General features: G+C 42.0%; 3 protein-coding genes across 5 annotated transcripts; 2 read left to right on the top strand and 1 right to left on the bottom strand.

The window, feature by feature from the left end:
- Positions 1–9,034: 9,034 nt before the first annotated feature.
- On the top strand, positions 9,035–28,309 carry rtf2 (replication termination factor 2). The gene is made up of 9 exons (XM_079296915.1): positions 9,035–9,182; positions 9,544–9,638; positions 9,819–9,912; positions 10,370–10,509; positions 10,814–10,892; positions 24,625–24,735; positions 24,933–24,996; positions 26,367–26,438; positions 27,125–28,309. The coding sequence occupies exons 1-9, from the start codon at positions 9,114–9,116 to the stop codon at positions 27,319–27,321; spliced, it is 921 nt and encodes a 306-aa protein (XP_079153041.1). The 5' UTR covers positions 9,035–9,113; the 3' UTR covers positions 27,322–28,309.
- gcnt7 (glucosaminyl (N-acetyl) transferase family member 7) lies at positions 15,862–19,268 on the bottom strand (the record flags this gene model as incomplete). Its single annotated transcript, XM_079297155.1, has 4 exons — positions 15,862–16,215; positions 16,770–16,865; positions 18,212–18,953; positions 19,062–19,268. The coding sequence occupies 4 exons, from the start codon at positions 19,266–19,268 to the stop codon at positions 15,974–15,976; spliced, it is 1,287 nt and encodes a 428-aa protein (XP_079153281.1). The 3' UTR covers positions 15,862–15,973.
- A 2,360-nt stretch (positions 28,310–30,669) lies between the features above and the next one.
- Positions 30,670–41,775, top strand: tfap2c (transcription factor AP-2 gamma (activating enhancer binding protein 2 gamma)). Of its 3 annotated transcripts, none has more exons than XM_079296959.1 (8): positions 30,670–30,739; positions 34,327–34,782; positions 35,248–35,299; positions 36,504–36,575; positions 37,103–37,325; positions 38,510–38,628; positions 39,841–39,982; positions 40,202–41,775. In XM_079296959.1, exons 1-8 carry the CDS (start codon positions 30,710–30,712, stop codon positions 40,494–40,496), a joined length of 1,389 nt encoding a protein of 462 aa, XP_079153085.1. In that variant the 5' UTR covers positions 30,670–30,709; the 3' UTR covers positions 40,497–41,775. The 3 variants fall into 3 exon arrangements, with proteins under 3 accessions (XP_079153085.1, XP_079153084.1, XP_079153086.1); XM_079296958.1 differs by lacking the exon at positions 30,670–30,739 and adding an exon at positions 33,352–33,670; XM_079296960.1 differs by lacking the exons at positions 30,670–30,739; positions 36,504–36,575 and adding an exon at positions 33,352–33,670.
- Positions 41,776–69,766: the final 27,991 nt, after the last annotated feature.

The raw sequence follows: 69,766 nt of genomic DNA, 5'->3' as shown, positions 1-69,766 counted from the left end.
AAACGCCCGTACAGCAAAACTGGGACTCAGACCTCCTTTCTGTTACTCCTTCGCAGACATATTGAGTGTGAGAGGAACCTCATGGCACAGCGTCCCGCACCGCTGAATATGAATAAACCATCAAGTGCAGAGACTCTAGCCAAGCCAAACTCAGCACGCAGGCATCACAGCAGAACAGGGCAGGAGGCCCTGGAGCTCTTACTGGCAAGCACAGACAAACTCCAACCCCCCCCCCCCCCCCCCCCCTCCGCTCCCAAAGTCAATTGCCCATCAAAAAAAGATAATGGCTTGAAAAAGATGCAGTGGTTTTTTTGTGTTCTGCTCTCTGATTTTCAATCATCGTTAGGGCGAGAGGATATGCATTTGAGATGCTGCAGGTCAGGGTGAATGGGAATCTGAGGGAACACTGGTGAGGCCGGTGGGGTTTTGAGGAGTTTTGGAGGTGAAACGTGAGACCTTGAGACAGCCGGCTTGTTCACGGAGGGCTCAGAGGTTGTGATGATGATTGGAGGTGATGTCTGTTTGGTAGCTGCTGCTTCTGCTTCAAGGGCAGCTGCATAAACGTCAGAGAGGTTTGAACCTTGGTCTCTGGCACAGTTAGGCAAACTTAAACACAAAACGGTGCGGAGAATTGAAGAATGATGCAGAGTGGCATTCATCAGCAGATGCTGTCTTAAGGCCAACCAGGTAAGCCTGCTACTTTAACGACGCATTGGGCTAAGTTGAACTGGCTAAGATTGGGAGGAAATTCACTTATTATTTCTCCTTAATTTCACGAAATTCTTCAGACAAATAATTATCTTTTCAATTCAGAAGGGATTGCTGCAAAATGCTTCATCTATTTGAAGAAAAACCTTCTAAAATGAATTTGTTGATATTTCAAGAGAAGCTACCTTTACTTTATAACGTTCATTGAATTATAGTGAATAAAAAAAATATTTTCGTGTTTCTAATTAATCAAGACTTGGGCTTAAATTAGTTAATTTAATGCAGGACTTTACATGCACTTTTCCACAGCAGCACGTTCAGCAACAGGGTTGAAATGTTAACACCTCATGCAGTGGACAAGCTTGTTATCATGCGCTGCATTTAATTGGCTTAGAGGTCTTGAACCTTTGGCCACCACGCCTTGGCAGCAGCGGCGCAGAGTGTCAGCGGATCAGTGAAATATTATCCGCGGGACGGGAAACCAGCTGGGGAGCAGAGAACAGGAGCGACTCGAGGATGTTCTCTCTGCTTACCACACAGAAACTCAAGAGGATCCGTACCAAGGGTGAGGAGGAAGGTGTTAAAGAAAGTATCCATATCCTGGAACTTCTCTCATATCTGCAGGGCCTTCTGTCGTGTCTGTGGTGAGCCTGTGTGTGTGTGTGTGTGTGAATGTGAGTGTGTGTGTGAGTGTGAGTGTGAGTGTGAGTGTGAGTGTGTGTGTGTGTGTGTGTGTGTGTAAAAGAGACCACACGTATTAAGGTATGCTCACAAAGATGACACTTGATATTGTCAAAAAGTGTTTTTACAGTATGAACACGAATGATGATCTTTGGATAAGTGAACACACCGGTGGGTGAGGGAATAAAGGGGAATTAAATCCATGTTTTCTTACTGTTATGTCTGATGACTTAGAGGTCTGAAATAATTAAATTCCCTATAGTTGTCATTAACAAGAGAAATAAGAGGCAATAGGTTAAATGCTCAGTTAGTATTGTTTAATTTTACACCAAGATTTATTTCTTCACCCAATCCACAAGTTACATGAGGCCTTCTAACAGCCAACTGTTTGCAAATCCAGCAATTACCCAGTGTCAGTTTAAGGACAATATGACATTCAATATGCAAATAGAAGCAAATTAGACCTGTCAAGAAAAATACCGCTGACAATAACAATGTAGTTCAAAAGGTAACAATGTCATCATTATACACTGCAAAGTCTTTTCATTGGAACTTGTTTTGACAAAGCCATGTAAGATTGCCATTACAACTCTGTCTTTCTTCACTGTAATCTTGTTGTCAGGCTGACCTTATTTTTTAGAGGTTTCTGGAGGATCTGCCTTGACTAAAAAAAATGAACCAATCAGAGTTAGAGAACTAAAACAGGCGACCACAGGTGAGTCCTGTGGCTGTCTGTCATTTATCTAATCAACCCGTCAATCATGCGGATGCACCTCCCTGAGGGTACCATTTGCCAATAGGCACACAGGTGAACCCTTAAATCAGCTTTAATTGGCTGCAGGGTAACAAGCGAGGTTGAAAGGTGTGGGAAAGTGAGACATGGTGTCGGTGATCTTTATGGAGCTTTGACAGACTCCCCCGTCAACGGCGGAGGCAGAGTGATAATAGTCTCTCTATCATCACTTGTTAACGGTGCAGTGTGTAAGATCTGGCTACATACTCCAACGAAATAAGGTTCAGCATTTTACATCTTCTTGGTCCATACAATCTAAATTTACTGGCAACTACAGACAGCAAGGCGAGAATATATGCGAAATTCAGCCAAACTGCGGAAACTGAGAGAGCCGGTCGAAGTAGCACTGCTATCTTATATTCCTCACATTACCTACAGCCTATACTGTGTTTACTGTGCCGCTAACTGGGGCCTGTGCTGTCCGTGTATGTTTTCATTGTTTGTTTATTGGATTCAATCCAAAGAAATGAGAAAACAACTCTTATTTTACTCCATTTTCCTCAACTTTAACCTGCCTGAAGAAATAAACTAAGCAATGGATTTATCAGGAGAGGATGTTATCAATATTGAACTCTCATCCCAAACAGGTATCCTATTTTATGTTTTTCTAAAGAAGTGCCGCACACTTAATGAATAAATTGATATTGGATAAGCGTACGTGTATTCATCTCCAAAATAAATACAGAAAGACAGTTGCATATGATCTTAATCTTATTGATACATCATAAATTACATTTTTGGGAACTTGCCCTTCACAATCTTGACAGCATGAAGATTGATTTTCATTTAATTGACCTCTAAATGTCAGCTGGGATCGGCTCCAGGGAGGGGAATGGAAGGATGGCTGTATTGTACATGTCAGATGGTGATTTTGATTCTGGTATAAATCATTCACGTTTCTGTCTCCAACAGCAGCAGTTTCTTTCAAACATTATATTTGGCACTTAAATGGCTCTCAGCCCATATAGACTGTTAACCAACAGCTCCCACAGACAAGCACCCACCCGGCACAGGAGCCCAATCTCATTGGCTCTGACCGTGGATACGTCTCTCAATTCAGCGCTCGACATTTATTGACAGCTTTTAAAAAATATTTACTGCCCCACTTCCTCTCCCAGTGGGCATCCAGCCTGTAATCTCCCTACCCGTTTATTGGATCATTTGTCAAAGCCTCTGGCTTTTCTTCTCTCTTTTTTCTTTTTGTTTTCATCCCCTGCTTTAACTCTCTGGAGGGGGGAGTTTATGCACGATATGTGCATCTGTGCTTGAGAGAGAGAGAGTGAATAAAGGGTGAGATAGAGAGTTCAATGGGCCTTGGAGATTAACTCCTTCCATGCCTTCCTTTTCCTTTTTAAAACAGAATTTACAGCTGATTAGCCTCCACTGTAAAGACAGGCCCCAGTTCCCAGAAGGAACGCTGCTAAACATTTATGCAAGGCCAGACGTAAAGACCCTTATTCAAAACATGTGTTCTTCCAAAGACCCCTCGGGGAGACATCTATAGAGGGGACTGAATAAAAAAACGCTGCTGCCTGAAGGCTCATTTTCAGAACATCATTGAAGAATTGTGAGTTGTCCTGAACTCGACACGTGGATGTGCCGACAATGACACAGCCTAAATTTTTAAGAGCATAAGAACAGCAGTTTTCAGACAACGTGACAGAGAAAAGAAGCTCAAAAAAGGAATAGGTATACTAAAAGAACTCAGGCACATAACCCCCCGCAAAAACCACGTGTCATTTTTACACCACAGTTTTTGTACATGTTAACTGAACAAGATATAACGGGTCATTTTCGTGAGCTTTAGAGGTGCGGGAAGGTAGATTTTGTTACCTTCCGACAGACCTAGGCTAGCTCTTTACTTCATTTTTCCATCTCTACACAAAGCTAAGCTAAGCTAAGGAGCTGGTCGTTGTCGCCGAATATTTACCAGACACAACATTACAGTGCTATCGACCCCCTCCTCTAACTCTCGGCAAGAAAGCGACTGCTATTTTCCAAACTGTCAAACTATTTCTTTAAGGACTAAGTACTCTGTGAATTTAAACCATGAAGTCAGGTGAACACACTCAAAATAACAACTCCACTCCAAATTGATTCTTGGTTAGCATTCAAAGTTAGCACTGAGCTCATCAGGGCACAGCGGTACACAGAATCACCCACAGTTCCCCCTCATGTCTGTGTAATGTGAGCGTGTGTGTGTGTGTGGGAAGGGGAGAGTGAGAGAGGGCATGAGACGGTGAGAGTAAGAATTAAAAAAACAACAAAAAAGTGAGAGCGAGTTCCATTATTGCAGAAGACGTGTATGGTGAGGCGGCAGCTGGCGTGGACACCCAGAATCTTACCGTCGCTGCCAGGCCTCGGCTGCTACGTGTGCTTAGTCTTCACCACGTGCCCACAGAGTACACGGGACAGCCACAGGTATGTCCCCTCCACCCCGGACCACACCAATCACAGCCAGGACGCTGTCAGAACCTTTCGGGTATCCCGTTAAGCTAATGAGATGTGACTGCGTCGGTGCTGCCAGCGCACATGCAATTGTTCCATTCATATAGCCTCCACTGATGTATGGAGACTGTCCTAACCCAGTCTCAGACCACACAGACACCCAGGAGGGACCAGGATCATGTGTGTGTGTGTGTTTCATGAAGTTGTCTGCTTATACGCTGTGTGAATATACATATACTTTGTATCTGAGCCATATGTGTGTGTATGTATCCATTTAGCTGTTCAGAACTGGTTTACCACAGTGGAAAAGATAATTATGAACTGGATAATGGTAAAAATGCGTCCAGGTGGACTGTGTGGTGTGTGTGTGCGTGTGTGTGTGTGTGTGTGTGTGTGTGTGAGCGTGTGTGTGTGTGTGTGTGTGTGCTGGTGTATAGGTATGTGTCTCAGCTTGGCTGGGATCATAAAAGGTCCCAGTGCTTCATGAAGTTGGTGGTAAGTCGAATGTTGAGATGTACACTTGAGTAGCAGCCAAATGGATTAAAACTGTCACACAGCAGGCGGCTGCAACGAGGGAAAATGGTATACCCTGGAAGGCAAGGCAAGGCAAGTTTATTTGTATAGCACATTTCAACAACAAGGTAATTCAAAGTGCTTCACATGAAACCATTAAAAGCATAAAGGCAAAAGTAAAGGAGATTTAAAACATACATTGAAACAATAATCGATGTCTCCCTGAGACATTGCGCTGCACGCAATCAACCATACACTGCCGCAATTCTGCAATTACTCGCACACAAACCACGTCTGGAAAAGATCTCTGCCGATCTGCGTTTTATAGTGTACGCCTTGCACGAACTCGGTCCCGGAGGAAATGGCGATATGTTGTGCAGTCCTTTTAAAACCATTAAAAGCATCAAAACATAAGGCAAAAGAAAATGAGATTTAACAGCAATTAAGAACAGTGTAAGAAATAAAATACAGTAGTAAAATGCAGAAATGCAGGAAATTGATTAATATATGAATTGAATGTGGTTCAATTAAAGGCAGCAGCAAACAGAAAGGTCTTCAATCTTGATTTAAATGAGCTGAGGGTCTCAGCAGACCTGCAGCTTTCTGGGACTTTGTTCCAGATATGTGGAGCAGAAAAACTGAACGCTGCTTCTCCATGTTTAGTTCTGACTCTGGGAACAGAAAGTAGACCGGTCCCAGACGACCTGAGGGGTCGGGATGGTTCATAAGGTAGCAGCAGATCAGAGATGTATTTTGGTCCCAAACCATTCAGTGCTTTGTAAACCAACAGCAGGATTTTAAAGTCAATTCTTTGTTGGACAGGAAGCCAGTGCAAAGACCTCAGAACTGGAGTGATGTGGTCCACCCTCCTGGTCTTAGTGAGGACTCGAGCTGCAGCGTTCTGAATCAGCTGCAGCTTTCTGAAGCTGAGAGATACAGACAAAGCTGGATTACTTTGCCGCTGACTCATCTAAAGTGCTTCCAAATCCAATCGGAATCACCTACTAAATCATAATCCTCAAAATTTGAATTTTTATCCATGCAATGTTATAATCAGAGAAAATAAAAATAAAAACTTGTGTTCAAACACCCCCTGTTTATCACTCAGTGACAGATTGGGCGTGTTACAGTCCAAGCTATCAACAATCTGTATCAGTTCAGCTCTAGTGGGTTAATCACACTCGTACTGCTTGACCAAGAGGATGGACAAATTAGTTATGGGCAATGTTTCCAACTGGCATCTTTTCAGCTCTGTGAGTTTCAACATAAACAGAAAAAGGAATGAGAAAATAATTGTGGTCGACTGGTGTGTGGTAACCCGTTTGCAGCCTTCATGTTGGATGTGGGGTGCTTTTTCCAGGGGTTTTGGATTTCTCATTATATGTTAGGTATGAGCTTGCATATGGCTTGATACATGGTGTTAGAGCTGACTGAGTGCAGCGGTGTTCCCGATTCAGCTTAAAATCACAAATAAAATATTCTTTCATATAGAAGTGGTTTTATTGAGTGGAAATGTTGTGGCAACGACAGAATTTGCAACTGAATTCCAATGCTTGCACACGGCATGGTGCCACTTCATCCACTGTATTGTTACAGGAAATTACAAAAGGTCTTATCGACAGCCCTGATTGGATCATAGGATTTTTGTGCTCCGGGGCTTGACTGTTGTATTAGTGCAATAAATGAAGTCATGACACTATTAAAAGGGATGCACATGCAATGTGGAGGGAAATATTAGGGTTGACTGCTAGTCAGAAAATAACAGTAAATTTAAAGGTTTTTTTTTTTAAAGTTTTTTCTCTAGTACACACTAGAAAAGAGCCCTAGATTGCCTCACAGCATGGCCTTAGTTGATCAAATATAATTGAGTAAATATGCCTCTACTCATAATTTCCTTCCAGCTCAGCTTCGTAGTTTGGTTTTTCTCCTTCAGAGGACTTTAGCCCCGTTGGCTGGGGGGGATATAAGGGTCCAGCTCTATCAACTAGGGCCAATGTAAACAAAGCAATTCCTTCCCAATTAGAAACGCTAAATGCATTCGACTCGGTGCACAACCAGCGCTGGTCGTTGCAATTAATGCAGCCTTGGTCTCCACTGGCTGCCTCGGATGGCTGGGATGGTTAAGATGTATACAGTTTCAGTTCATGGCCAGTCCGTGGAAGTCTGATTGGGCAGGTTGGACTCATCATGGAAGTATAAACATGAGGTTGGATGGGCGCTTGGTGGTTGGGGTTTTCTTTGGGTCAGCCGTGCTGGGTAGCACCACAGCAGGCCAGGAACATATGTGTGGTAGGGAGGTCAATCAAAGGGTGAGATATAAGGAAGTGAAAGCTGCATTTTTCAGCTGTGCAAACTCTGATTTAACTTTAAAACAGGAGAGGATAGACATCAGAACAGTTGAGATCTAGGCACTGGCAGTGATGCATTCTACCTTTGGATTGCAGTCACTTTAACTGTGAAATGAGTCTGACACCGGTTACGTCGCTATATTTTTGCCACATGCCTACTGCATTTTTTGAGGTTGAATTAATGAACTTCCAACTGTATTTTAACATGTTCATATTCATTGGATGTACATTCCTTGAACATAGATTTAAAGCGGTGTTCATAGCTGATTTAGAACTTTAAAATGTAAAGCACAGGAACAAAATACAACAATGTGTCACTTTTTCTTTTTTTTAATTCACTTTCCTCTCAAGAGATCTTTGTAATATGCTTTATGATTATGTGCATCAGGTACGAGCCGGCATGAATACACAAAACTATAATAAATCACGGAACTCTGCAGTTTTGAAACCAGCAGAACATGCAGGACAAGGATAGAAGACCATTGTTCTAGTCTCCTTTTGTCCAGTGGCCATTGTGCATTGTGTTGCTTAGGTGTCGGCTTGCACTATCAGCCTGGGGCTCTCCACTCTCTCAACAGATAGTTTGCTAACAGAGCTTTTACTCCATTGCCTCTAATGAAAATCCATACTAAACATTTAGCTCTGTGTGAGAAAGGGGGGAAATTCAATAAGACACATAACACAATTTATAGATTACAGGAAGAACCAATCGAACTAACAGGCAAAATGGAGAAATGTTTTTATGTTGATATTTGTTAATTTTGCTACATTTTGGCAACCACAGTAGCAGCTGCCTGTGTGTGGTGAGCGTGAAGAGGTTGAAATCTATTTTCCCAGGCAAAATGAAGTCCAATGCTGTGTTTTTATTCGGTTTTCTTCTACACACAGATGATCAGTCATGCCGCCAGAGATGTCTCCACTGAGGTATTCCCCAAACTAATGGTCGCTCTTGGACAGCGCCATCGATAGTAAACTAATCTGCAGCCTGCAAGGCACAGGAAACAGATCTAATTAGCACTCATTGAACTATCTTCCAAGGAAACTTTCATCTTTAGACCACTCTGACAACAGGCCTGAAAGGCAGACTAATGTCACTTACTAGTACTGGGTTTAATGGCTGACTGAAAACGTCTAATAGATGGATGGGCAGTAAACCGGTGAAGTAATCTGGGTGAAATATTTTTTTCATATTTACATGCATGGCTACAATAGCGAAAATCACTCAAGAAAAGGCTCGTATTTGTAATCAGTTAATTAGTAAGTGGCAATATTTCCCCATCCTTCTGTTAATGAATTTGTATTTTTTCTATTTATTTAAAATGTTTACTTGCTTCGCATTCCTCTCGCAGCTCCCATTTGGACTGCCTGCTGTACAGAAACTAATAAACTGAAATGTGAGGTGATGCTTCCACACTGTGGCTGATGCTACAAAATACATCTGAAGAGTTCATTCCGCCACTAGAGGGCGACATCAAATTTGCCGCACATCCCGCGAGCTTTGCAAATCTCTCGCTGTTTGTTTACAACCCGATAACTTCCGGTCTGTCGGTAGCTTTGTACACAGTAAGCTAGCCGAAGCTGTTTGCGCGATTCAATCTCAACTTTACAAGTCAGCCTTCAAGATGGGATGTGACGGTGGCACGATTCCTAAAAGACACGAGTTGGTGAAAGGCCCCAAAAAAGTTGAGAAGGTGTGTTACGCTCATTTATTCTTCCTTTTCAAAGTCACAACGGTTAGCATTGTTGTCGTCAGCTGCCAGTAGTTATTTATTAGCGTATGGCTATTTGCATCGATACTAACACATTATGAAGTGGTAGATTCACTTATTTTAGATATGTTGTTTACTTATAAGGACATATTAGCCAGCTGTTTATGCTGTCGGCGTTATGCTGCGTTAGCTTTCAAGAAGGCTGGCGAACTACTGGACAGTTAGCTAGCTAACGTTAGCTTTTCAAAAACAACGGGTAACGTTACACTCGTGTTTTTAGGTTTGACTACTATGAACGTTATTTGTGTGTGGCGTGCTCTTGCATACCTGTCCATGTCTCCAGGTGGATAAAAATGCTGAGTTGTCTGCCAAATGGAAATACTGTGCCTTGACCCAGGAGAAACTCAGACGCCCCATTGTTGCCTGTGATCTGGGAAGGTGAGAGTTAAGCTGTTTTGTTTGATGGACAAACACAATAACACATATTGTGTTTGTGTCACAAACTAATCATGAGCCTGACATGACCAGTTAGCATTGTCCATCTATTTACCCATATTTGAAATACCTGCTTATTCCAGCACACTATGTCCTGAAAGTCTGGTCCGTGTTATGTTTCAGGCTCTATAACAAAGATTCTATCATTGAATATCTTTTGGATAAGACTGCTGAGAGACCCAATGCTGAGGCCGTAGTCCACATCCGTGGGATCAAGGTATGTTGACACTGACGTTTTCTACTCTCAAAGTCCGAGCTGTGTGTGTGTGTGCGTGTGTGTGTTTGTGTGTGTATGTGTTGACACATCTGTGCATTTGTAGGGCTGGGCGAAAAAGGAGGAAATACACCAAAATTATATTTTTGAGTACCTCTCAGTATTTTGCAGCGATATTGTAGGGTTGACCATAGGTGCGATCACAATATATTTACAAAATGCAAGTTTTGATAAATAATCAGTAATGCTGATATAGTGACTAAGTGAGTAAAGACAAATAACAGAACAGCTAGAACAGTCTAGTCAGTAAATCCGGAAAAGACACCACTCATATTATGACATCTAAAATCAAAGACGATATATAGTCTCTTATTACAATATTGATATATTGCCCAGCCCTGCACTTGTATTGATTTTATATGTAATGTTTTACCCGTAAATCCATCCACTCCCTTTACAGGATATAAAGGAACTGAACTTGACTGATAACCCAGAGTGGAAGGGAGAGAGATGCAATACCAAAGGAGACGTGTATGAAGACATGCACGGCGGCATGTTCATTTGCCCTGTTGTTGGGTTGGAGATAAATGGCAAGCACAGGTAACAAACAACAAGCAACGCATCCAAAAACTTAAGAATAATAAAAAGGCGGGTGCTCTCCTGCTCCATGTATAATGTATCGAGTACAATCAAAAGATTCTAGTTTTGTGTTGATCACATCGTGCTGTAAAAGTCAATATATGTTGGTCATACAGAGCTCCGCTGTTCTCCTCACCAGTATTAACTTTCATCCAAACGTTGAGATCAAACAATGTTAGAAGAATGCACCGCACAGACTTGTATTGACAATTCACTTTGTGCAGGAAATATTACATATTATATACCTCGATGTTTTCATTTTCAGGTTCTGTTACCTGCAGACCTGTGGCTGTGTCTTTTCTGACAGGGCACTGAAGGAGGTCAAGACAGAAATCTGCCACAAGGTGAGCAATATTTGATCTGTTTTTCCCCCGGTCTGTCTACTCAAACTCTCTTCAATGAACCAATGGTCTGCAAACTAGTTTTTTTTCATGCTTTTTAATATATTTTTTATCTTTCCTTCCACTAAACCTCTCAATGTTTGGCAGTGCTTCTGCTCCTGCGGTTCTGTCCCTGCTAATGCTTGGTAAATAAGCAGCATTGTTATCAATGTAGATAAAACATTGGCAGTCTGGCATTGGCGTGGTTCCAGGTGCAAAATCTGTTGCTTGGATAAATAAGAGTGTGTGTTAATAATCAAAAGTGGACTGGTTTACAGCTCCCATGGGAGGTTTGGAAATCTCAAAACATTGTACACTAGTTGAATACATTGTGTCAGCTAGCCAGAAGATCTGTGTAGTGTGGAAGAAAAAAACACTATTTAAGGTATTTAGAAGACTACTAATACTCAAAGTTATATATTTAAAAAAAAGAAGGTACAGTAGAAATTACTGTCCCTTTGTAGTGCAATAGGAAGCCGGCAGCCGACTCCAATTCGACCCCATTGTGATGTGTGATTGATCTTTGGCAGATGTTTGGTTACCTAACTAAAATGGAATGAGTCGCCGTATGAATGTCTTTATTTCTGTCGTTTCTCAGCAATCATTCACCCGATCACCTTCACACTTGGTGGGTGTATTAATGAGGACTAACGGAAGTGTGGTGTTGAGTGCGAGCTCCTGAGCACTGTGGGACATATTTATCATTAGTGCGTTATGAGTGTATTGAGAGGGGACACCGATTAACTCACACCTCTGACCGCTGGATACAGCTCCCTCTCCGTTGTTCGCTACAATATTTTATTTTGGCATTTTTTATGTCATAATTGTTAGAAAGGTAAACTATTGTCACAGGCCCAGCTGTCCTCAGGACATCACTTATCTTTCACTCTTTTTCATCCAAGAGTCTTTAGGGTTCACTGTTCATCTTTTTCAGCCGTTCTTGACAATGACCCAACTCGATCTTTTGAGTCTTCTCTTTGTATTGTCCCGTTGAGCCATCCTCATTTCCACACTCCTCACCTAGCCGCTCATGCCGATTCATTAATACACACACCCACATTTTGATCCAACAGTGTATACTTCCTTGTATGGTCAACGCTGCATACGTCTCTCTCTCAGAGATGGAGCCGTATGCAGCAGCACTTCCTCTTTTTGACTCAACCGTTTAAACCGTCCCAACTTCCTGCTCTCATCAGGACACATAACACAGTTTACAGGACCGAGAAACCCATTCCTGTAACCACCATCACTTCCCATCACAGACCCTCTGCAGCGCGCTGTATGTCAAACCCCTCTGCAGCTAACCAGAACAATTTACTTACAGTCCCTCTGCCACCTCCTGACTATAAGCCTGTTAGTTTTGACCTTTCAAGTATCAGATCTCTAAATAATAAGTTGTTTTTAGCTCAGGATTTTATTGCTTTTAATAAATTCGACTTTTATTTTTTTTTAATCATCACAGAGACATGGTTGTGTCAGGGAGACTGTCGTTCTCAACCCCGGCTGTCGGGCGAGGGGGGGGGGGGGGCGGGTACAGAAAAGTTTTAAACTGTTAAATGTACTCTCATTTTACATGTGTGTTTTACTTCATTTGAACATCTTGGTTTTATCGTGAACTCTCAGGGTCCAGTGATCGTTTTAATAATCTACACCCTGCCCAGGCCTAACGGTGTTTTTATCCAAGAACTTGGTGAGCTACTATCCCGTTTTACGTCAAAGTATGACACAATTCTTACGTTAGCTGACTTTAACATGCATGTCTCCTGCCCTTCACAGGCTTTTGTCACTGATTTTATGGATACCGGTACTCTGGATTCTTTTAGCCTCACTCAGGCTACAGGAGCCTACTCACTCATAGAATCACACCCTCCATCTAGTTATTTACTGTGGTCTCAGCCCTGACAACTTTGAGACAAAGGATATCTGAGTGTCTGATCACAAAGCGGTTTTATTCCAACCTCAACCAGTCATTCACACGTCTCCCGTCCGCAGCCAGGTTTCTAACTCTGTCTTGTTTTCTGAGCATTTTTTCTCTGCTTTTTTTAACTGCCTTTTGTTCTCATTTTAATTTAGAGGAGCTGGTCTCCCTTTTATAATCACACCTGTCAGACTGTCCTGGAGTCTGTTGCCCCCTTTAAACACAAGGTCAAATATAACCCCAGCCCTGGCTAAATTAATCCACCCATGATTTAAAGAGAGACTGCAGAAGAAAGAAAAAACTGGTCTATGTATTTTACGAGAGTTGGAAAGATGCAATGAAGACTGAGCAAACGGCAGTTAAAGGTGCCAGAAACTCCTTCTTCTCCAACTTAATTTTAGCAAATCACTCAAATCCGAGAATTGTATTTAAGATAATCGACTCTGTGGTCACCCCCCCTCCCCTGTCATTTTACTGATGCCTCACAAGAGACGTGTGAGCAGTTTTAAAACTTTTTTTTTTTTTTTTTTTTTTACAAACGGAGTCAAGGACATCAGGCAACAAATTCCTGAAATCATATCCCGTATGAAATCAACCACGTGCAGTATTGAACTGTTCCAGCTACTTTTAAACATGCTGTGGTCCAACCTCCTTTTAAAGAAACCTAATCTTGATTCCTCTGTTCTTAGCTATTTTAGATGCACTTAGTATTCTTACTGTCAGATAGAACCCACTCGGTCACCATAGGTAATTACTCATCCTCTACATCTCACATTACCTGTGGTGTACCCCAGGGTTCAATTTTAGGTCCATTTTTATTTCCCATAAACATGCTCCCACTTGGTCAAATCATCCAACGCCACAATGTCTCTTTTTCAATGCTACGCAGACGACACACAGATATTCCTTCTCTTGACACCCGATGACCCCAGAAGCCTAGCTGCTGTTTTAGACTGTCTTTATGATATCAACTGTTGGATGGCACAACATCTTTGTTTTAATCACATTACAGCTGTAGCTGTTAAATCACTTCATATCAATACACAATACATAAATACATAAATCGACTTTTAGATAATACGTTTTATTTTAATCCTATCTGCTCTGTGTTCTTTGGCCTGATCTTCTTAGTCCGTTCTCTATTTGTTTAACTTCAGGGCAGCTCTTCTGGGATCTCAAACCTACTTGACAAGGCCTACCAACAATTTGGGGAACTGAGCTATTCTAAGTAACTTTATAGCTGTGGCCGTAATTTCTCATACACAGGCCATCATGTGGTAGCAGACAACCGATCATATCCAGTCCCTGTTATGTTGTCTGTGGAGGTGAAAGCATCTTGGCACGGATCAGTTGTTTAACTTTGCCATAAATGGGTCCTGAAACCATAAGAACAGCTACAGTGCCTCTTGTGGGAAACTGAGTCTCTCTCTGCAGAGATGTTTGCTTAGATAGACTTATTAGGCAAACCACAATTACTTGTATTTATAGCCACTGACATTTAAGTGGAATTTGCCTGCTTCTTATTTAATCTCACATTTGATAGCAAATTAGTTATTAGACAGACCTTTTAACAAAAAATATGCAAAAAGCTGATAAAGCAGAAATCCACCGTGATCATGTTTAGTTCATACAATGAAACATTTGTCACATTTTCTGGACCAGTGCTGTGAAAAGTGATATTCACTGCGGGTTTTCCCTTCATATAGCGGGTCACTTTTGCATCTATCCTAATAATCTGTAACATGACATGACACATGCAACTGCACCGGTTCAGAGCCTATAGAGGGTGGCCATTGAGATCTGGCATCGGGACCTTGAAGCAGCATGCCCACACTTTTGCAGTCCCCTTTGTTTTTGGTGCTATTGGTGGTCTGAACACACCCTACGGCTGTGTGTTTACCTTCATTGTGTGCGATAGAGGTTTGAAGTGAACATTATTAAACCTGCTCGATATTTGCATGTTAGCAATGTCAATGTGAGCATGTTGGCATGCCGATGTTAACATTTAGCTCAAAGCACAGCCTCACAGAGTCGCGTTCATGGCTATGGACTCTTAGGGCCTATGGTCTATAAATGATGGTGCATTGGGGGCGTGTCCAACTCCTCTTTTGATTAACGGCGCCTGCACCTGGGTCATTGCTATTTCAATGGACAACTTTGAAAATTGGAGAAGTAGGTTTTCTGCAATGGAAGTATTGTTTTTGAAAGACGAACGAATATGGTGAGAAGCAGACTGTTTTTTGTTTGTTTTTTAGATAAAAACGTGAATTCTGGAGAAGACATCATTTTTCAATACAGTTGTATTTTTAGACTTTCCGCTCTGGAGTTATGGGAAATGTTTGGATCCCATGAGTTTGAAAGAATTCTACGCAGCCACCACTGGAATCTAATTTAAAAATAGAACAATGCTAATGATGTTAGTGGAGCCTGATATTTATTTCAACATTTGGAATGAAGCTGTGAAGCTTCCAACTGTTTGGTACGGCCCTAGACTTCATACTCTGTTTACAGTTTAGTAGTGCACTTTGTTTACTATCTGACGCTTTCCGTTGACGCGTGGTGCTGAATTAATGTTGCCGTGGCGTATTGTGAAGAGAGGGAGGAGACGGGTATGGCCCGCCCTCTCCCTCTCCTCTGTGGCATCATGATGTGAAATAGCCCGTCGTCTTGTTTTAAAAAGGAAAGAAGGGAGATTTTTTTACATCGTCTTTATTTGTTAGTGTACACCTGCTACACTTTAATTAAATAAAAAAACTGCTTTTTTTTAAACTGGAACACACAACATTAAATTGAACAACATCAAATATTTAATTTAATGAAATAATATGAAATTCATATTCAGTTGTTAAATACCTTGTGTAGTACAGTTGTCTCAAATAGTATCTGTTATATCCTTGTATATTTAAAATTGAACTCGTTGTACTTTTGCTGTACTGTGAAGTTATTTTAGTCTCACTGTCTGCTGATTATCAGGACAGCCATTAGAGTTTCATACATGGACAAATATGTGCGTGAATGGTAGCCTTGTTGTCACAGAGGAAGGGGATCGTTCGTCCTCCTGATGTTCTCGGTTCAGTTTTTTTTTTTTTTCTGGCCACATTTTTGACATTCACAGCCAACAGCGATTTCATGCTCCAGCGGTGCTGTTGAAGTAGCTGCGGCTTGAGTTGCTCTGTGTGGCCAGAAGCCACGATGGCTCTATGGAAACAGTCGCCTGGTTCAACACCTTGGTCCTGTGCCACTGCTCCAGGCAGTCCAGGGCCTCAGGAAAGGTGTCCCGCTCAAACTTATTGGCAAACATGCTGTTCCTGTTGATGATCCACGGCAGGTCTTCTACGCCATAGATACAGATGTCTCGTACGTAATGCCCTGGAACACGACAACAACAATATTGGTCTTCACTTATATGTTAGATAGAAGGTCTGAGTTTGTTTTACCTCATATTGTTACATAAAAATCTTCATTTTTTTTTTTTTTAATCTTTAATCTGTAAAAGGGCATTCAAAACAGACAACCTACTGAAGAGCACGTCACATCAGATAAACCCTCATATCTGTCCCTTTTATCATCTTTTGTTCTGTAAATCTTGTGTTGCAAGTAATTGGTCCTGTAATCCTGTCTGGAGCCAAACAAAGAGTAAAGAGCAGACAATGTTTTTGTCATAAGAGAGAGAGAGTATGCGGTAGGTTAATGTGAAGGAGAAGTTATTAATTAGTACACGTTTATATGTGTAGTAGTGGGTTTGGCTGTAAAAGGACTAATGTGATCATTTGTTTGTAAATTAGATTACAGATTCACATAGTATCAATAATTCACTATACACACAAGACGAGTAGAATTTAAGCTAGACCACAGATGAGCCCTGTGGTACAGGGATTAATCAACCAAGTAGTACCTCATTATTACACAGCTCTGTACTGTACCTTTGCAGCCACTGTGTGTCGTTCCCTCTTGATCCCTCCACTTGATGGACCGGACGTCTCCTTCCCAACCTCCATCTAGATAGCTGCCTGGAGCTTCTTCAAACACACAACCAGACAAGACTAATTCTAGTTATTTGACTTGATTGAACTTTTAGTTTACTTTAATTTATTTCCCTCTTTCGAACTGTCACATTCAGATTGTCCCCGATGCTTCCCAGAGAACAGCTTTGTGGGGGAAGCGACTGCATCCTCTTTATCGGAGGTGGGGAAGTGAATTTGCCTTCCAGTAGGATTCTCATCCTTCATAAGCCTTTTCTTTTTGTAAAACTTAAATGAGCTGTTTGAAAACACTTTCTCGAGCATAAACGTCCTCTTTGTGAAGCTCGTGCATGTACGCTTTTCACTACGGCTTCCTCTTCACCTCATTCACATGTCTAGTTAACTTTCCTACCTCAGTGCACAATAGCAGTGCAGAATCGCTTCTCTAAGCTCATCTATGGGGAGCATCCAAACAGGCCTAATATTTACTCATCACTTATACATACAGCCCCGTGAAGATCAAAAAAGCATGTCTATCTTTGCCTTATTTTCACAATAATCCTGAATCCTGAACAGAGAAATTACAAAGATTTTAAGGTATTGCTAATGTCTTGATGAAATGATCAATATTGATATCGGTCTGTGAGGGTTCAGTGCAAAAGCCATAGTTTTAATAGACATTAAAACTAGGCTTTTTTCCTAAGATAAAGTCTGCTACCCCAGGACAGATATGTTGCCAAAATATTAGTTCATTCCACTTAATTTATTAAAAGGGGAAATAAGCCCATTGCATTTCAACCGCCCCCTTCAGTCAGTTTCTTGGTAAAGAGCAATGGCAGCATTTCTTGAGAATTGATATGCTTATCTGTTGAATGCAGGAGGAGAACCGTAGTTTCAGTTTCAAATTCGATTTGCCTCGAGCATTGACTCAAGTGTGTGGAAAAAACGGCCACACTACCAAAGGTGCATATATGTAGGATATCAGAGGGGAACTCCTGATAAATGTTTCTTGATCATCAGCTCATAAGCTGTACTTTTCCTTTGTACCGTATGTGTGGGATGAAAACAAAGGATCTGCGCTACTTCAAGAACACATAAGTGCCGTCTGTGCAAGTTGTTAGTAACGCCGAAACACTTTATTTTTACTCGACACAGGGGATTAACTCAGGTGTTGTCCCTTACCATCATATTGCATGAGATCACACCGCTCATGCAAATTTTAACTGTTGCCATAAAGGCCCAGTCAATGAGTCTGTGTAAAACGTTTAGGGACCAAATGTGCTGTTTGACCTTGTTGCATTGATTTGTTTCTGTACCGCACAACTCATTGTTTAAACATGATAATCACACAAGTTAATAATTAATAGTTATTTTCTATTTTGCACCCGTTTGAAATTGTTTACCTTTGATGTGACTGAGGGTCACCCAGTAGTGCTCGTCTGGACTGAACGTGTCTTTGGACCACTCCAGGAGGTCCCGGGCCATTGGGCTTTTCAGAACAAAGTCTACGAAATCCCTCGTGAGAGCATAGTACGCCGTTCCAAAATAAACTTGCAGATTGTGTGGAGGCGGACCCTTCTTCAGTCCCAGCCCTGTCCGAGCTACATGTGAGCCCATTATCTCCCTGTGCTGGAGCTGTGTCCTGTGCCTCATGGACACTGGCTGCTTGACCCCGGGCGTCATGTTTCTGTCCCGCCACTCTTTGCTCTGCATGTACCGCACCAGCTCCAGGTTGCTCTTGACGGGGAAGTCCTGTCCACACAGATTCATCACCTTCCTCCAGCCTATCTTGGACCGTGCTAGATCCTTCATGCAGTGAAAATCTGCTTGCAGGCGGGAAAAGCCAGCGTACGTCACCGTCTCGCTGTGGCTGGATAGGAAGGTATTTTTAAAGCAGCCGACTAGCTTCAGTACAGCCGCCTTGTACTCCGATGACGCCTTGTTGTCCACGTGGATGCAGTAGACATTTTGTGGATTGTAAATGGCCCGCAACAGGCGTACAAACAGCTCCAGCTCCTTGTGAACGGTCACAATGAAAGCTAAAGGGTAGTCCTCCTCCTCCCGACTCAGAGGTCTCGTGATGAAGTGTAGGTCTCTGATCAATTTGGAACACTGTATGTGACTATTCAGAATATAGCTTTCCACCTATAGACAAAAAGAAAATATGTATTAACACTACACCTGTCATCAAAACATAGTTACCCATGTAACATTTGTGATTCCCACGTCAGTTTAACTTGTATATCGACTTACCTGGCAGTCACGGCGGTACCACTCCACACCTTCCTCCGCGCCGGGCAGTAAAGCTTTACATTCAGTGGAGAAGGGCCTGCAGCTTGAAGGCTCTAGCAGCTTGGGCTCTGTCGGCATCCTGGCCCTCATGTAAATAACTGAACAGATAATGATGCTCATCCCCAGGCACAACAGGAAGCTGCATTTTGTCCCCTCAAGCTGGTACATAATAGCCCTGCGTCACCGTATCCAAACAGCACCACCACAGATACAACTCCTGCAACAAAAGACATCCACGTTGGTAATTGGCAGTTAGGGTCTTGAACTCCTGAGGGATATGAAATGGGGTTAAATATGTAGGTCAGCGCTAATTGGCGGAGCAAGTTTTTAGAACAAGAAATGTAGTTTAGTGTACAGAATTTGGTCGTTTAGTGACTGTTATTTGAGATGTGACGCATAACTGGCAACACGTTATAGTAATAAATTCCATCAAATTCTTGGCTTTCTTTGCACTTTCTGTCTTCTCTTTCCTTTCGTCTTTACATTAAAAAAATGACATATATATATATATATATATATTAATATTGTTGTCCTGATGACTATGATCACAATCATTAGTATTATCATATAACTTCTCTCTCATTGGCTTCTAATTTGAAAAAGCATGAAGTAAATGTGCCAAATAATGAATTTTATTTTTACTTTCACCAGTCTACAAAATATAGATATATAGATAAATAGTACTAAAATAAACCTTTTTAAATACAGTCATGGCAGTTCTTGATATGAATATGTCTATTCCTATAAGGAACATGCATCGACACTCGTGCTGGAATGATAAGGTAGTTTATTAATACTCAATTATCTGTCAATTAACATGTAAAAATAACACAATATCTGGCTATAGTTTGCTTTCTTTTGTTTCATATTATAAATAAAACACATTTTGCAAATGTAAAAATATGAGTAATTGAGAATGGCTGTGTTTTGTTATTTCATAGATTGAACCAATTGATTTATATTAATTCACTGAATGTCAATTGACAAATGAATGTTGTCAATGATGAAAGCGATTACAGCTTTTATTGAAACACGATATAGAGACTGAGTGACGGAGCTTTGGCGGATCATTTCAAATCTGTACAAACAGGAATACCTCAGGAACGTCATGTGCAAGGTACAACAGATAGCGACAAGTAAACAAACAACATTTAGTGAGATATGAGGAAAGGTTTCAGACCGACGGGACAGAGAGGTGAGAGAAGAACAGTACTGTGGTTATACGTGTGATACCCTGCAGTCTATCATGTAAAACACAACACTCACAAGGAACCGCCCTAGCTGACGAGTAGTATTTGATACAGAGGCACAAAGAGCCTGCCACCTTGAAATAACTAATTCGTATTATTATATGTCACGGCCTATTTTTGACTAAAATCTTAATGCAAGGCATTCTCAGAGACTGTTACCATCCAGCTAAACTCCCAAAACCTTCTCAAAACTTCACATACGTCTGTCTTTCATTCTAGAAGTTAGCTGCACGTTGCTCTTTGGAGAGAATGTCTCTGAGGACTATTCCTAATCCCATGTCAGTGAAGTGTCCTCACTTGAGTCCTGCTGTTCTTGGAAAACAACACCAAAGATACAGATTTCCATGGGGGGGGGGGTGTCATGGAAATATGCACGTTTCTAATCTTCCGTCGAGATGCCACCAACACCCACCCCCATTCACACCTTCCTTCACTGAGACCAACCCGGCATGTAACGAGACGAAACGTGTAGCTTGATTTCTCTCAATCTTTCTTTTTTTTTTTTGCTCAGTCAAAAATCTTAAGATCTGTTGTTAATAAGATAATAATCATTTAACATTTCTAACATTTGTTTTCAGATCATATCTCTACTTTATGTTTATGTCTGCTGTCTAAATCAAACATCTAAAGCTTTTATGTCAATGCAACACATACAAACACATGCAGGCAGATACAGAATGCCAAAGACGGGGCAAGGTGAGCCATTTACCTTCACGGCAGTTCAGTCTGTAGTCCGAATGGTGAAGAAAAAAATGTTACACATCAGCGCCTCGTCGGATCATCGTTACCTGGACAGCTACTCCGAGCTTGCTACTACAAACCGCCCAGAGTCCCGTGGAGATCAGGAGCCATTTGCACCATTGTCAGCAGCAGCAGTAGTATTTCTGTCCTATGTTTGGCCAAAACTTAGTTGACACAGGATTGTTTTGCACGGAGAGTCTGAGATTGTGCTCTCTGAGCTTGGGACCCTGATAGAGTTTTTTTTCCCTCTTGTTGTATTCATTGCTGATTAAGTCGCTCCCCCCACATCCCCACGAGACGAGGTCTGTCCCTGCCTGGTTACCAGCAGCAGCAGCAGCGCACAGGTCTGACGCGCCGCACACCTCGCACACTCGCTCTCTGAGATTTTTCCACTCCCCCACCCCCCCCCCTTACAGTTTCCTGCTCACGGGTGTGTTGCATCTTTCTTTTTTGTCCTCTTGCTTTGCATAATTTGTCTCTCCCTCTCAAATGGACTTTCATCCCAGTTCCTCTGCCCAGTTAGAGGTACACACACGTTGAATCATCCACAGCGTCTCTCTGTCTTGTTCGTCGCCTGTCAAGTAGCTAGTTCAGTGCTGAAGCGACGTCCTGATTGACACCTTGTTCGCTGACTTCATGTTCCGGTTCTCTCCTAACCGGTGGCTTTTGTGGTGGCGGCGGCGGCAGCAGCAGCAGCAGAGTGACTGGTCAGCTTCTGAGATTATCCCGCTTGTGTTGAACAGAGCACATGGCCGGAGTCCGCCCCCCCCACCCCCCACCCCCGGAGCCCAGCATTATGGCAACACAATAGACCCCCTGGTGGTTACACAGGGGTTTAATATTTGTGTTTGGACATGGGTGTGTTTTTCCTTTCTTTGAAGCAGCCATGGCTGTTTGTCTCAGTATCTTTGAGGAACGCACTAAATCAGGAACTAGAAAATTTCCTCCACTAGAAAAGTCCTCTAAAATATCTAAGACCTGAATGACTGTATGAGAGAGAGAGAGAGCGACAGAGTGAAGATTGTAGAGTCAGTGGCAAGAATCTCAAGCTGCTCTTCACTCTGGCGGTGACATCACACACTCTAAGCTGTGCAATACACACCCATTATAAAGTCAGAAAAGGACTGAAAAATCATAAAAGTTAAAATGCGACCGTTTAAAAAGTTCCTGCGAAATCATGTGGCAATAGCTCAGGGTTTTTTTCAACATTTTAAAGTTGAAACGGTGTATGAAGTAGAAGGATTTGAAAGTTGAAAAAGTTTAAGAGGATTTGACAATTGTCTCCATAGACCTCCCATTCAAAAGAAATTTGCAAAAAGCTTAATTATTAAAAAAGAGACATAGCACACGTGTCCTTAACGAGCTGAACATTTTGATAGTTGAACGGTTTCTACAGCTTAACAAAAAAGAAGAAGAGTTGCAAAAAATGTACGGAAAAATGGCGGAAGTTGAATAAAGAATTGAAGAACAACAGTTGGAATGCTGAACAGCATATTTCATATAGAAGTGACTGGTTGACACTTTGTTAACAATTTAGTAACCATTTAGATTTTGGACTTTATATCGTTTTTTGATTTGGTAGAGTTCTTCATGGTTACTGATGTTTTTTGGACTGTCGTTGAAAATGTGTAGATTAATTCAGCCACCCTGGTATGGAGTGTTGTGTAGAGGTCTTCAACAGGGGGCCCGCGACCCCTAGGGGGTCCACGAATGTTTTGGTTGTTAGACAATTTCTTTATTTATTTTTTCCCCAAACAATCTGTCCATTATTGTCATAGTTCAGTAATGTCTGCAAGATAACAGGTATCTTTATGCATGGCAGTGGCACTAATAGTCCATCACTCATTTTCGTTTCCACATTTATGTTTAAAATTAAAACATCAATTTGAATAGCTTGTATGCATGATTATCATGCAATTGACAGACAATGTTGATATTGGCATTGGTATCAGCTGACAAGGTATGTTTATAAATGGCAGTGGGACGGCCTCCCTACTCACTGTACTTTGCACATGTTTAAAATAAAAACATGAATATATGAACCTGTGTATTATTTGAATAGCTTAGTATTGAATGCACAATAAAGAGGTATGTTTAGACATGGCACTAGGCCCAGTTTAATATAAAACACAATTGTATACAATATATTTGGTCGGGGGTCCCTGCTCCATCGCTCTATCAGTTTGGGGTCCTTGGCCTGAAAAATGTTGAAGACCCCTGGTCTGGAGGGTAACTCTAGATTTGTGTAACTGCCAGTGAGATGGTGAAGGTAAGGTATTGACCTGGAATGGTTAGGATAGGTCGCTTTGCACGTTGTTGCAAATTCAGGTTAACCCAAAAATACACCGTTCCATTAAAGTGTATTTAACGAAACACACCTGCAGTAGAATAAACAGCATTGTGATCCTGACTGGCATTCATCTGTTTCCATGTGCTTCGCTGTAATTCCAGTTTGGGTTTCCTCTCAAGACTAAAACAAATGCAGCCTGCATGCAAATACATTTAAAATGTTCGTAATGTTCTTTCATAATTGTGTTCAAACCAATGTTGCTTCTAGAAATAGCTTGATTTATTTGACGATGTCTTTTAGTCGACATATTTATGCCACAGGCACCTCATAAACATATATTGTGATTTGCACCCCAGCCGGATAAACAAAACATTGCTTTGCAAGTCAAAGTAGGACTACATCTCCTTATCTGGAGTTTGTGGACTTTTCACCGAGTCATTACTTGGTTTTTACAGAGGTTTGCACATTTGAATGTCCTGATGTATCCGGGTGATGTGTTTTTTTAGCCTCAGAGAAATGCATCTTTAATAATAATAATAACAATGCATTTTATTTGTAACGCACTTTTCATTTTTTTTTAAATCTCAGAGTGCCACAGAGCCAGTACATAGTAAAAAGCATAGTTAAAACATAGTTTTAAAAAAAAAACTTTAAACTAGCCTTACACCTAAATATGTATATTAGTTAAATGTGTCACGGTGAAAGACACTTTAAAAGGTTTTCCAAACCCTTTGTAACTTATGGCCCATTTCGGATTGTTAAAACATTTATAAACACACTAAATAAGTAAAAAACAAAAAACACACATGACATAAAAGGATAAAAAATACACTAAAATAATAAAATACGTGTTGACAATAATGACCAAAATAAATTATTTGATGTATCAGGTTCTTATTTTTTCACCACATGCTTTTCATCACTAGACACTCGATAACGTTTTGAGATTTGAATTTGTTGTGATGCGTTTAACGTGATTATTTGACACTAAAATATAGCAACAACTCTGAGCAGGGAACGGCGATACACCACCATGATATTGTCTCAGTGTACATCATGATACACCAAATACATGCATAAACATACTGTGTGTAAAAGGGTCAAATGGATGTTGATTACAATCGGCCTTGCTCCACCGCTCACTGCTCCTTCTTCTTACCCTGGCGTTTGTATTTGTTAGAATATATTTATTTCAGACCGTCGCTCCGTATCGCTTAACTGAGCGTTCATGTTTTTGATTTAGTGCGGCGAAACGTTTAAAATTGAGGACGTTGTTGTGCTCAACGGCACTAAGGAGGAGGTGGAGAAGCTGAGGAAGAGGATGGAAGAGGGGCGGGCCAAAGCCAAAACTAAGGTGAGTTTGTGTTTTGATCAGAATTGCTGATCTAACAGGAAGATGTGTGAGTGAGAGAGAGTCGGCTGGTGTCTGGTTTGAATCAACGATATCGTATTTTATTGGGTTGGAACGTATCCTGATTGTCTTCACTATGAAAAACTGATTCATCCAATCATAAATGCTTGTCTTGGAATAATAACCAACTTCATTTTTAGAAATCAAAGAAGAGCAAAGCCGGCAGAGCAGCTGAAACAGTGGCCGCACCGTTGGAATCAAAAGGTTCGTCGAAGCCTGTTTGAGGCATCATCCATCTTCTTCAAACAATCTGTTTTTACATAAACAAAACCAAGCAGCTAAAAGAAAGACTTGAATTCCTAATTTGAATAATGTTTTGAATTTTCTGTTTCGAGTGAGCCGTGTTATTCAAACATGAAACTCTCAGGAAATCCCATATGTGTGAAAGGTTTCGATGGAGAAATAGGATACTGTGTTAGAGTAACGCTGTAGAGTGTGACACCATCATCTGAACCACTTGAGTCTGTCGATATTGTCGCTGTCTTTAGACTTTGCTGTGAGACGTGGATGACGTATATACCGTCCCCTAAGACAGTAGATGAGTCTAATTGTCTAAATTACACATGTCATTACAGTTCATGTTTCTTTCATGAAGGTGTTTTCATTTGTTATGATGTTCGGGGATGTTTGCTTTGTTTCACTGGTGTCACCGACAGAGAGCAGACTTTCCGTTTGTGTTCTTTGGTGCCTCAAGGAAACAACTGATCATAAGCATTATCAGTAGGCTGTTATTAGTCTGCAAATCGTTGCATGTTATGAAGAATGACTAGCAGGTAGAGACGGGACGAAAAGGAGGCGTCTTCAACAGTCATGATTCAGGGCTTATTACTGTCTGAGCGCTTTTTTGTCAACGGTCTTCGTGAAATGACCGGGTACAATTCTAAAAGATCGTTTCATGAACTGGTTTCATGGTCACCACCTTTTCACCGGTCTCCATTTGATTGTTTGATTGACGGCTTTCACACCAGCCCCAAACGAACCATACTAACCGGGCAAGTGGATAAATAATTATGGATTTATTTATTTTGTAATAGTAATGTGTATTACTTTTATCCCAAATTTATTTTCATTCCGAGTCTCGTGAAAATGAAAGCAATGCAAACCCTATAAATGGTGATTTTGGAACAGGTACAGTGGTTTTACAGTTTGGCTCTGTGTTTATTGGATCAGAGTGTTCTGTTTCCTCGGAGAGCATTGGTTTGGGTTCCTGTTGAGTTCTCCACAACAGCACCGGGTTCCTGCCTCACAAGTGAACAGGATGTTGGCTGAAAAACACTTGCAGTTTATATGTTTTACTCAAATCAAAAGGTTTCGTTGGAACAAGAAAAAAGAAAAAAAGTGCAGCTTTTCCCTTCCTGCTTGTGGGTTCACAACATGCAAAGTGTGTCATGAATTCAACTTGAATAACAAAGCTTTCATGCAACCTTCTGTGATTCATTATCACGTTTTTATACCTTAAATATCATTCATATATAGTTCTACACATTTTCTGAAATCCTAGCTAGTTAATACTTCAAACATTGAATGAAGTTCCCGTCTTCATCAAACTGTCTGACTCTTGTTTCTTCCCACAGAAGACGCACAAGCTCCACAAGTGGATCTAACGGAGAACTCGCAAGAAAATGGAGGCGAAAGCAGCCAGTCAGGTAGCTAAGCATACGTTTCTTTACTGAATACAGACAAACGACTCTTTACTGTACACTTCAAAGTGCACAGTTCGAAATCAAGATCATATCTTTGGTTGTGGGATTTCCTCCATCCATGAGTGGCATCGATTAGCTAACCAGTTGGGCGCGCGCGCGCACACACACACACACACACACACACACACACACACACACACAGGGACTGACGTGTACTGACAGGAACACGGCCCGTCCGACGACGGCTATGCAAACTGAGCTCCAGAGGAGCTTTGATTACAACGGACACAGAGGGAGTGTGACCTCATGCTCTGCTCAGGATGCCATTACTCCATTATATTATTGACAGGTCAAAGAGATGCTTGATGCTATTTTAATGCTCTAAATTTGAAAATGGCATTAGTGCCGAGCTTACATTGTCTGCCAGAATTACTCTAAGGAATCTCCCCCACATCCACATTCATCTCTTCAGTGAATTCATACTACTCCAGTGAGATCATTTGTTTATTATCGAACAAAATGAACGCCAATTATAAAACTGTATCAGAACAGAGAAAAAAAGCAGGTTTAAATATGAGCAACAATCATATTCCCCTCCTTTTTATGAATTTCCTTTGCCTTGTTTGTCTTTGTTCTTATCTTCATCCTGCTGTTTTGTTTACCCTGTCATTTGCCATTTTACCACCTAGCTGTGTCCGGACCCTCCGGATCCTCCGGCTCCGCTAAAGACAGCAAGTCTTCCACGTCTTCCACCACCAAAAGGTCCGTTCAGGAGATGACCGAGAAGTCGGAGGTCTTCAAATCCCTGTTCACCACCCACAGCTCTGCCAAGCGCACTAAAGCTCAGACATCCAACTGGGTCACCCACACCCCGTATCACTTCTAGTAACTCTCGCAAAGATCACCATTTTTAGATTGCTCCAGAAATCGTGACCCATTAAGGAGCCATTACTGATGAACCTAGTTCTACATTCCCAGCCCCGACATTACCCTCATAGCCTCTACTAATGTCACCGATGTGCGTGCTCATTCCCAATATGTCTCTTCAGTCCCCAGTAGTTCAGTGTTTACGTGTTGTCAACATTTAGTTAATGGCTCCCCAAGCTGTTCAGCCTCTTTGTTTTGCAACCTTCCTCCCCCATGTATTCCTCCAGCATCTCCGTGTTCCCAGTCACAGGTGCTCTGAGAATTGATGCTATAGGGCGACTTTATTACCGCTGTCACTCTGCTGTCTCCTAGTGGACAGAGTGCAGGTTCTTTTTTTTTTTAAGGGATTTCTTCATCAGAGAAAAAGTGTCGTCAGATCATAGGCTTGATTTCACTATTCAGTTAAAGAGAAGTCAAATCTCTACATCTTTAAAGCAGGTCAGACTTTTATTCTTTACTTGAGTCTTTTTTTTTTGTATGAGCTTGGCCACTCTTTGTTTAATATGTAATAGCACAGTGTAATAGCACAGGACATTCAAGTAATATGTATTCATCACATTGGGGTTTTTGTTTTCTTGAAACGTTGGTTAAATTAAGACCGTTTCAAGCACCTTGCTTATTTACTGCAGCTTCTGATACTCATAAATCAACGAAATAGTGCCCGCAGCAGAAAAACCACCAACATACGCAGCTGTTGTGTAACAGTGATCTTCTTTGTTCTTGAGTGTCGCACACTTCAACATTTGATTTTTTTTTTTAGCTTCCAGTTTAATAGCAAAATATAGTGAATGATCACATTTTCTACACGCTCTTCTTCAGACGTCTGTTTTTTTCTGAAGGAGATTCAAAATGTGTTCTTCCTGTTTTCAATTGGACAGTTGTTTCTTTTTTCCTTTATTTGCATGTAACAAGCGAATGCCAAAAATAAATTCATATTCAGTCCTGTTGAGGTTTGTTTGCTCGCTGTGTATTTTTTCAGCCTGTATTACAAGTAAGATGCACAAGTTTGCCCAGAATATATAAAGCTTGGTTACACAATATTCTACGTGCAACGAAGAGCATTAATTATCTTTGATGACTGATGCAACAATTCCCTTCTGTGCCCTTCAAGGCAAAATTCACAGCCAAAAACAAGTTCTAAGAAGCTTTTTATTAAGTACTGCCACTTACATGTGTTTACGAGGTGTAAAAATGTCAGCTGTTCATTGTTCACGTTGTTGATCAGGACTACCAGTTGGCAGCATCTCCCTCCTTATGAACATGACTAAAACAGACATCTGTTGCTTGGTTGCAGTCACACATACTGTTTGGTCTTGCGCAGTTGTCCTCTAATGACACAGGAGATCAAAACAACAGCTTCTGAGCAGATAGCCCATGGTGCAGGAAGTAGCCTATTCAGATCTTTCACTTCAGTAAAAGTGGCAAAACTGCAAAAAAAATCTCAAGTAGAAGTAATGCATGAATAATGTTAGTCAGAAATGCCTTTTTCTTCGTGTTACTTCACTTGGGCAGAATGATGTGTGCAGAAGGCTGCGTGCTTTCACATTGATGAAGAGGGGACGTTTCTCTGTTTAGTAGGTGCATCTGTATGTGAGCAGCAATGTGACATAACCAGTTTAGAATCCAGTCACAGTCCAGACATCTGTAAAATATTTAACACGTAGCAAGTTCTGCTGAATTTAAGGATTGGTTGACGTTTCACTCTGTGGTAATGTGATGATGCGGCCACAAGGCGGCAGCAGAGTGCTTATCGCACCCTGTGATTTTACAGACATGAACTGCGGTCGCAGGGTAAAAAAGAACATACAAAGAGGAGTCTGCCTGCTTCTCATTAAATGTAAGTTACACCATAAATATTCCAATCACTGTGGCTAAAAATTTAAATAAACACTGCGTCCTCTTGTCTTCATCCAGCAGCAGTGGATGCCATGTTTTTATTGTTTTGTTGTTGATTTATATTTTTCTGCGCACATTAGATCATTGAATGGGTTGTTTACTGGAAAAGAATACATCAATAATAAGAACCACATAAGCTCATGTAAGTTGTTTTCTTTTTTTTTTTTAATTGACCTGTTGTCAGTTACCAAAGAAAGTCGCTGTCTTTGCGCGAGAGCAGAGACAGCTGCATTTCTAACAGCCCTGTCGTTTTGTTTTATATATTTCAGTAGCATTTTATTCAAAGCACATACTCGGGTTTTTGTGGCCCCATAATTCTGGGAGCACCAAGATATATGTTTCTGATGCGAATGGATGTCTGTGACGATGATACATTGACCAAAACCTGCCGGAGAGAACGTGATCGGCATGAATAAAAAAAGTTGGACGCATAGATTTCTTCTGAATGTTTGCACTTGCCGGGATGAATGCAGATTTGTAATGAATTGCAGTAACACTTATTTAACATTCATGGTCAATTTGAATAAATTAAGATATCATAAATATTTTGAATTCAAATTAAGTTGGAAATCACAGCCCTGTCGTTATTTGCAGTTGGATTTTCTGATTGTGTTTTGCTCAAGAAACTAAAAATCGTACAGCTGGCCTTTTGCAATTAATACATCCATAGATATTGGAAATAGGAATTAAAATATGTGCTTTTTAAGAGAATCTGAATATAGGCCTAATGCACGCATGGTCTCTTTCATTATATTGCCATATTACTTGACACTGTATTGTTTGATGAGACTTTATTTTATGGCAGGTGTCCGGGCTGCAGATCAGAAAGGTATATTATTTTATCAGAACAAGGTAAGCTACATTCTCAAGCACATAAGAGACTTTGATCTGTTCATTAGTTTAAGCTAAAGTATTTGGGAGATCAGATAACAACAGCCATTTTAGGCCTTAGAAAGCTTCAGAGGCTTTTGAAAGCAGATTCTTTTGGTCAGCCTGCGGCGACGTGGCTTTGGGGATGGAATTACCTCATCTTGACATTTCCCCACGTCTTATTTTCACCTTTTCTTACACTTTACCCTCTATGACATTGTTTCTTTTTTGCTCAACAATAGCAGATGATTATTAGATTAACAATAATTGTATTTTGGTTATAGGTCTAATCTGGTAGGTCGTGTTTACTTTATTTAAAAAAAATAAGACTTTAATACATTTGCGCGCTCCCTTTCTCACATTAGTCAATGTTAATATACACCGTTGTTTTTTTAATAAAACATCTTAAATGCGTGTTTTGTCGAGGAACTGGATTGTTTTGATTTATCCCACTCAGGTGTACTAGACGGGATAGCGCATGCGCACTGCACGACTGTCAGGTGAAGTTGGCAACGTGAACCTCTCATGGTTTCACTCATTCGCTGCGTCTCAGTGGGCTTGCTGTTATTTGAGCCTTGCAGATGTCTGTACTGGAGAGGATAGACTGGAGGGTGAGTTTCTTTTCTCTTACAGCTGACTTTATCCCAACCTGCATCACGTGTATCGCATTTTGCTGCTGAGCCTGTATTTGTTTTACTTTCCACCATAATCACCTGTTTGTAATGGCGCGGTGCCGTATATGAGCTTTCATAAGGCCTTATTCTCTCAAAAACGGATTTGGTTTGAGGCAACTGCAAAGCAGTGATGCTGTTTTTGATACTTTGAACATATATATATAGTTTGCCATATTTCTCTTTCATGATTTTAACAAGATAACCACAGCATATTTTTTATTTTATTTTATTGAATTCTAAAAGTATATACGAATTCTGCAGGAACAGATTTAGGCTATGTCATAAATTATTAAAATGCAGTTAGTCACCACTGAGTAATGCAAACGTACTTTAATACATTTAATAGGTCGTATAAAATAAAGTAGATCATTTACAGTGTATGAATAGAACCTGCATATCATACTGCCTTTATTGTGAATTGATACATCATAAGTCAGCCTTTAAAACATGATGTATTATACCATATTGCCTCTGTGTATACAGCAAACCAATTGAAAAATCAACCAAGCAGAACTTCTTGATTTGCGTGACATTTCCAACGTGTCCCGGCATGGATCCGTTTAATCTTTACACCTGACATCAGCTGAGCCGGCAGTCCCTGCAGTCGACTGTTGTTAAGATGACAAGCTGAGCATCAGATTTGTTCAAAACATCACCGTCAGGCCAAGCGTGACCCTTTAGGTCTGCTCTGCGTCTCCACCGACGTAAAATAGCATTTCATCAGCGCGCATTTCACTTCTGCTTCGCATCACAACGAGCCAATGACCAACACGCAACAACAACAAAAAAGATAATCCTCAGCAGTCCACGTCCCGTTGTTCCCATGCACAGCCGATCATCACAGTGCATGCGCACGGACGCTACATGCTGTTACCCTAAAATACAATGGTCTGTCCATTCATCTCAGAAATTATCATCTGACATTTAGAACTTGTCAAATGATACAAAACCAATTCATGAAATGAGTCAAAAATACTGCATATATAGCCCATACAGTTGCTCACACTATTTCTGTTGAGGAGGGAGTTAATGTATCATGATTTTTGAAGGTCTAGCAAATAAAATAAAATTGACTGAAACGTAACAAAACAATGGACAGTTAGGTCGTTATAAATAAATAAATAAATAAATAAATAAAAAAACAGGAAAACAAATATATTTTGTTTTCACTTTTGGGTTTTGATGCAGAGCTTCAAAGCAGCCTTGTTTTAGACATTGCAAAGCTCCACCAAAAATGTAAATGAAGTGAAGAAAGAGTTGTTTGTTGAGATCCTTTGAGCTTTAGATATTTGTTTTGAGAGAATGATGCTGCTACCCCCCTCGGGCTTATTGCGGTTTGAAACAAGCACTTAGCCACCACTGTGAAACACCGACATCACAATGTCATTTGTTTGAATGACTATTATTCTAATCATGCATTCAAATCAGAGAGTTGCATTCACTTAATATCTTGCTGATTTGCAACAAAAATAATAATAATAGCATTTAGTCAAGTAAAGTGGGATACAAGCTTTATGTTGTACTTTACTGTACTGATTACATTATATGCGAATACCACCACTGCGAATAATAATAATAATAGTAATAATAATATTAATAATGATAATAATAATTCTACAACAGGGATGACGATCAGTTTAGTAGGATTCACATGTAAAATGCTTCAAATATTGAAGTTATTTGTATTGATTTGCATATTTAAACATCAGTACTATACGGTCAATAGGTTTTGTTTACTTAGAAACTCTGAAAACAGTAGCCTGTGTTTACACGATAATAGACAGAACATACCGCTTCTCTTCTTCTGTTGTTAAATTAAGAACGCAGTCAGAACATCTCGAACCGAGCACCGTGATTGGCCGAGAGGCATCCCCGAGCGTCATAACCTGACCATGAGGTACTCTGTAACCTATAGCAACCCAACCCTGCAACACTACTAAATCCGAGTTGTGTTAGTTCTGACACAAAATGTATGTCACTCCTCATTAAAGCTTCTTTTTTTTACTCAGCAAATTAGTTCTTTTTTTTAATGATTGATGGAATATTTTAAGAACTGTAGTTCTGAATAGCCTCGCTACCCATCATCTCAGCAGGCTATGAGAATGTCTGTAAAGGAATATAATCCTAAAGTGAGCCTACAGGTGTCCTCCTACACGTTTAAAAGCCTCGAGGAGGCTCGAGGAGATCAAAACAAACACGGTAAAACACACGAGTAGGTGGTGAGAGATTGAACGCCACGAAAAGTTTCCGAGTAAAGTCAATGAGTTTACATGTCTGACGCTTCACAGACGGACAGAATTCTGATTGGCCCGATGTCCCGCCAATCAGCAATATTTTCATTTTCCTCTCTCACTGACATCAGCGCGCGGGGGTGACGCCCCCTCGGAGCGGCTGTGCAGATATAGTAGCCTTCAGTGCTAACGTGTGCACCAATAAGACTGAACATCGCTTTTTTTGTCCATAAGAGGGAGTCAAGTTTCTTCGTTGCACCGTTTTCGCCCACTTCCACAGCAGAACTACCGAACACAGTGACCGGACCGGGGGGGGTGGGGGGGAGATATCGCTTGACAACGATTATGTTCTCCCATAGTGGCTGTTGGGAACTCACGTCTGTGGTTGGATAGTCGGTCGGTCGGTCAGTTCGCCCTTCAGCCTTCACTCACAACTTCGCCTCTTCGCAGCAGCTGAAGAACAAGGTGGTTCATGATCACCAGGAAGCTTTTCATTTGTTCATACCTGGATTAACTCGCAGACGACAAGATTTTTTTTTTGGTTTCCAGATTTTTTTTTGCAGCAGAGAGACTTTTTTTCTCTGTCAGAATGTTGTGGAAATTAGCCGACAACGTGAAGTACGAGGATGACTGCGAGGTGAGTTTCGATAGTTACAAAACGAGGGATACGTGCCTTTTGATTGACATGTAACAAAAGTTTGCCATTCAACGACGAGGGTGACTATTTATTTATTTATTTGTTATCATAATATGCTAATGTGACTGATAAGATAAACGAAGATAAAAGGGAAATCCTCGATCAATTCTGAAAAAAACCTGAGACGCCAGCTGTGAAAGAAAAACATTTTTTCAGAATAAATGAACAATACTTATTTCGATGACAGCAACAACAGTGATACACCCGATAATGACAATTATAAAAATAATAATAATAAAAAGAAAACATATTTTCCAAAAGTAGCATACGCTTATTTATCACGCCAATAATTTGGGTCATTACTAACACGGGAGAACATTGTTATATTTTAATCCAATAATTCAATTCAAATAATAAAGTAGCCTTGTACACGCTAATAATGATGATAACAGTACTACTACTAACAATACAATAGTCGTTAATTTAAAATGCAAAGTCTACATATATTCACGCTCGTCTCTAAACCATGAGACTATCTTTAGTAGACATCATTCCGATGGGTAACACACACTTGATTCCCTTGAGGGATAAATCTCACCACTACCTGCCATTTTGCTGTCAGCTATATCAGTTGACCTGTATCTTCCGTCCCTCAGGAAAGGCACGACGGCAATAGCAATGGGAACCCCCGGCTGCCTCACCTGCCAGCGGTCAGTCAGCACCTCTACAGCCCGTCTTCCTCCCTCTCACACTCGGCCAGTTCGGACTTCCAGCCCCCGTACTTCCCGCCTCCCTACCAGCCCATCTCCTACCCGCAGTCCAGTGACCCCTACTCCCACCTCGGGGACCCTTTCAACATCAACTCCTTACACCAGTCGCAGTCGTCGAACCAGCAGCAATGGCCCGGTCGGCAGGGCCAGGAGGGGCTCGGTGCGCACGGGAGGAGCGGCCTGGCGAGTCAAATCCTGGGCCTGGAGGGCTCGTCCGGGGTGAGGAGGGAAGGCTTCCGCCGGCCTGAGCTGCTGTCCCAACACGTGCACAGCATAGAGTCGTCGGTTATTGGGGACAGCATGGGGATGCACGACATGGGGCACGGACTGGAGGATGTTCAAGTGAGTGGATGTAATTGACGAGTACTTGAAATTGCACCGAGGCGATAAGGTGTGGAGGTCGCTGAGGTGTGTGCACATGCATGCACACTGCATGTGCTCAGTTGTACTTGCTGAAACAGATAGCCAAATACCATAATACATTTTGGGATACCATCCAAGCGTACAATAAAAGTTACTTACTTAGGTTATTGTATATAAAACAGGGACATTATATTGATCACATAAGAGGTTAGAAAAACAATCAAAGATCACCACTCCCATACCGTAATTAATGAATTAGCTTAATATAGCTGCCATTCTCCCTATAGCTACATTATTTTCTTTGAGAGAGTAATTTGGATAGACATTGAATATTTTTGACAGAAATTAATTTCAACTTGCTATGTGTCTATAATTGGTGTTTAAAAAACAAACAATACAAACACTTGCTTAATGCTGCTTCTGTTCTTTTTATTTTTGTATCAGCATGTAGATGACCACAGTGTTATTATGGCAGACCAGACAGTCATCAAAAAAGGTGAGTTTATTGCATGTTTTTGACTCATGTAATCTTTGGTCCAAAAAAACAACTACCCAGTTCTCTTAATTTGAAAAGAAAAAAAAAAGAACAAACACCTTTTAAGGAAATGCTGCCTGGGGTACATTTGTCTTTGTTCAACCAAATAAATATGCAGTAATTACTGGCAAGGGCTGGAAATTTACTGTAAGGATCGTGTTTTTTTTCCTCTCTCTCTCTACATACTTGGAATTGTCATAACAATTACTATATAGTGGCATGTCAGGGCATTCAGTACAGCAAAAGAGGAGTGTTGTATTTGTACGTGCACTGCATACACTGATAATCCTCACAGCCATGAGATGCACTTATCTAAGCTGGCTGTGATCCTTAGCCTATTCTGTTGGTGAAGGTGCTTGAATGGATGCCCAGTGGGAAAGAACTGATCCCTTTCAAAAAAACGACAGACTCTAGCTGACAAGACATGAAAATTGAGCAATCTCACAACCCTCGGTGTTGACTGTGAGAGAAGAGGAAAGCTTTGGATCACCTTTAGGCTGGCTAAGCTTGCAATTGCAGCTCTTTTCAGTTCACGTTAACAGGAAATGATGAGTTGATCTTGAAGCAGTGTTTGGCTCTGCAGAACCAGCTTTTTGGCGGGGTGTGGCATTAGGCTTGCATGTGAAGGACAGTTTAGTTATTTGTCAGGACATGAACTGTTTTGAGGGAGAACTTATTCCCGCTGTTTTGTCACCAGGGCTTCATTAAACAGACTGAGTCAGAGATCAGCTTGAGCAACATTGTTCTGCTGCTTAGCTTTCTTTCTACATTTATTCAAACCAGACAGGCAGATAGATTCTGCAAAAACGTACAACATCATCATATAAAATATAAGCACATAAATACAGGTTTTACAGCGGTGGGGTTAATGCGATGACATTTATGTGATATTGTACAGTGAATATTGTGTTGTTTTTTAATCATTGTAGAAAATATTGTTGCAATCATACGACGCATAGTTACAAGCAGAAAGCCATTAGCACAGGGCAATAAACCAAGTATTTGCCATACGGAAATATGTGACTGCTCGTTATTATGTTCCCATGCTCAGGGCACGCTATGGGCAATGTAGGCTTTCCACTTGTAAACGATGGCATGTCACTCCCAGCCATGTGCCCCGGCGGAGCCGTAAAGCACTGATGTGACTCTGTGATTTCTGTCTCAGTATTAGGACTACGAGGTGGCAGGAACCTTGATCGCTTACAGAGGACTTATTATCAGGGGGGAATTCTGGCGGGTGAGATAGCTATGTTCTGTAGTTGTGATGTACTGTTTTGTTTGTCCGATGACTGTCACTACTTCCTCAAACTTATAGAACCAGTAAGAAAAACCACACACACACATTGTCTACCTAGAGCCCCTGAGAGCAATAAATAAACAGAACTGAGGTGTATCTGTGGCTTAGATGAGGGGCTGTATGTGTGTATCTGTTTGTGGATGGTGTTTGGCATGAGGGCATTTCAGATGTTTAACCATCAGCCAAACACTGTTTGGAAAACCACACAATATTTCCAAAGTCTTTCCTACAGCAGACACTGGTTTTGTCAGTCGTGCAGAGCTGCATACACACTCTTCCTTGTGACTACGTACGAGAAAACACAGATTCCCTGTTGCACAGAAAGGATTAGGATGATTAGAGTTCATGTGCATACACAGGAAAAGTGCATATATAAACAAATTATTTTGCACAACCAGGATCTTTTTTGCCTTTCCTTTGTTGTTCTTCAGTTTACCCACATTTTTTCCCACCCCCTCACCCTCCAGGGCCTGTCACTCTACCCAAAGGCAACGTGCTGGGTCTTCCTTTCCAGAAAGAGTCCCTGCTGGGCATGGTATCAAACCCCACAGAGGTATTCTGCTCCGTACCGGGCCGCCTTTCCTTGCTGAGCTCCACTTCCAAGTACAAGGTTACCGTGGCCGAGGTCCAGAGACGTCTGTCACCCCCCGAGTGCCTCAACGCGTCGCTCCTGGGAGGTGTTTTACGCAGGTCAGAGCTCAGACTCATTCAACATGACAGCAAGTTAGATTTGATCATATTTCCCTGTTGCTGTTTTGTTAAAGTCTTCAATATAACACATGAATACAGTAGCACCGCTTCACAAGAAAATCTAATTCCAACATAATTCACATCCTCTGTTTTATTACCTGCATGCTTGGTAAGGTTGTCCGATTGCCTCGGACAGGAATACTCGTCAAACTGAGGAGTAGCAGCCCTCGAGATCTGTAGACTAAAGCTCAGCAGCCCATGTGAAAAGCTTTTCTAAAAGCACAGCTCGGCTCAGTTGCTCTGGCTCATCATTTTTTTTTTTTGCGTAAGGTTCGTGACATTCTTTGTGTGGTCTGCAATTTTGGTTTTCTGCGTCCTCTGGGGGATAGGTTACATCAACACAGTTAGTACCAATCTTCAGACTGTGGGCGTGTGCATTTGGGGTGTTTGGCATGGGTAGGTTCATCTGTGGCACCGCAGTTGACCTTATGGCACATATGCTAGTGTGGCAGTCTGTTGAGGGACTGTGATGTTACTGTATGCAACACCCCTGACCGGCGCATTTTGTGCTTGGAGTGCACATTTGCCACTTCCCATGTGCCTGTGTTAATGCTGACATACACACACACACACGCACACGCGCGCGCAATCAGCCATTTTTAAGTAGGTCATATAGCACAAGGAGGGGGGATCGTTAGCAGGGGGGGGGGCACTCGTACACACATGCCTCCCTAAAGATGCTCCCTCTCTCACCGGCCACGCAGAGGGAGAGCTTGCCCTCCAGCCATGCGTAAAACCGAATCGGCCATTGCAAGTGGGGAGTATAAGTGTTTCTGCGTGTGCGAGTGATTTCTCTGCTACGCTCTTTGAGTGGGTCAGGAGAGCCTGTTTGTGTGGTTTATTTGTTGTCGCGAGTGCACAATGAGAACTTCTGCAGGAGTGAGTGCAAGACCTCCTCTGACGCGTCTGCAGTACGTTGTGCTATCTCTAGAGCTCAGCTGACAGCACGATAATCGCACAACTCTATTCCTCCTAATTTAATGCCCCGAAGCAGATGCCAATCAACCAAATATTACGTGTGAAGAGAATTCAAATGCCATATTCATTTCGTAACCACAGGTTTCTGTAGACAATAACATTTATATTCCATATGTAATATGCATTTTTGTGTCCTTCTTCTGCAGAGCCAAGTCAAAAAATGGAGGTCGCTCTCTGAGAGAAAAGTTGGATAAGATCGGGCTCAACCTGCCTGCAGGAAGAAGGAAGGCAGCCAATGTCACACTACTTACCTCACTAGTCGAAGGTATGACATGTCACTCAGTAGTGCATTGCACCATCTCACACGTAATTGCTGTTTGCGGCGGCTGGAATGTCGCCTTCTACGAGGGAGAACGTCGATCTCATTCACGCAGTATGTGTGTGTTTTTAAAGCACCGCACGGTATCTCAAGCCATTCTCCCAACACTTTCCATTGACATAAAGGCAATACAAGCGATGCAACATTTTATTTCTCGAGCAACTTTGTTTCATTTGCACAGCTGCACGTCAGCTGTCCCTTTGTTCCCATGGCGATTCTGTCCGTTTAGTCCAAAATCAGAGTTGTTTTGAAGGCAAGCTGGTTGTCCTTGATATTCTCAGCTTAGTGTCTAATGGTGCAGCAGAACAGCTCACACAACTTTTCAGCACCAACTCTACCACTGTTATGATTGCATTTAGGGTTTAACAGTACACGGCACTGTGCGCTATACATTGTCTGACCACAGAACTTCAGTTATTCAACATCAGGGAGTTCTGTGGGCGACGCCTTCACCTTTCCTTGTCAATGCGGTGAATCCTAAAACTTCAGTCATAGCCAGACAGTGACGCTTCACCATGAAAACGTTATCACTTTAATCACATCTACCTGCCGCGGGGCTGAGGTAGAATATTTTTCCTCTCTCGCTCCCCAACACGCCTAATTCTCATAAATGGGCCGATGATTCTGTGCAGGAGAATGACTGGAGGCTCGTGTTATTTCGAGACCTTCAAAGCTGAATAAAGCCTTGTTATCTTGTGTTCGACTCGCCAGGAGGGCCTGCTGACCTTAAAGATTGTGCTTCTGAATAGCTGCCCGCATCCTCAAGTGATGTGCGTGTCTGTCAATAAGCGGAGCTGTCGGCGCCGTGGGCACTCTCTGCTAGCATTTATCCACATAAGCCCATTATGACCATGCAAGTCAAACCACCCTCAAGACGGAAATATATTCATCTCACTAGCTCTTCTTCCCCCGAGCTACAGCACTGAGCACAGCTGATTATTCTGTAGTTCAGCTGCTTCACTTCATGTGCCTTGATGCTCGTGTGCATCAGGTCCAAAACGGGGCTGCTGCTCCTATAATGCTCTCAATTGATAAATTGCTGAAGCCGGGCCAGCTTACCATTTGATCTTTGCCCAGTGCGCCAGAGCCAGAGTCGTGTCTTGGGTTTAGAGACCATTCTTTCCTTTTCTCTTACAAGGTTTGTTTTTCTTCTCTTAGGTGAAGCTGTTCATTTAGCGAGAGACTTTGGATACGTGTGTGAGACGGAGTTCCCTGCAAAGGCAATTGCTGAATACCTGGGCAGGCCGCACGTGGAGCGCAACGAGGTTAACTCTCGCAAGAACATGCTCCTAGCTGCCAAGTGAGTGTCTTGTCTGTACGGTTGCCTATCATTCGCAAGGAAATACACCTCAAGCAAAGTAGGATATACCTTAACTAGAACCTTTTTTGGTGTGATAGCATTCATTGAGCACTGGAGTATTTTGCAGACTTCATTTCTTGCAGACTCATGTTGAAACAGTACATGTGTTAGCGTGAGTATTTTCCCTCTTCCTAAATTATTCTTGTTTTCTACCAACAGGCAAATCTGCAAGGAGTTCACTGACCTGCTTACTCAGGACCGTTCACCTCTGGGCAACTCTCGGCCGGCCCCCATCATGGAGCCTGGAATCCAAGGCTGCCTGACCCACTTCAGCCTCATCACTCATGGCTTTGGCTCTCCCGCCATCTGCGCCGCCATGACCTCGCTTCAGAACTACCTGAACGAGGCGCTCAAACAAGTGGACAAGATGTACCTGAGCTCTGGCAGCGACACCCAGGGATCCTCAGACAGTGGAAGCAAATCTGCAGACAAAATGGACAAGCACAGGAAATGAGAGCTCAGAGGAGAATCCTTATGAACTTCAGAACCCCAGATTCCCTTGCCGGCCTGTCTGCCCTTTTTGGATTTAAAAGAAAAAAAAAAATCAATATTGATTGATAAGTATTGTCATTTTGAGAGCTGAATTTGTATGCGAGTGAGTGTGTGTGTACTTGCACTGTTGAATTCATATCCTATTTTTTGAGAAATGGATGATTTTTAAGAACTTGTCACAGTTGGCTGCAAATCCGCACCGACGACGAACGCCTGTGTGATCCGGTCCGAATGGGAGCCCACCTTGTGAGGGCATTAAACACACCATATCATACTGACCACCATGCAGGTTCATATAGTCGTCAATATCCTGATGCTGCGACTATCGGACCTGCATGTTGACAAGAGGAGGAAAAGAACAAAGTGTATACTGTTTTTTTTTTGTTCCCCCCCCCCCCCCCCCCCATCTAAAGGACATCATTTCAAGATGAGTTGCTGTGGCTGTGAATTCCTCTCAGCCCACCCTCTCCCCTTCGTCTGGAGGCAAATCCTCTGATTTCCTGTGTCTCAATGGACTTGCAAAGGACAATTTTTATGAGAAAGATAGAGAAGAAAATCCACTTCATTTTCTTTCTTTTTGTGCTTGATTTGTACGACCACTTCAAAATGGATCCAGTGTTATTGTGCTTTATTCATGAAAGATGATTTGAATCTTATGTAGGCTGCAATGAGAAAAGACGATTTTTTTTGGTTTTCTGGTCTGTTTTTGGTCAGAAACCAGAGACTTTACAGCCTCTCAAGTGTTCATGTGGATGACAGGCAGCAATGCATCCATTGTTCCTCTATCTTTTAAACCTGGCAGCGCTCTTTTTGTGACCACGTTGGGTATTCATCATTCTTAGTATTTAAAAACCCCAAGTTACCACCCACCTACCAACTACTTCAGTCTTGCTAGAGTGTATGTTTTTTTGTGAGAATGTGTGTGTAAATGTATATATTTCTTTCTTTAAAAATTTGAATTAGACATTAAATTGCAAACATAGAATTTTATCCAGTGTCTCGTCCTGGATGTAAATATTTTCTAATTTATGTTGTAATTTAATGGGCTTGTGTAAATAATGGTATCATTCTGGTGTATGGTTTCACTTTTTATGAATAATGTCTTTAACTTTTATATATGAGTTAGTTTTTTATCGAGTAGATGTTAGGAAGTGGGCATGATATACTTTTTCGAAAATATGTAAAAAAAAAACCTGTTTTAAAGTTTCAGGAAAAAAATAAATATAAAATGAAAGACTCGAGCCTGATTCAGTGAGTCGGTGATGTTGCCTGGGCCGCATCAAAAACACAAACATTTTTGTGCACTATTGTTCTGTTGCCCCCTTTTCAGCAGCGGTTTACAGATGATGGTTAAGTCATGGGTTGGAATATTTTCCTATTAATAAACGGAAAAGAAAAACCCCAAACTAATGGGAACAGTAGCTGTCATTATCTGCTCTCACTTAGCTTCTCTGCCCTCGCTGTGTGGCTCAGCGAGGGCAGAGACCTCAAAAACACGTGATGAACAAAGATGCACAGCTGAGCGCAGACAAATGGCTTCTTTGAACACTTGAACATATACTGATTGCTCCAAGAGCCCATATTGTGCTTGTTGGTCTCCTGCTCAATCTTTCTCTTTCCTATTTCTTACCTTTAGAGCAGGTGGACCCCAACGTCAAGTGTCGATCTGCATCTATAGTTTCAAGGATGCATTTCTTCTATTGCAAGTCAGTGCTGCAAGTTTCACACCGCAGACAATTCCTTTGATGTCTGTTGGAACAAGTTATGTTTTAAAACTGCAGAGGAGATTTGCATATGGCTGAAAGTTACTTAATCATCACTTGCCAAGCCAGTTCCTGCTGATTCGTGTGTTTACGTGTTTCAGGAGCTTGTGTCTTAGCCAGTGTTGAATGAAACACATTTCTGCATTAGCATTGGACACATACATTTGGATTCATGAGTAGTATCAATTTTTAATCCACAACAATATATATGATATAGTGCCCCAACAGTTCTATGTGCTGCATTAGCCTATAGCCATATATCCAGCACTGGAGGTCAATAGGTGAAACCAGTCTTTCACAATGGCCAGACTGCATGTTAAAGAGGAGATCAGCAGCAGCAGTGCGCCATACCTATCGGTTAAACAAGTATCAGCCTCTCCCCTCAGAACCTGTTAAACCAGACCTGTCAACCTGGTGGCTCATGGCCACTCAGCGGTTGACTTTAACTGCCTTCAGTTACTCGTAGCTTGTATACGCTTGGCCCTGAGAGAGTATCTAACAGAAGGAGGAGGTACAAAAGGAGAGGGAGGCGGTGGACGTTGAGTGTCTTTGATGACCGGTTGAACGCGGTTGAGACATCAACCTTCCTCCGTCTGAGGCTTTGATTGGAAGTTATTTGCTCTGTCCCTTCTCTCACGACTGTCTTTCATGTTGTCACTCTGTCAGTCACATGGCAGGGCTTTGTTTTGGCAGCCACGAGCTATGAACACACATGCACCTCACTCACTTTCTTTACCTTTATCGTCAGCTGAGGCCCCCCTCTGGCCAACTGTGCTGAGTTAAGAGCTCGTCAGATGAGTGTCTCAAAGGAATACTTCACCCACAAAATGACCATTTGTATCAAAAGCTCACCGCGTGTAACCTTGAATTCTTGATGAAAACTTCTGTTTTTCCTCACATGCCTCCACGGCCAGCAAAACAAGCTGTGAAGGGAGTAAATCCTCGCTGAATTTAATTAAATGGAGGGCAGGTTTAACAACAGCAACAATTTATTTCAAATATCCATTTACAAACTCTCTCTCAATTTGTGCAGTGTAATCCAACTCTCATTTATCCAGTAGTATGCTCGTACAATTTTGGCGAAAGATTTGACTTCGTTTACTCAAGGATTTACTCCGTTTTTGGCTCCTTTGTTCGCCATGGAGGCATTCTAAAAAGGTAACATGCAGTGACTAACTGACACAAATGACCAACTGATACAAATGGTCATTTCAAGGATGAGGCATTCCTTTAAGTATCCAATCTAAAGTGGGACACAGCTGACTGTCATTTTATGAGCATTTACAAATGAAGTGTCGGTCAAGGTAAACCATGTATACAGGTTGTTATAAAACATTTATGAGTTGGAAAAAACATGTGACATTTAAACATTTACATCCTACCAGACAGTTGCTTTTAATCAGACCACAAAGCACCTGTTTCATATGTCTCATGCCCGATGACATGTTTTCCAAAACACAAGGTAACTGGTCAAACATTTTCTTTGTAACTGTGAGACAGTATGCGTAATACACCTCTGACACACCTAAGCTGGGAAAAGGAGGCGAGCATAGACTTGTTTAGCTTACCCTTTACATTCGCCTCTTCGTCTTCAATGAAAAAAACAGAAACTGGTATACTTCTATTATTTTCAGAGATTATATCTGGCGTGCTAATATACTCTTTTGATCTCATTAGGATGCCCAGGGCTACTTGTCAACTCCAGATTCACTGAACTGTAGTTGTATTTCATGCCAGCTCTGACTGAATGACCTTTCTATTTAGGTCACCTCAAGTCACATGGCAAAGCTGTCAGGAAAGAGGAAAATGGCGGCAAAAAGTAAAAACTCCATGTTATATTCATTTTATTCAATGTGACTGGATTTTTGAATTGATTCTTATTATATTATTAGCTAGAATTACTGCCTTGCGGTTGCCTCCACCAACCAGTCGTGTTGCTGTTTACATCCATGTCTCTCCCAAACGTCGTCATTTTATCCGATTGGAAATTTGTCATGATTAGTAAATGAATTCTTTAATTATGATCAAAAGGTATCAGTGACCTCTGAATCAAATCAGTTCATCCTTTAGGTCAAATGGATGTTTGTGGCAAATTTGAAGAAATGCACTCAAGGTGTTGCTGAGATATTGTGTTTACGAGAATGATCTTGACCTTTGACATGCAACATCTAATCAGTTCATCCTTGAGTCCAAGTGGCAAATTTGAAGACGTTTCTTCAAAGGAGTTACTGACATATCGCGTTTTACAAGAATGGACCAGATGGACAAATGAACAGACGGACGGACAGACGGACGGACAACTCAAAAACATAATGCCTCCGGCCACAGCTGTCAGTGGCGCGGAGGCATAGAAACTGAAAAACCAAGAGGATGCGACACAGAGACAGAGAAAACAAAAAATCAATTTCTCATTAAAATCTGAAAATGTATTGACTTCAATAATTCCTTCACTGTAACAAATGTCATTGAAGTTTATCCAACATGTTCCCCGATTCTGAGCACTTTACTCTCACCCCTTCCATTTAGTTCAACCACTTCCCTTCAACGGCTGCCTTTCAAATCTGTTGTACATTAAGACTCATTTGCAGTCAGACTAATCGCTTGGTTGCAGTTCCCAACCACTGAAACCACTTTATGAGTTAAACCATAGTCTTAACATCCCATGTCACAAGCGACAAGTCATACAGACGACAGTTGGTTCTCATGTGTAAATCAGGAGTTGAGGTCATTCCGAGCTCAGTACGCACAGGAAGCAGATGATCATTAGAATTCTAAATATGTGTCTCACATTTGGAGAAAAAATGAAGAGCAATAAAATCGCCCAACCCTGACTCCTATAAAATAACGTTCTCATGCAACTTAAATGCACTCTTAAATATATTTTTTTCTCCCGGACTACGGTCACAGTTTGATGAAGGTTGTTAAATCTAAGAAAAAAAACGCTACAAAGAAATGTCATGAGGTTAAGCCAACAAGAGTACTTGTTTATGTTTATGGAAGTACCCTGACCTCCTCTTAAGCAGATTTACGTGAACTTATTTGAAAGTTATTCGTGACACATAAAAAAATAAAGAAATGCAATCCACGACAGCATATGGGAACGGCTAATATAATTTGCCATTTTAGTGTCTCTGAAATTAGATCAAGCGATGAAGAGAATAAATGAAATGTGTTAAATATGAGGAGATGGTTGCAACTTTATTGGTACAATCCAATAAAAATTTCAGAATTTTCAAAAGAAAAGGAGGAAAAAGTACTTGAATTACATATTCAAGAAGTACTTTTATTCAACCTAAATATTACTCATGCTTACGTGAGGATAATGACATAAACTCCTCTGAAATGCAACGCCACAGGGGAAATGGCTCTTCTGTGACCAAGCTGAAGTGCAGTATTTAGCCTTAATCTTCGCCATTCATGCAGGCCAACTCATCAAAATATTCTTGTTCATCGCCACCTTCATTTGTTGTTGCCTGCTCCTCTCTCACAGGTGAAAAAAGTGGACGGGGACGCCGTGTGTATTTTGACGATCTATTTATCAAGCAAGTAAACATAATTCATATTACCTTTTCACATGCCCATTCCCTACATGTCCTACAGCAATCACTGTCATCAGGCTGAGTCAGGCCTCCTGTGTCTATGAGGCAGCGGGTGGAGACATCAATGACTTGATTTATTCCTAAATTGATCATTAAGACATTTAATACAATACGTTTCCCTTAACCAGCTTCATGTGCTTGTTGATGCAGTGTGTATTCACCTCGGTGTTTGCTTGTTTTCTGTTTGTGATTTTCCCCTTTTTCTTACAGGCGTCATTGTGGTCAATCCGGGCTGAAGGGTGGGGGAGCATGACAATCATCATAGGGCGAAGAGTGTATCAATAATTGTTCACCTTTAAATAGTTTTGAAATTCATTTGTTTGTTATATTCCTGTTAGGAATCTTTTGGTTTACTTAATCACATGCATGCAGTGGTGCAGTCCAATTCGGGTGATATAAAGGGGTAAATAAAGCCACTTAGGCATTGACTGTGGGAGAGTTGCTGTTGGCAACTTGCTGAGGCAGCTTAACGTCAGTTATTTTCATCATTTTCCATCGACTCTTGGTTCTCCTCTGTTTCATTGTGATTCATTTCTTCATTTCAACATCTTTTTTCTTCTTCTTACCTCCAGCGTCAGTCAGACATACTAAAATCCCTCATTCATGTCGAAGAAATACCAGCAATACTACAATAGCACGTTTCAGAAGTTTATTCAGCAATAATAAAATGGGAGATAACAGAGCAAGAGAAGACAACCAGTAAAAAGATGCAGAAATTGGTGTAAAATTCGCCGAAGAAAGAAAAAGCCAAAGAAAACAAACGAGTTTCAAGAGGCTTTTCAAAGATATGCATACATTCTGCTTCTCTGAGACGTCATCTCTAGACCAACAGCTGGTGTTCACTACTCAAGAAGGAATGCAATGCACGAGAATGAGCTACTCAGTTAAAATTTGGCGGAAAGAGGAAACTGCAATTAAGAGACAAATGCTCAAATATTCATTTCCTACAAGTCTTTGCTTTGCTGTCTTTGATTTATATTTGTTGTAGTGTGTTTACGTGTTGTTTTGATAAAGGTTTGAGTCGTGTCTACTCCAAATGTGACTCGCTCCTGTGTGGCATGAAGCACACCTGGAGTTAAAGTGAGCGAACTGTGCTGGTATTTGCTCGCTGTGCTGTACTTTACTGCAGTCAGAGAACATGGCGAGTCAGATTGGCCTTACACATGCTCACTGTGAAGAGGTTGTTGTAACATCCTGACAACTATTTTATTATCTCTTTCCAATTCGGTGATGATCAGCACCTATTTCTATTTTTTTATTAGAAAACCTTTTTAGAGATGTGGGAAAAGAGGTTCAACCAAAAAGAGTAAATGAAAAACCCTCCTTGCTCAATAGCAGGTGAACAGCCAGTGAAGTTAACGTCACGCTCTTTTTTCCGAAGGCAAATTAAGTGGGTTTGTTGCCTAAACCTTATTTTGAAAAGACATTTTGCATATAACGTAAATTGACATGCCTTCCCTGCTATAAGTCCAAAGCTGAGGAGAAGGAAAAGCGTCATAGTTTGAAGCCTATAGGAGCACTGACCAAGCTGAGGTATTCATTGGGTTGAGAATGTGTTGACAAATAATACATATATTTCAAAAGTTGCCTATGATGTCAACAAGTTTAACGAATGAAGTTAAATATGACATTACATTAATATGATTCGTGGAATCATTTACTGACATTAAAAGATTGACACTCATCAGAGCTGAGAGTTTTGTATTTCTGTTTGTGTGTGTGTGTGTGTGTGTGTGTGTGTGTGTGTGTGTGTGTGTGTGTGTGTGTGTGTGTGTGTGTGGAGGATGGGGTTGGGGTGTAACTGTGGGGAACGTAGTTCAATAATGAGAGCATTAGGCAGCTATAGTAGGGGTGAGCCGAGTGTGTGAGTGTGTGTGTGTGTGTGTGTGTGTGGAGGGGGAGGGGCTTGGTGGGTTGCAGCCTAATCCCTGAGGAAAATGTGGAAGAAATTAATCTAAATTACAAGGATGAGGCTAGTCTGGAGTCTGGGTCTGGAAGGGCTACAGAGGGAAGGGAAGGAGGGTGAGAGAGACAGGGGAGGAAGAGAGAAACAGCTATTACTTCTGTCCTTTTCTGAATTTTGGTCACTGTTTTTTTTCTTCTTCTTTTTTCTTTTCTTTTTTCCTCATCCTGTGGGAATGAGGTGGCCTGTCTTCCTTCCTCTTTGGCTTGCCACCCAGACGCCCCTCCTTCACTCACTCACGCATAGGCCTCTTACCAATTAGTCAGCAGCCGCTGCCGGCGTGGACAGGACTGTAGGGACCTCTCAATCCCTGCTCTCCTCCCTGTGCTATCTTCTCACAGACAACAGATGTCTCGGTTTCTCAGGGAACATGCGTCTCTTTGCTGGCCTCTTGCAGCCTCTGCCACAAAATGAAAACCCTTCCCCTCTCTCTCTCTTCAAACCCGAGCTATTAGCTAACAGGAAAGAGATTAGCTGTTGAAGAGGCCAACACAGTCTCTATCACACAAATAAGAGCACATTCACACACAAACACAGTCCAACACCAGGAAGAGCCCTTTCTTCTTATTTACCCTGACACAAAAACAGATAAATTACACAGGATGGTTTGCCGCCGTTGATCTATCTAATGAAAAGCATCTGGCGTCTCCCTCTGCTAAGCAACATACAAGCAAGTCTTGTTCACCTAGGTCTGAGCACAGTAATGGGAACAAGCTGTTTGGTCAACAAACAGGCCTGTAAACACAAATGTACTGAGCTTTACACACAGTACTCTTTTACTCGTTCATCAGAGTCAGACATCATGAGCATAAAGTACACAACAACAAAGGGATTATACGTGGTGTCACCGGTCACTCTGTTTGTTTGTTTCTCAAGAGGTTTAGCACAAATAACTGTCCATCATGGATCAATAGGAAACGGATAAGTCTCGAAAAGTAACATTTGTTGCTCATTTTTGTCACCGTGAATGGGATTATGGATTAGCAGGGATTATTGATCTGTCTGTGTCTCGCTGTCCATCAGTGCTTCGTCTCATCATTGACCCACACGTGGTTGATTCCCAAGCTCAGTCAATGGCTGTGACTGTATGGCTAAAGCAGGGGTCAAGGCCAGAGTAATGCCACATCGCATTGATGATGGATTAATTCAAGAGAGTTCCTCCGAAACCACCTGCTGCCATTACCGTGCTGTTCTCACAACATTCTGATGTTAATTCGACAAAATGCTCAAGGAAGGATGGCAACTTTTGGTTGGCAGTCACTCCACTGAGGACACGCTACAATACAATACATTGTACAGGAGTTAAGCAACGTAGATTCCAGTACATCTCATCACCTGATCATTTCATTTCGTCAAAGTATTCTCACACAATGGTTCGTATGATATCTGGCGAATAGTTATTTTGTTGTTTTTTGTGTGCGTTTTCCTACGAATGTACAGAGAATGTTTGCAAAAACAACCACAAGACTTGACTGTAACGACATCAAAAGCAGCACAAGTGTTCACCTCCTCAGTCACACTTGCTCGCTGAACTCGCTAAATGTCTGCTCCCCATTCAAAATGTATCCTTAACTCATGGTGCATCATCTCCCTCGGCATGTCATCAGGCTGGACAGTCTCATGAGGCTTTACAGACATAACATCTCAAACATTACACATCTATGAAGAGCGAATGCCTTCACAGTGCACACACTAAACTCTGTCAAGAGTCAGTCATGGTCACTCATTAAACCCACCACCACCAACAACAACAACAACAACTCGTGTCTCGAGTCTTCAGCTGTACATTACGAGGGGGAAACATTTAATACTGGAGAACGGGAGTCGCTACAACCGGGGAGATGGTGCATCGAGTGCACACGGTTATGTGCTTGTGTGTTGTCCACACTTCAGAGCAGGAATGCCCATAGGCAGGCACTAGACTTTATGGTTCAGCAAAAGGTAAAGCTCATTACTTTGGCAGTCCCTAACCAGCTGTACTGCATGGTTTAAGCTCCGGCCTCGGGCACTTTGACTTCCACTAATAGAGATAGCAGAGCAGAAGAGAAACATGTAGATATGTGGGATTCGGCTGAGAGAGGGGTAGAGGATAAAACAAAAATGGCAAAGAAACAGGAGTTAAAAACAAGAAAAAGACTGAATGAAAGATGATAATGATGATCATTTTATTTGTAAAGCGCTCAATAAATTCCAGAACATCAGGCACATAACATAGCAGGAACAGACAGTGGCAGATTTCAACAGGGGTTGTTAAAAGCACTTCTTAATTAAAACGTGTGTTTTATGGGCAGCACAGATCGGGAAAAGATGAGAGACTAGATTTTCAAATCATTTTCAGTGAATAAAAACGATTGAAAACAGTACCTGGTAAGAATTCTTACAAACTCAAATGCAACTTTCCAAGTTAAAGAGCAGAAACCAAACATGGTCAGGTACGTTTTGGAGGTAGGAAACAGCCAAATGAAGAGATACATATCTGCCAAAGCAAGAGAAAATAGTAAACATGTGAAGCCAAAGCTGCTTTGAATGGATTTCTTTGAAAGCAAATGCTTCCAGTATGGAGTGAATCATTGTAAAACCACATTCATTTCCTGCCTGTGTTTATCCAAAGAGGGATGAGATACAAAGCTGTCCGGACTTGTTTGCAGTGTGCTGTGCAGAATGGTGTACAGAGAGAGATGCGCTCGTCGCAGACAGGGAAAGGCCATACTTACGCAACTTGTAGTAACACTGATAGGAATAGTAGTTTGACGATCTCACAGCTACTGGTTTCGAAATGTATGTATGTCAACAAGCAACTTTCAGTCCAGGCGTTATCTTTTAGAAACACAATTTACACTTACAACCAAAATTAAAGAACATCAACAACTAAATTTGAACAAATCTTTCATGAGTGATTTGATCAAAGACACAGAGCCATTTTCTCCTCTCCTCCCTCTGCTTATTCCTTCCTTCCCCGGCAATTTATCCAACCCATGTTTGGCATATGGCAGCCACAGACTTGCATGCCTCAATTATGTTGGACGCTATTGTGTTGGAGGGAGGGAGAGAAAGAGAGTGATGTTTACAGTACCTACCCAAGGCATCCGGCCACGATGCTGTTTCTGCATAAAGAGGGAAGGTGGTGATGAAAGGTGTCAGTGTCCACTGTCAGATTGGCGTACCTCCTCTTTAAACAACAGAAATAGAGAGAGAGAGAGAGAGAGAGAGAGAGAGAGAGAGAGAGAGAGAGAGAGAGGAAAGTGAAACAGCTGAGCTTCTTTCTGCTGTGGTGTTAGTTAAAAGACGGACTGAAGGATGCAGAGACAATTTGACGTTCTGGTATTATACCACGTATGAAAAGTGGACATTTCAGGCTGTATTTGTCTAATGTGAGGACTATGTGTGTATAATTTAATTGATGTAAACACACATTTCAACAAAATCTCAAAATGTTTGAACTGGCTGAGATGTGCTTTTGTTTATACGTCTGAAAAGTGTTAGAAATTAGTAAATCTATTCACTACAAACATTATTGAAAAGTAAAAAAAAAGAAAGATCATTCAGTTTCAGTTCTGCTTAGTTTTGCGTTTTGTGTGCCTGTGTTTATGTGCATCAGTTTGTGTGTGCGTGTGTGTTTGAGGGAAGGAGTGCGTGAGCATTTTATTATGTGTACACTAACATGCACCTGCCTATCCTGGATGTAAAAAAAAGAGAGGAGGCGAAATGAGCGTGTCTGCCACTGACAACGTTTCTGCTGATGCAACTGCTGCTGGAGAAACTGGCATGTCAAAGGAACAACAAAAAGGAACATAAAGAGCACAAGGGAGAAACGAGAGAGATCCCAGATGTCCGTGATGTGAGGGCGATAAAGCTCATATCTCAGCATGTTTACACTGCCAGAACTGCTGCTGTATCTGATTGTTGGGTGAGAAACAAAGGTGTCGCGCCCGTCAAGGCAATCTTTCAACACCCTTCAAACCAACAATGTCATCCCTATTCCTTCAGAAGTACTGATGAAATCATTGTACCGTTTCATACAGGATATGACACGACATTTTCTCATACCGTGGGTTTTAAACCTGGGACGGTAACAAAAAAAACACCTCAGTCATCATTTTCAACTCTTGTTTGTAGTAACACGAAGCAGCGCTGCCACAGCAGGGTAAGAAAAATAAGATGCTGGTGACTCATTTTATCATTCATTTTTTAAACCAGGATCTGTCACCGAGTTGGGAAATCAGATACAAGGACTTCATGAAGCACATCCTGGTGTGGAAGCGCCTGTTTTGTGTGTGTGCACATGTGTTTCTGCATGTGTGTGTGTGAGAGTATGAGACACTAGATATCTAGTAACATGCCTTTCATACAGTATATCATAACAATTTCCCAATTCACACCGCGGATTGTCTCGGATCTGTTGTAATATTCTGGGCTACTGTATGTAAATTGTTAACTGTAGAGTTATGATGCCGCAAATGCGGGTATATTTGCTTCGTCCCCTCTGTTAACACATAACAATATGCAGAGTAACATACAGACCAGCATGCAGGATAATAATCTGTACAAATGTAACGTAACACAGAGGAACTCATAATGAAAATACACCATGGCAGCCTTATTGTGTGTGTAGGTGTGTAGGTGTGTGTGTTTGTGTTCATCAATGCATGCATGAGTGAGTATGAATAAGAGCCTGAGTGTGTGACATGCACATGAGTGTGCAAGTGTATAAGTTTGAATGCGTGTGTGTGTGTGTGTGTGTGTGTGTGTGTTTAGTGCTTTGTGCAAACAGACGGACAGAAGTCTCAAGCAGGGAGAAAAAAATGTGCAGCTTGAAAATATCAGTCTTGTTCTGACATGTCTCATCATTTTGTGCTCTACACCAACCGCCTCACTTAAAGCACAGCTGTCTATGAGCAGCTTGACAGTAGCAGCAAGTTCACACCACCAGCTCATCAAAAGAGACAACGTGAAACTTCTAAAAGTTTCTTAAATATATCAATTCATACATCTAATTTACTCCCATTTAAATGAAGTCAAAATCATGTTGATTTAGATCGTACTGGAACTTTGTTTCTCAGCGAAAAAACTGAATATGGTAAACGGGACAAATCTGACGGAACAATCTCCAAAGGTCTCTGCATGTGTGGCAGTAATACCAGAGAATACAGCTCAAACACCGTCCAGCTCCAGGCAGCAGGGAGAAGAAAGAGACTCTGTGTTGTAAAGTATCTGTTAACAGTTTTTGTTGATCTGTTTTGAAGTTCCCTTTGGAGACAAAATAAAGTCATTCGATAAAGAAAAAAAGCCGGAAAAACCAGTCAGTATTTACTGATTTATTGCAGATGAAGGCAAATGTCCAAAAGGGAAATAGGTAAATTAGCTCTCCAGAAAAGCTGAGCTTACAACATAAGACCATTTCCTCTGTTCACAGGTCACCAGTGCCGTGAGCTATGCAGCATAGCCCCCCTGCCCCTCCCCCCCGTACTGTCCTTTCTCCTTACTTTACCTCAAAGGGGGAACATATTCTTAACTGCCTAATCTCCATCTGATTCCAATTTCCTCTAAGTGTCCCCTTGAAAGCCGTTTCCTCAAAGAACTTAATCTGTATCCCTCGACAAAATCATGTGCATACTCTTAACTGTTTATTCTGCTGCTTTATTTAAATGTGAGAGAAATCTGAGTTCATATTATGGTGGTATGGATGATAATAATGTGGGACAGTGCACTCTCGGGTTAGGTCAGAGGTCATGGTGAATTGTGCTTCAACATCATGGTGTTTTGGTGGTGACACCATAGAGGCCTGCAGGAATTACTATTAAGCATATCATTTGGTACTGGAACTGGTAGACTGCTGTGATATGTGTTATATCAGTGTTGTGCAATAATTATACATCCAACCGGTCTTTAATTCATAATCGGGGGAAGCTTGTAATTTAACAACGTTTCATTAAATGGTCAGAGGAGAACCAAACTTTTCACTGTGCACTGTTCTCAACCGTTGGGAAAGTAAAAACAACAAGCTCATTTGGAACTCCCATGTTATTAGTGAACATACTGTGGTGGAGATGGCAGGAGTTACAAGGTATAATGTATTGCTACTGCTGCTATGCATGCATACACATGCAGCTGGCCTCCAAAACATGGTCATAAAGTCGAGCCATAAACGCTGATGTGCACGCACACAAAGTCACAAAAGCAGAAATATGCAGGGTTGGGTAGTAACATGTTCACCTGATATGATGGTGTAGTCAAAACAGAAACAAGTTACATTATATTACATTAATTACAAAAAATGTATGTATGATATCAGATGACACATCTTTTTGATCAAGACCATGCAACATTCGTCAGAAGAAATCTTCCTCCTACAAATGAAGCATTTTGCTGCTATACAGACTCGGTTTTGCAGCTTATGGTTTCTAATGTTAAGCAAGCTGCAGATAGAAATGATTGTGTAGCAGATTTACTGAGTCACTTTGCCGCCTGTATGACTCTATCTCTACTTGTGCTACTGTTTACTGCATTATAGCATGTTTTTTGAAAATGACTTGGTTGGCATTTTACGCCTTTGTTAGGTAGCCAACAGCGGGGCGATAACCGGAGATGATTGTAAAGAGAGAGAGATGTGGAATGACAAATTCAAACCAGGGACATTGCAGTTGATGGACAGAGCCTTCCACTCCACAGTGGAGTAAACCCGGAGTAAACTCAAATTTAACCCGCGTCCAATCTGTTTAACGGCAGCAACAGAAAGTGGGAGTCCGGGCAATCCCCCTCAGACTGGTCACAACAGTATTGCATAGATGTCTTTGACTTAACGTCAACACTGTCACCTCTTAACATTCTGTGTCGATAATGTTACCCTTAGCAATGAGTGAAAGCAGTGGAAATATTGCAGGAGACTTTAAATAAAATGAGGAAGTTTTCTGTTTCTATGCTTTAGCTTTTCTTATATCTCAAATAAATGATCTGAGAGCAATTTATCAGGATTTCAGAAGATAAGATCTTGGATTATCTTGAATCTCTTACATTACTGATTAACAGCGCAGTGTTTTGCCATTACTATTATGTATTATAAATATTAGTAACCGAATCCACATTCACGCAAACACAGACACTTACAACGTCACCTTCACATTCTTCATTCAGCCTGTGACTGTCACATCACAGAGTTGCTGGCGTTTATCACATGGCTGGCACACACATACACACACACCTACACTCACGCGCGCACACACGCTCAAACTCACAAACACTGATGAGGGCGCCTCAGTGAGGCAACGGGTAACAGTGAGTTAAGCCTGTATTAGGAAGATGAATGCTGCTGATCTCCCTCTGCTCAATCTACTGTGTCACACTAGGCATAGAGGAAATTTGTGTGTTTTAAACTCGCACATGTGCTCACATACATGTGTCAATGTGGGGGTTGGGGGGGATTGTAGAGCAGCATGTACACACATAAACATCCTCCGGCCAATGGGAGTCATCCTGGGAATATTTATCTTTGCTGGTAACGCAAAGAGGCAGCCAACCTCTAATCTGGCCCTCAGCTATTTTCTCTGAAATCTCCGACAGGGAGGGCGGGGGTGTGTGTGTGTGTGTGTGGGGGGGGGGGGGGGGGAGAAAGAGGAAGGAAGGAGGGAGACGGCAAAGTCAGTGGGGAAGGAAAGAAATCTCTGCAAAGGTAGAGGATGCAGACAAAATAAGTGTGAGAGAGGGCTTGTCTGGTGCATGTGCATGTGCATTACATGTGTGTGTTTCTTGACATCCCAGTGTGTCAGTTGTGTGTATATAGAGATTATAGGTGTCTGTGTTTATGCGCATTTCTTTTGTGCATGTGTGTGTCCAGGCAGGTCAAGAGGTGTGGCCAGGGGCTGGGTGATGAGGCGTGGTAGGGATCCTGTGTTTGGTGTGTCTGTGAGGCAGACTGAGGTTGGGTGAAGGAGGTGTGTATGTGTGTGTGTGTGTGTGTGTGTCAGTGGCTGTGCCCCCCAGGCTGAGTTGGATCTCGCAGTGTGCGGCTGATTCGATGTGAATGGCAGCGTGCCGCATGGCTCCATCGTGGCCAAATGACTTCTGACACTCCTCGCCTTGTTCCTTGATGTCTGACGAGACAAGACGACACACACACACACACACACCTACACACACACACACACAAGCAGATACTTGCGTACAAACGTGCACACAGAAAACTGGAACATTTGACAAGATGTTTCACGTTTTGGCTCCAGTGTCTTCTGATGGAAAATTCCATGGAAAATTTGATGCTCCAGCGTCTCCCAAAGTGGGAACATGACAGTTGGTTGTTGTTTGCTTTCATTAACTTGGATCTATCTACCCTACATGTGTTTTACTTTAACATCCCTGACCTGAACTAGAGGGCCCGAGGGGGAAGGACTGACAGGGGACAGAGTGCACACAGAAGGAACAAGACTTCACTGCTCCATCTTTCTATGTTTATAGTCTACATACAACATATGTGTGCATGTACAGTCCGTGCATCATTTACTGCTTGATGACTGCCACCATGACCACATTACAGTCATACAAACTATTCGTCTGGCCAGTCAGTGTGTGTCCATTTGGGTATGTTTGATACTGTCATGTCACATACAGTCTGCTCGGTGCTGCGCTCGTCCTTGCCTCAGGGTGAACTCGTCCAAGTCATCTGGGTGATGACTGGGTGATGATCGCCATTTTTATGGTTAATTTAGTTGTTTTATGTTGGGCCCCACCCAAAGTCACGCACTCTCTTTCCACACAAGCACCCGTACACACACAGATTGCAAGAGCTGCTGGCTTTAAAGTTAAAGATAGTTGACTTTTAGATGACGCAACCTCTAGTACAGTATTTTTTTTTTTTTAATATGGTTGTTATCCTGTTCCCCCCCCCCCCCCCACACATCTATTAGGTAAAAGAGTGTGTGTGTGTGTAGGCTCCCACAGTCATCAAACCTTTTTAACTTAATTCATTGAACCAGTTCACATGCACAATGCTGCACAAAGACTACATTCCCCATGTGTGTGTGTGTGTGTGTGTGTGTGTTTGTGTGTATGCCATAAGATTGTGTGTGGGATGCATTTTCCTGTCTGAATCTGAAGTGCACTGGTTTCCTTCAGTGTGTGTATTCGTGGAGCTGAGCTCAGGTGTGCAGCTGTTGCCGCCATTCCTTTTCTGTGAACGTTCATGTTTGCTGATCAGTTTGATCAGCAAACACAAACTTCAACTGCGTGTTGTTTTCTAGAAGAATTAACTCTCGGTGGCATTCTCACAAGTCAATGCTTTCTTAAATACAGAGGTCCTTCTTGTAAACAAAACAAAACAAAAGTCATAATAAGCAAATTAAAATAAGCACAACAAATATAAACTCAATGAGTTGTTCTGATGTTATCCCATCTCAAAATGAACACATTTACGTTCTTCTATGCTGAAACATTCTAACAATGAAAGGAACCACTTTGGCCAATTCGTATCCCCCTATCTCAAATGGAGATATAGCACATGTACTTGACAGTCCTCATTTTACCCGATGTAACCAGCATATTATGCAACAGTGGATTGTGCTGTGTTGCATCTCAGGGCAAATTACATACTTGTCTCTTTCAGTGAGTATCAGCCAGGCAAGCACTACACATGTCTGCCCATCCCTCCAGCCCACTATAACCGTTCTCTGCACAACAGAAAGGAGAGGGGGAGAAACAGAGAGGCCGAGAGGGGTGTAAAGTGGCACAGAACGAGGAGAGAAGAGTCAAAAGAAAAGAAAAGAAAAAGTTTTCATCACTCGCTGTGATCAAAAAAGAACCCGACCAAAAGCAAACCGAGATCTCATAAAAGAAGCAGATTGTTTCAGACTTAGTGAGAAACATGTGGCGCTTTAAGGGATAATATCCGCTATGTTGCTGCTGATGTCATTGTCAAACTTGCTCCCCTTTCCGTCACACACACACACTCTCACACACACACACACACACACACACACACACACACTCCCCCCACATCCCTCCAGCCTTCTGTCCTTACCTCTCTCCCGCCCTCCCTACCCTGAGTGCCCCTGGCCCTGCAGACGAGCTCTATGAGGATTAATTAACCAATTAGAAGTGGAGCCCTTGGGAGGCGTTTGAGGGTCCCCTTGTTGTCATCACAGCCACATACACACACACACACACACACATTGAGCGACACAGGCCTCAATTAGGCGGTGCTGTAATAGGCCTCAATGACTGGAAGACGCAGCTCTAGCAGTGGCGCTCATCTCCCCCCTCAGTGTAGGTGAGTAACCTTTTAATTGAACTGTGATTATTATCCTGATGTCCACTGTCTCGGCCCTCGCTAACCCATCCTCTCGCCCCTTGCTATTTCCCCTGAGGTGCTGCTTGATGAAATTAAGGAGGAACCCCCACATGAAAGATACGGAGGTTCACCCTCCTCTCTTTTCCTCTCATCTCTGGCCTTCTCTCCGCAGACCTCAGCGTTCATTCCATCGCTCCGAGCAACAGGCTTGAAAGCTTTGTGTCTGCAAATTTACCTGAAGGCAATGTCTGTCTCACACTCGTATGCAATCTTGTGGCCGTGGGATAGAGAGACAGTGATGGGGAGATGGCAGGATGCATGAGAGGAACTGAGGACTTGAAATGTAAAGTAAAATAATAATAATAAGGGTGATGCTGTTTCTTTCCTGCCCTCCTGCGTAGACTGACAGGAGCCGGGATGCTGGTGGACTGTGGGCCGTGAAGGGCTGCAGTACAGTATGCTGTGTGTCAGCGCTGACTGGCCAGATTAGGACAACACTGCAGACAGCCACGGACACAGCAGGGGAGGGGAGGGCTGATGCTGCTGCAGACAAGACAAGACAGGCCCCCCGCTTCTCATCACTTCCTCATTTGTCTGCTCACTTGGCCAGCCATCACCGCCGATCTCTATGCCAGCATGTGACCTGGATAGTATGGGATGCAGATATATTTGTTGACTGATGGCCTGACCTCTTGGTCGAGACACTTAACCTCTGTGGGAGAGCCGGGGTCTGTTAGAGTGTTGACCCCCACAAAGCATTTATGTGCAACATAGGAGCCCTGGGGCTGGTCCATTACACTGAGTAATGCTTTCATACATAATGTCCAAGCCTAGACTCTTTGATACTCGATCATGCTAATGTCCTTAAAGCTCAATATGATTGGATAGGATTATTGGCTTTTTAACTTTACCCAAATGTAATACTTCTGTCACTTGTACTTACTCATATACTTAGACTCAATCACACAAAATGACAAAGGATCACTTGACATCACAGGATTTCAAAACATTCTTTTTTTTAATGAATTTTGATCTCAAACATTTGTAGCCATATACTCTTATAACTAGAGTCCATGATGCGTTTAAATTCACACAATAAGTGGATCTATTTCGCATTTCCCAAGAGAGATTTGCGACCCACAAATAGTAGATGACGCCTGCACCAACTTCATCTTCATCGTTCATCTTTTGCCGTTCATCTTTGTTTGAAACATGACAGACTGTCAGTGTCAGCAAACATGAGACTGATGTCATATCAAAACATTTTTGGGTGTCAATGTTTACATTCTTCAGATAGTTACCGTCTGATGTAGGGCTGACATGTTGCCTCAGACAGCGGTTCCTGTTCCTCAAATTAGTATTATGTTAGTGCACTTTGATGTTTGGTCATTATTGACTCTGCATCAACACATAGATAAGGCGATCAGAGAGTATTAACTTACAGGATGTTGGCACAATACGGTGTTACTCCCACTGTTTGACTCACATTGTTGCATGATTTTTAAATGGTACTTTATTCGGCAGGTCTCTTTAATGCAACTGTTTTCCGTGATAAATCAATGAAACGGCAAAGGCAGCCAGAAGGTCTCTTCCTTGTCGCTGAAGTGATCCGGCTCTATCTCCTCTCCATCTGTTAGTGATCTCCAACAGCACCGTGTGCTGCGAAGGAGCACTGGGGAGGAAAAACAGGGGAAGGAGAGTAAAGGAAAGTAGAGGTTTTACTGCATCCCGGTACATCCTGCCTTAATGAGGCCCCCCCTCTCTGTCTGCCCATCTGTCCCCAGCGGGATTGGCCGCACAGGGCCCCCGTGTTAGTGAGGAGGTATGTTTGTGTGTGCGAGCATCTGTGTGTGTTTGTGCAGGGGAGATGTGCTTAGGAGTAATTGATTCAGTTCAGGCAAGAGCAACTGCATCCTCTTTAGAGGTAATGATTGTACAATAGATGATGTCCCTGGTGGATTCTTTTCAATTTGTTTTGCCTTTTTTATTTTGTCACTTTCCGTCTATTTAGTTCCTGAAACATGGAGGCTGTTCAATTATAACAACACATGTTTAGGATTCGCCTGCATCTCATTTAACTCCTCAGTAGGAAGGGGACTGAGTCATCCATCCTCAGCTCCCCCACCCCACCTCTGATGACCCCTCTCCGTGGTACAGTCTCATTAGCCTGAACTGCAGCGGCTTGTTAACCCCACTAATCGAAATGGGAATGAGCATAAAAGAGCCCAAGAATTTACTGCCAGGTCCACACTTCAAAGGGACAGTAGGGAGGGGGGGGTCATCATAGCAGCAGACTGGGCGTGTGTGTGTAGGTGTATGTGTGCACTCAGAGGTGTGTGTTGGTTTAGTTTGATGAGTTTAAGACAATATGCTTCTCGGCTCACATTATGACGAAGAACACTTTTCATGGTTGTGACAGAGAAGCTCAACCAACTCTGCAACCTTGCAACGGTTTTCAGCTTCAGATTTATTTTTCAAACATTTGACACTTACAGTTGAAGTTCTCTAAACCTAACTACAAAGAGTGAGCGCTGCAGTGTAGGTTGGCTCCTGTGTCAAATTCCCACAGTGCTTTAAGTAATGTATGTGTGACAGAGGCATGCTGCAGCGCGCCCTGCTCTCATCATCGCTACTGGCGCTGCCAGCACTGACAAACTCCCATATAACTAATGTCTCCACTTTACCACCACAGTAGGGTCCATTTGCACCGCTACAAATCAAGGAACTGCTATTTTTTCAAAACTATTTCAACAGCAGTTGTTACAACAGGTAATGTTGTCTTTTTCTAATCCAACCACTGGGCCAATCCCCGAGGATGTTGCTATGAAAGGCCCAACCTTATAATATGTTGGTCAAATAAAACAAACACATAAAACTAGCATGCCAAAGCAGTTGTTATAAGCATTGATGCTGTGACATGAATCTGATGACCACTGTAGAGTTTGAAACAAACTCTGCCGGTAAAAACTGCAAGAATCAGTCAGCACACCCCCCTCTCCTCCAAATCTATTCACTCGACCGGGCGTGGCAGTCAACACTTGGCAAACTTCAAAATCCCAGAGGTGCAGAAAGCTACTTTGTCAAGGGGAACGTGTAATCCATTTATTCAGTCATACGTGTTTATCTTGTGGATCCTTTGTGGCACTTACACTGTGCTTGTTTACCATGTGTCATTTTCAGTGTCAGCACAAACTTCTCTTTTTATATTATTCAAACAAAGTGAGACACTGTGGTTGGGTTGGTTCGGGCCCGGAGAGGGATTTGGCTCATCCAGATTCATGGGGCATCACAATAGCTGGTATGAAATCTGTTAATACCAGCCCACTCGCTCCTATCTCGGGTGCTTTTAGATACAAAGCTCGGTGGGAGCAGATAATAAGGCCAAGGCAATTCTTTAAAGATGAGTAGAAGTGTGTTTAGAAAGCTTGACTCATGTATACAGGAGCTGATTGATAGAAATGCATCCATAAATCAACACTGAGGTCAATCATGATACACTGCTGATGTCATCTCTGATCTAAAGTGCATGACTGTAATAACATTCATTGAACATCAACTTATTGGCAAAAAGTAAAGTAAAGTGGAACTTATGTGTCTGTATGTACTATATTACACATATATCTTATATTTTTAGGTTTGTTGTATATTGGTCAGGCCTGTAAATGGCTGCACTCCAACTGCAACATTTTGAAAGCCAAACTCTTAGTCCCAGCAGGGTTGTTGCAACTCCCGCGAGTCCTCTGCGTCTACCCTGTTTGTTTTCATCCAGAATGACTGAATAAAATCTATTTGTTTGACGTACACTATGAAAAAGACAGTCGAATGCACTAAAGGGTATTTAGCAGGGATCACACTTAGAAGCTTTGAAGGTTTTCGTGCAAATTTGGTCTTTGGGGAAATAAAGGACTGAGAGAAAGAGAAAAAGTAGAAGAAACAGCGTGACACTTGTGTGGTTTAGTTGGTACTGGTTCTGTATGGTGCCTCTAATTTTCACCACATGCTATTTACCAAATTCTATGAGCTTCACAATAGGAGTGTAGGTTTACAGCGATGCCAAGCAATACAAAAGCATTTACAGAATTATTCACTTATGTGTGTCTATTTCTGAAACACTGAAAATACTTTCATGTTCTCATGTTCTCAATTATGAACAAAGCCAAAGGAAAATGTGTTGCCCAAGTTTCCTTCTTGACCTTGTTGAATAAAAGCTTCATGCAGTTCCTGTGTTGTGACTTTGACTTGCTCCCAAAACATCATTCAAGTTGAGCAACAATGGTTTTGCTCCGTGAGATGTTCACAATGTGTGAAGCATCATCTGATTATCATCATTCCTGCAAAAACTATGCTGCATGAGACATAGATCAATAAATACATTTACTAACAAGTTATGATGTGTATTTAATTACTATAAGCAATAGCTGTTCATCTCTTCAGATGACAAAACTTTGATTAATGGGATATATTATGTTCAACAGAACACCTCATGATTCAGGTTGACTGCACACAAAATACTATTCAGTGAAGTTAAAACCAATATTATATGCAGCATGTTTAAATTGGACTTGGAAGCAAACAAATAAGTGTTATACTGACATGCAAGTAGGAGGGGTTCATTGTACCATTTCTTTGTGCGAAATACACTTTTCCAAACATGTGATTCGGCCCCAACGGACATCAGTACTCGATCACAAAGAAACATTATCTGTAAGCAGTCAATCCAAAATGGCTGTAGCTCCTCCAGCATGAGACCAGAACTGATATTTTTAGAAGCCGATGTCCCCGTCACAGGTCTTAAGAGGCAATCACGTGGCCGTCAACATTGAACCATGAAAGATGTTTTACATCTTTCTGAGGATGTTACAGCATCGTGAGAAGGAATCAAAAAGCAACGCTGTGGTCTAACAGAGGACAACAGATTGATAGAGAGGTTATATGAAAGAGATAGATGTTGTTCATTCCTTCCATTGTGGGCTGATGGTTCTAGAGATGGGGGGGGTTCACTGGAGGACAGTGCAATAAAACACTTCTAAACCCGAACTTGCACATATTTTGGAGGTCTCATAATAATTGGTATCATGTTATATTCATTATCACATTTTGTTGAGTCAATGTGAGCGTCCCTTTCCTTTTAGGAAGCCGCACAGATGTGCATGAATATCTGCCGGTGGCGGTCAGGTCAGGTATAGGCTGTATATTTGAATAATTTTATGAAGCGAGGAAGCAATAACCATCAGACAATGGAGCCAGTGTGGAAAGTGACATCCAAAGAAAAATATGAAGCAGGGAAAAATGTTTTCACACCAATGTTTGAGTCTTGTGATGAGTTCTGTGCACTTTGGAAAAAAAGCAGGTGTTGTTTTCAACACTCATGTTCGGGACAACATTTGTGTCGATGACAATGTTCACAATAATATGTTATGATTTGAAAGATTGCGAAATCTGAGGTCAATGCAGATAATGGGCCTGAATGAATTAAAGTAATGAATTAAGACGAGCTCTCCATGGGCTATGTACTAATGAGAAGGATCACTGGAACATAACACGTATAAAAAATGAACCAAGTCCTGAACATCTTTCATCCTCTCTCGCCCTCTCTCTCTAAAAGTAAAAAAAAAAAAAAAAGAATCTGTCATTGCACTTGTCACTTTGTTGCATGTCAAGAGCAGAGAATGTATTCAAGCCTTTGGCAACGTGTGGCCTTTCAGGGAAGCCCGGGCGCAGTTTCCCTAATTAACCCATCCTCCTCATGCATACAGACATTCATATCCACGCACCACGGTGCCTTCTTCATTAGACAGACACGGAGATCAACAGATTAATTTAATCTGCATAAATGCAAATGTCCTCTCTGAGCGTCCTAAGCGTGCATGGAGATGGTTGGCGCAGGAGACAGTGTACGGGCAAAATTACTGACACAATAGAGTTGTGTAAAATGTTATATGTATATGTAAAAAAAATGCATGGATTTCCTCTTGTTGTAATCCTTAAATAAAAATAAAAAAATGTATTTCATTTTACAAGTGTATTATAAAAAGAAAAAAAAATCTTTCACAGCAGATAAAATAAAAGCAAAGCTCAAAAGGGTAATTATAGTAATTAGAGTGGTTCATTAAGTATAGTGCAGGAAAGCTTGGCAGTTAATCATTATTTCATTCCTTTCTACATACCGTCATGTATGACACATATCAGCCAGGCCCTTCATTAATTATTTTGAGACAATGGACTCTCCAGGTCTACGTCAACAGCCCTCATTAAGACATTTAAAATACCATCGTTATTAGTGCAAATTAATCTAATTCGTGAGGTTCCTGTAAGGCGTGTGTGCAGTCGGAGATCAGAGCAGTGACAAGTCTGAGACAGAGGCCAGGCGTGACATGCCTGTGTCTTTCTGCAGTGCTGCGCAAAGTCAACCGTGAAAACCTTCCGTTATTAGACATGCAAAATAACTAAACACATGTTTACTCTCATAGACTGCATCGACACAAAGAGGGGGATGTGTAAGTGAAAGCAAATGTAATCTGCATGAATATCTTGACGTTTTTGGCATTTTAATTTTGTTAGAAAAACAAATGGAGCAAAATGAGATGTAGAAACGATGCATAAAAGAAAAAATACAAATGCTAAATTATTAATTAAATTAATTTGAATTTAGTGCATAGACATTACGTAAAACACTGTGGTAAATATTTGCTTGGCATTTTGGAGAGACAAAAATGAATTGCATTCAGTGAATGGTGAAAATGTCACTGGCTCTATTAACTCAGTCAGTTATTCTTGGAAATTACAAGGACATGTAACACAGATTGAGATGTGAAAGGCCATAAAATACTGAGTTCACGTCACTTCTCAAGTCACGAGTGTATTTGATTATCAAATGAGTAAATAAATTAGTAAAAGAATGAGTGGGGCCTTTTTGATATTCAGCTAAAACAAGCCTCAAGACAAGCACATGAATAATCTGTGTGGAAAGTCAAAACAAGAAAAATAAAAAAAAAGATAAAAGGTTCATAAACACCCGAAAACATTTGTCAAACAACATACAGGTCATTGAGGCTATTTTATTGATTTGTTTTTCATGTCATCAAATAAAATATATATTTGTATTTATATATATACAAATACATATAATGATGATAAAAAAAATTATTAAAAAATAATAGAAGAAGGTCACATAATTTCACTGATTGCACACTCTCTCTCTCTCTCTCTCTCTCTCTCTCTCTCTCTCTCTCTCTCTCTCTCACACACACACACACACACACACACACACACACACACACACACACACACACAGATGTGTTAAATAGCTTTGGTGGCACTTAAAGAGTTTTTTTATGAAGCGCCTGAGTGGCAGTGATACCTAAAAGGCCTTCAGCAGCAGCCTCAGTACTGCAGCTTCCCTCCTTCATGTCCTGGTGTGCGGTGCCGGGCCTGCATTTAACAAGTCCCCCCCTCGCTTTTTAAAGACATGTTTAAACAAACACAGCTCGATTCTACATCCCCCGCCAGCCTCCCTTTGAGCCCGGCGCAGTGTGAAAAGGTGGAACTGGGCTTTGGCAGTTTGTGTGCCGCAGCGGGGAGAGCGAGCACAGAGGAGCGAGGGAGAGCAAAGGAGGAGTGGTGTGTATACTGATTGACTGCAGGCTTGGCCTTCGGTAAATGCATGGGATTTCACAGAAGGACCGGTGGATGAATGGGAGCTTCCCTCCTGGAGAACAGACGTACTGGGCCTGTGCTCATTAGCCTCCTCCAACCAAGGCTGCAGGATAAAAGAAGGCAAGGCCGCCCCTGTTGCAGGTACAAAAGAGGGTCTTCATGAGTATGTGTATCCCCACTGGGGTCCCAGTGAAATGGAAATGCAGTGTTTGCCATGATCTGATGAATGGTCGGCTCCTCCCAGACCGTATTGACCCCCCGTGTCCTGCTGTGATCACATCATTGGAGGCACGGGGACCCTTGGGAGAGAAAAAATGTAGAGGTTGGACCTTAGCAGCTGATCTTGCATCAAAGCTGAGAAAATACCTTTTCCATGCTCCTAGGCGGACAGCTGTTTGATAGCTGTCTCATTCAACACAAATACTTCCAGCAACATTCTCTTTAGTAAACACACAATGTTTTTGATTAATTTTGGGCATGAATTGATTGTTTTTTCTGAATCTGGTCAGCCTTCCTCCATCCTATCATCCTGCATCACATGCTAAGTGTGAAAAAAAGCATGAAAGCCCTGTGCTCTCACATGACAACAACTTGACTAATGACTTAACAAGGGATGTCTGGTACTTACCTAAAGCAGTGGCAACAAATCAACACTGTTTTTTTTTTTTTTTTTACAATTAATCTGGTCCATAGAGCCAACTGTGTGCCTTTCTGAAGAGCTAACATGAGACGATGTACATTTAGAAACACAAACTACACTAATTGAAGTTGTTTGGTCGTCATTTATCATCGGACTAAGACTTTAGGGAGTGTGAACAACCTCTCTGCACCCGGCAAAGCTTTTTTGTACACCATGTTAAACAACATAGACGTGCCTGTGAGTTTCTTCCCTCTGTTCCTCCAGCACATCAAATGTACCCACTGCATTGAGGAGCTACAGGCTTTGTTTGCAGTGTCCCTGCCCTGAGACAGAGCAGCTCTGCTGGACTACACTAAACTGGCTTGGCAGCCGGCGTGTGTGTAGTGCCAGGCTTGAGGGAGAGTGTGTGTGGGTACGTGTGCATGTGTGTGGATTCACGCACATGTACACCCGTATCTAAATTTGCCCGTGCGGGAATGGAGGGGTTCAGACGCTTTGCATCATGGGCATGCATGCGCTCCCATCTGCGCGTGCTTGTGCTCACACACACACACACACACACACACACACACACACACACACACACACACACACACACACACACACACACACACACACACACACACACACCAGCGTAAAGAAAACACAAATCGGGGGAATGAATCCTCGTACCACCTCTTTTGGCACTCATCAGTTTGTGACTTGTGAAAAGTGCCGAAGTGAGGATTGTAAGTAAGCAGGACACTCGTCACAGGTCCGCCCATGAGACTCAGTGACACCTGTCATCACAGCTTACTCTGAAGACCTGCTACACACCACCTCCAGCCTCGCCTCGTCTTCTCCACCGACAAATGGGGGGGGGGGGGAGGAGTGCGGTGGAGGGGGTGGATTTATAGATCCCCTCTTTCTCTGTTCTCTGTACTATAGCGAGGTTAGAGGGCACAGAGCAGGCGGCGAACAGGGTGGAAAGGAGGGAAAGGGATGGAGGGAGATGAGGAAAGTCTGCCCGGTTCGCGTTCGTCCTTCAGATGAGCATGCTTCTCTGGCCCTGTGGCTATAGCTCGCCTTCCCGTCTGACTGCATACTCGGGACAAAGAGGCCGTGTGTGTATGTGTGTGTGTGTGTGTGTGTGTGTGTGCGCGCGTGTGAGCTTGAGTGTAACATAGGATGCTTCAACTACTTAACAGTTTCACTTTGGTAATGAGTCTATTTCCTTGTTAACATCCCTTTTAAGTGTATTTCGGGGAATAGAATTCTCAATGTGACGTTTCACCATATTTGTTATCATTTCAGCGTGGACATGTTTATTTCCTCTGCTCCAGCTTTATTGCTCGGTAGTTCTTTATTGCTTGCTAAGTATGTGAGTTGCCTTATGTGAGTTGCCTTACAAAAGGTAGCTGAGAAGGAAAAGAGGGAGTGAGAGAGAGAGAGAGAGAGAGAGAGAGCGAGAGAGAGAGAGAGAGGCTTGTTTGGTTGAGAAACCATTTAACAACTTCCCCTGGAAATTGAAAGAGGAAATAGTTTTGGGCTGGATGGCAGTAGGGGGGAATAAAGCCCATATGAGTACCAGATGAAGAGAGTAAGCAGCCAAGCGGGACTGACGGTGGTAGAGAGAGAGAGAGAGAGAGAGAGAGAGAGAGAGAGAGAGAGAGAGAGAGAGAGAGAGAGAGAAAAGAGGGAGATAATCTTTTTGATGTCCTTCATTTACATCTCACAACGAAACGCAGGAAAAACAAACTGAAGTGATTGTAAAACTGTGACAGAGGAGAGAGAGAGAGAGAGAGAGAGAGAGAGAGAGAGAGAGAGGGGGGACTGGGTGTTTATGAGGTCATTTACCAAACTTGTGTTTTCAACATTTCCTCCCCACTTTAATTTTTCAGCTTTGTTCTACTCTAATTACTTCCATCCACATGTTTGAGTGTGTGCATGTTTGTGAATGTGTGCGTGGTTGGGTATAGCTCCATGTGGTTGTCACTGCAACTGTGCATATTGCAACATAGACAGAATGAGAACGGGCCCACTTAACTTTCCTTCTTTGTACATAAGCTCTTACAAATGTCCAGCTCAGATATCTGCTGCTGCAACAAACAGGATCAACCACAGCAACGTTTCTTTGTAAATGTGATGCCATTCTGAAATACATTGGCCTAAAGAGAGCGGGAAACAAGACACTCAAAAGATTCATCTACTCGGACATTTGACATTAGAGTTGGATACAAAACACAATTTATTCTTCTGTGTTATTGTCAGAAAATCAAGTGTGAAAAATGTATAATGTCATGTTGCCGGTTCCCTCCACTTCCAATACATAATTGCTTTGAGTGGAAGGTATCTTGAAAGGAAGGTGCATATTCCTCTTCCTCATCAATTCAGCATTAATATGAGCCGTGAACTTTTTGTGTCGGAGAAATGCTTGTGTTCTGAGTTCTGAGCAGGGGGACTTTAATTCCCTGACCTTCCTGATTCGTTCGGATAAAGGAGTGTGCTTCCCCTTTAAAATGTCTTTGTGGGTCATTTGTCCTGCTGTAATGTTCCTCAGTTCCAAAGAAGGAAATGTTTTCCTTTTTCTCTACTGTACTTACAATTGACGAACATCTTTGTTTTGCTTAAAACTCTTGAGGTAGTAATTAATAACTATCAATGAGGGGAGATTGATGCCACCTGGGTTTAGGTGCCACAAATTTTTCAAAAATCCTCCCTGATTGGCCAAAGACAGCAGGTGACAGGGTATAAAAGGTAATGGAAGGCAATAAACGGGATGGTCAGGCCATATCCCAATCCCTCACACTCTTTGAAGCGCGTTCCTGCATTTGTATTCATACCATTTCAAACCCTTGCGTCCTCTTACACTCAACCATTTACTCGGTGACATCAGTCAAGTCCCTGAGTGTTCAGGGCTTAAGGCCATTGGGGGACATTGGGCTTCTGTGTTATTCCCTCTCCAGGAAAATGCAAAAAGGACAGTTTTTTGTCAACCAGAAGGTTGTTCCTCATTAATTGTCTGCAGAGGGCCATAAGTAATAAACCTAATGATTTGGTTTATGATTGTTTTTGTGGCCAATCTACACCGTAAAGCTGTAGGTTCACCAGAAACTCATTCAGCTCAGTCACCAGTGTGGCCTCCAGCAGAGACCAGCCCAACGCAGACGGACCCAGATCCGGCTTTGCTTCCGCCTTCGACTTGCAGACGGAAGCTTTGGCGGGAGAAGGAGAGCTCAGCACCAGGCAGTATCTTCTCCTCCTCTATCCAGAAGGAAGGGGAGGGAAGGGAGACGCGGGAGAACCAGGACCAGGACAGAGCTGGGAAGACTGTGCAGTAAGATGAGCGGTTTTCT

Source organism: Melanostigma gelatinosum (genome assembly GCF_949748355.1).
Source record: "Melanostigma gelatinosum genome assembly, chromosome: 3".
NCBI lineage: Eukaryota > Metazoa > Chordata > Actinopteri > Perciformes > Zoarcidae > Melanostigma > Melanostigma gelatinosum.
The sequence above is the reverse complement of the archived record's forward strand: the minus strand, read 5'-3'. Positions and strand labels throughout refer to the sequence as shown.

Coding starts and splice junctions, on each gene's coding strand:
- rtf2 (XM_079296915.1), top strand. CDS start 9,114: ATGGGATGTGACGGTGGCACGATTCCTAAAAGACACGAGTTGGTGAAA. Junction 9,639..9,818: donor GTTGCCTGTGATCTGGGAAG/GTGAGAGTTAAG, acceptor GTTATGTTTCAG/GCTCTATAACAAAGATTCTA. Junction 24,997..26,366: donor CGCACCGTTGGAATCAAAAG/GTTCGTCGAAGC, acceptor TTCTTCCCACAG/AAGACGCACAAGCTCCACAA.
- tfap2c (XM_079296958.1), top strand. CDS start 33,623: ATGTTGTGGAAATTAGCCGACAACGTGAAGTACGAGGATGACTGCGAG. Junction 34,783..35,247: donor ACGGACTGGAGGATGTTCAA/GTGAGTGGATGT, acceptor TTTTTGTATCAG/CATGTAGATGACCACAGTGT. Junction 37,326..38,509: donor CTGGGAGGTGTTTTACGCAG/GTCAGAGCTCAG, acceptor CTTCTTCTGCAG/AGCCAAGTCAAAAAATGGAG.